The sequence below is a fragment of the Mustela nivalis genome (genome assembly GCF_964662115.1).
Source record: "Mustela nivalis genome assembly, chromosome: 3".
Taxonomy (NCBI): domain Eukaryota; kingdom Metazoa; phylum Chordata; class Mammalia; order Carnivora; family Mustelidae; genus Mustela; species Mustela nivalis.
Genome location: NC_139022.1, coordinates 30,896,605 through 30,958,461, shown reverse-complemented (window position 1 = coordinate 30,958,461; position 61,857 = coordinate 30,896,605). Strand labels below are relative to the sequence as shown.

At 40.8% G+C, this 61,857-nt stretch overlaps 1 long non-coding RNA gene and 2 pseudogenes across 3 annotated transcripts; 2 read left to right on the top strand and 1 right to left on the bottom strand.

The window, feature by feature from the left end:
- The first annotated feature begins 5,779 nt into the window (after nucleotides 1-5,779).
- Nucleotides 5,780-7,587, top strand: LOC309861902 (interferon-gamma-inducible GTPase 10 pseudogene; annotated as a pseudogene). The gene is made up of 2 exons: nucleotides 5,780-5,852; nucleotides 6,242-7,587. The product of its transcript is annotated as an interferon-gamma-inducible GTPase 10 pseudogene (transcript).
- A 15,079-nt stretch (nucleotides 7,588-22,666) lies between these two features.
- On the bottom strand, nucleotides 22,667-41,734 carry LOC309861115. Its single transcript, XR_014309758.1, has 2 exons — nucleotides 41,451-41,734; nucleotides 22,667-22,997 (listed from the first exon to the last, which is right to left on the bottom strand). It is a non-coding gene; the product is annotated as an uncharacterized lncRNA (long non-coding RNA).
- LOC309861096 (immunity-related GTPase family M protein 1 pseudogene) lies at nucleotides 41,460-53,369 on the top strand (annotated as a pseudogene). The gene is made up of 2 exons (XR_014316673.1): nucleotides 41,460-42,761; nucleotides 51,172-53,369. The product of XR_014316673.1 is annotated as an immunity-related GTPase family M protein 1 pseudogene (transcript).
- Nucleotides 53,370-61,857: the final 8,488 nt, after the last annotated feature.

The following is a 61,857-nucleotide window of genomic DNA, read 5'->3' as shown; positions in this document are numbered from 1 at the left end:
ATTTCAGAAGGTAAGACAGTAATTACAAGTGATAAAATTATACTAGGACAGAGCATATTTCCAGGAATTTCACGTCATTTCTATAATACCTATATACCTATAGAACTACAATGTAAAATATAGGCTCTTTGATGCTAGAAAGATCCCTTAAATGATAAAGAAGCTTTCAGAAGCTATGCCCAAAAGTGTATCACATGTTAAAAGCCACAGAACTTTGTCTTTTTAACAGATAGGAAATCAAATTCTAATTTTGCATCAGCTAACTTTTGTACTAGAATGGATTGATTCCAATGTTAGTCCTGACAGTGCACAAAATCCCATTATAGAGTATCATTTTTAAATCTTTCTGCAACTTTTTTTGCCTTAAAAAAAAAAAGAAGAAAGAAAGAAAGCGCATCTCCAGCCCTCATACCCTTTATTTATTTATTTATTTATTTATTTATTTATTTTTACCCAAAGCACATGTCCTACTTCTGTTTCATTCAGAGATGCTTCCTTTTTTATTTTTGTATCTTAACAACTCACATTAATTAGAGTTCTTCACCGTTAGAAACTTCAATTTCTAGGAAATAAAGGGTAAGCCCTGATTAACTGTATGTTACTTCAGAATTCATTAGATTGCAAACTCATAAATGCATTTAATAATTTCTAGGAGCATATGCTCTTTTGTAATACAATCTTTCAAATAATCATGACCAAAACATTTACCAATAGACCTATATTTATCTTTAGTTTCCATGTAAAGAAAACAAAAACAAAATTAAAGAAACCAGTATGTAGTAATTAATGTTTCATGTTTTATCTTACTTGGAAATGATCTAGGTATTCAATGATCTTAAGTTACATCATAACTTTGAACAAAACTTTGAGATATTAGGTTATCAAAAAGATTTTGAAAACTACTTTAAAGTTTACCTACAACTTTTAAAAATTTTACTTAAACATTTACTCACTATACTTGTTCTTAATAATTACCCTTAGATTACCACTAAAATGAGTAATCAGACACCATGAAAAATTAGTCAGTTATTCTCCCAAGGTATTTTTATTTATTTTATTTTAATTTTTTTACTATGTTATGTTAGTCACAATACAGTGTTTTTATTTTTATTATTTTTAAACTTTTTAATTTTAATTCCAGTATAGTCAACAGATACTGTTATATTAGTTAGGAGCATACAATATAGTGATACAACAGTTCTATACAATGCTCAGTACTCTTCATGATAAATGTACTCTCAAACCCCATCATCTGTTTCACCCATCCCCTACTACCATCCTCTCTGGTAACAATCAGTTTGTTCTCTTTAGTGGAGAGTCTGTCTTTGACTTTGTGTCTTCCTCTTCTTCCCCCCCCCCCCCATTGCTCATTTGTTCTCTTTCTGGAATTCCACAAATGAGTTAAATCCTATTGTATTTGTCTTTCTCTGACTGGCACAAGTGGCTTACTGTTATACACTGTAACCCCTTTCATGTCTTTGCAGAAGGCGAGCTTTCATTCTTTTTAATGGCTGTGTAATATTCCATTGAGTATACATACTACATCTTCTTTATCTATCGATACACACTTGGGCAGCTTCTCTAATTTGGCTTTTGGAAGTAATGCTGCAATAGACATAGAGATAATGCATCCCCTTGAACTGGTGTTTTTGTGTTTGTTGGGTAAATACCTAGCACGATTACTGGACTCTATGGTAGTTCTATTTTTGAGTTATTGAGGAACTTCAAAGCTATTTTCCACACTGACTGTACTAGTGTACTTTCCTACCAACAGTGCAAGAGGATTCATTTTCTTCCATATCCTCGCTAACACTTTTGTTCCTTGTGTTTTTAATGTTAGCCTTTCACAGGCATGAGGTGATGTTTCACTGTGGTTTTGATCTGCATTTCCCTCAGGATAAGTGCTGCTGAGCATCTTTTTTGTGTCTGTCGGCCATCTAGATATCTGCTTTGGAGAAATTGCTATTTAGGTCTTCTGCCCATTTTAGTAATTGGATTTTTTTATGATTTTTTGCTTACATTAGTTCCTTATATATTTTTGATACTAACTCATCATAGCCTATGTCATTTACAAATATCTGTTCCCATTCAATAGGTTGTCTTTTAGTTGTGCTTAGAATTTACTTCACCATGCACAAGCTTTTTATTTTGATGTGGTCCTCATCATTTATTTCTGCTTTAGTTTCCCTCTCCTCAGAAGACCTACCTATAAACTGTTACAGTGGCTTCTGTCTGAGAAAACACTGCATGTTCACTCTTCTGTAGTTTCAGGTCTCACTTTACATCTTTAATCCTTTTTGAGTTTGTGTTTGCAGGTGAGATAAAGCAGGAGTTCAGATTCATTCTTTGGCATGTAGCTAGTTGTCCAGATTTCCCAATACCATCTCTCTGTTGCCCATTGTATATTATTTCCTGTGTTGTCAAAGATTTATTGCATAATTAATTGGGGGATTAATCCTGGGTGTCTTACTCTGTTCCATTGGGCTCTGTGTCTATTTTTAGGCTAGTACCATACTATGTTGATTGCTGTGGGGTTGTAATATAACCTGAAGTCTGGAGTTGTGATCCCTCCAGTTTTGTGTTACTTCTCAAGGTGGTTTGGCTTTGTGGGGTCTTTTGTGGTTCTTTACCAATTTTAGGAGTATTCATCCCATCTCTGTGAAAAATGTTCTTGGTATATTTGTAGACCTTACATGGAATCTGTAGTCGTTGTGGGTTGTAGAGACATTTTAACATCTGTTCTTCCAACGCATGAACATGAAAAGTCTTTCCATTTCTTTGTGTTGTTTTGATTTTCCTTCCTCTGTACTTTACAGTCCTCATAATGACCATTGTACTGCCTCTGAGTGCTGACAACAGATTGTTAGGAAGCTAGCCTTAAATGGAGGTTAACACACATTTCTGTCTACCTATATCCAATAGCAAATAGGGGGCAACTGATACATGTTTGTCTGGCCTTATTTTATGGCTCCCAACCTGAAGGGTACCAAGGCAAGTTATTTGGGACACAAAACAGGCTTGTAGACCTTTATGGCTTCCATAAAGGCTTCCATATGACTTCCAGTACCATAGTTCTTTTTTGTTGTTGTTGCTTTTTAAGTTTTGGCTTAAATTCAGGATAATTAACATAAAGTATAATATCAGTTTTAGTGATTCCACACGTACTTGCAACATCTGGTGCTCATCACAATACATGCCCTCTTTATATCTATCACATACCTCACCCAACCCCTAACTCTGGTAACCATCACTTTCTTCTCTATAGTTAAGAGTATCTTTCTTGGTGTCTTGGTTCACCTCCCTTTCTTGCCCACTATGATCACTTTTTTCTTAAATTCCACATATGAGTAAAATAATGTGATTTTTTTTCTTCCATTACTGAATTTTTTACTTAGTAAAATACACTCTACTTCTGTACATGGTATTGCAAAAGGCAAGATTTCAATATTTCTTATGGCTGAATAATATTGCGTAGTGTATGTGTATGCAGTATATATGTGTACCCATCTTCTTTATCCATTCATCAGTTATTGTACATTTGAGCTCTTTCTGTAATTTGGCTATTGTAGATAAGACTGCTATAATCTTCATGGTGTATATAACCCTTCAATCAGTAATTTTGTAATATTTAGTGAATACCTGCTAGTACAAGTACTGGGTCATAGGGCAGTCCTATTTTTAACTTTCTGAGGAAACTCCACACTGCTTCCCAGAGTGGCTTCCCCAGTTGGCACTCCCACCAACATGGTAAGAGTCAGAACCATCATTCTTAGGTGTAAAATAAACAGTATGCCCACATAGAGCACTTACCTCTTTGGATTTTTAAGTATCCCATTTATGTTTCACTTGGTTATTTATTCACTAGTTTATCTATTGTTTATCTTTAAGCTAAGCCTTTATCTCATGGACTATTAAGAGAAACCAAAGTACTTAGGTAATGGAACTATGGACACAGCAGTAACCAAAGAACTAGGGGCCAGGGCAAGGATTGAACCAGCACACATCCAAGAATAGGGAGAATAGGGACCACCGCCTGATTCCACACACACACACAGAACTGTAGCTGCCACCAACAGTTGCCAACTTGAAATCTGAGTTCACATCCAGGAACTAGGTTTAGAAGTTACTCTGGACTGTTCCGTAGAGCACCTCCTACACATCACCACCAATGTCTGTCATGAGCTAAACCAGCAGGTTCCATTAATAAAGCCTGCAGACAAGAAACAGGGAACAGCCTAAGCCAGCAAAAAGCAATAAATATAGACTGTGGACTGGAACTGGGGAAGGGATTCCAAAGTGGACTTCTGGACTCAACCACGGGCTAAGGCCTTGTGCTCTGTCACTGCCGGCTGTGTCTGTGACAGAGTGATTCATTAACCCTGGACTGGCAATTCAATGAGAATCTCTCAGGCAAAACAGAGCAGAGCTCAAAACAAGATGGCCTTTCAATGGCCCATGGAAATGCTGAGAGAAACATGAAATCAAAAGGATTTGTGGGAAACCAAACCTGTTTTTTTGTTGTCCCCAGATACTGTCAGAAGTTTGCTTTGGATCTAGACCCTGCCAATAAGTCTGGTAAATAAATTCAACCAAGTAAATTCTAAAGACCTAATTGACTTTCTTAAATAATTTTTGATTTGGGTAGTGTCCCATCTTGGGAATAGAAAGGAGCTCCAGTGAGCTGTAGAAGTAGAAAGTTTTTTAAGTGAAGAGAGAAAGCAGAAAAACAATGATTGGCAAAGGATCCATTGCTGTAGGCAAGGTTGTCCTCCTAAGGGGAGAGAATAGGATACATCAGTATAATTTTTAGTGCCCCTTTCACCCATAATGAGCTAAATATCCATGCTTTACTCTTCTAAGGAGAATGTTCACATACCCCATTCGTATGTGTGAGACTCCAAACAATGTACACTTGGTCTGAAAAACTTCTTCTCCAATTTGGCTTCACCGTCCTCTCTTCTGGGCTGCAGTTCTGGCTGCCAGGAAGCCCCTGGAAGATGTGTCTGATAACTCACTTTTGGACAAAGACACCTCTCCAACCTGCCCAGACATCAGTGGTGACTTGAAGTGACTTGCTTCCTAGTCTAAAAACTCTGTTCTCTCTTGGAACACTGAAAAAATAAAGTTTTTAAAAAATTTAAGAATTTAAAATAAATTAATACTCTATTCTCAATCGCTATAGGGAACAGTATACAAACTCTTCACATTACTTTTAGTGCTGGGTATATGATTTTTTTCTGGTCCCGCCTCCAGTGATCAGATAGGTCCAAGATTCCAGAACAAGCTAAGTTTCATTGACCTCAGAGAAGGTGACAGAGGGAGCTCCTTATCATGGCTGCCTTACATTCCAATCAATTTCAGTCTTTGTTAACATCATTTGTTACATCAGTGACACGTTATACAGCTCTTTATTCAGGCCACTTTCTATATTTATCCAGTCCACTAGGTGAATTATCTCCCTGACTTCTGTTCTGTCCCCTTTAATACAGGGCAGGAAGCAAGGGATGGGTGGGATCTAGGGACAGTTGGGATGGTCCATAACAAGTCCCACGTGGAGAGTCCAGAATGACTTTTTAGAACATTAGAATCCATACCACCTGATGTTTCTGCTCCAGAAAAAATAGAGAGTCCTTTCCACACCTAGTTCCATGAGCCAACATACTTTCTAGATAAAAAGAAACCACATTTGCAACCATTAAAAGTTTCTATCTCCTAAGGAAGATATACAGTATCTTTTCTGAGAAAGAAAGGAGCCACTCATCCTTATTTAACTGCCCATATGAGAACCAAAGTCTATGACATGAGGTGGGAGGTGATCAGAAGTGGACTTTCTGGAGGGACTCACACCACAGGTGAGAAGGGGTATGAGAGTAAGAGCTGGTGCTGTCTTCTTAGACTTGTCACATGAAGAAATACTAAATTCATAACATTACATTACAGACAAGTGAAGCAAGATAAATAAAGGATAATGTAGGCAAGAAAGTTTGGATAGAAAAATTAGTCAGCAAGACTGAACAATACCTTAAGGAAAAAGAGCTTTCCAAGATAAGGGAAGAGCCTGAGCAAGGGCAAACTTTACATCCAGGTCAGAAGTCCACACAATGCCTAGACAGAAGAAGAAGGGCTTCTGGATACAATGTTGTGTCCAGAACTGATGTTATACCTGTCCCTAAGAGCATAACCCAAGCCATCCCTTGCTGCACTAACTCTTTTTCCCTTCTTTCTTGTCTCCTCCCCATAGTGCCTTCTACTGCTCCAGCCATGAGTCAGTCCTCCTCTTCCTCTTCCACACCCTCTCCTGCAGAGGGTGGTGATTTGGTCTCCAGCCTTGACAAGCTTTTTAAGGACTTCAAACTGGAAAGTAAAATGGTCTCTCAGGAAGCCATCACATTGATTCAGTCACACCTGGAGAAGGGGGACCTTCAGAGAGCAGTTTCTGCAATTAGTGATGCACTGAGAGACATTGACAATGCCCCTCTGAACATTGCTGTGATTGGGGAGTCTGGGGCAGGGACGTCCAGCTTCATCAGTGCCCTGCTGGGAGTTGAGCAAGATGATGAAAACGCTGCCCACACTGGGTCATTGGAGATAAACTTGGAGAGAACCAAATACGAATACAAAAAATTTCCCAATGTGATGTTATGGGACCTGCCTAGCCTGGGAACCACTCAACTTCCACTACATGAGTATCTGCAGAAAATGAAATTTGGGGAATATGATTTCTTTATTGTCATCTCTGCTACATGCTTCATAGAGAATGATTTGCATCTGACTATGGCAATTAGGAAAATGAAGAAGCATTTCTATTTTGTCCGAACTAAAGTAGACGTTGATTTAAAGAATCTAAGAAAGTTGAAACCCAGCACATTCAATAAGGATGAAGTCCTGCAAAGGATCCGTAATTACTATGTGACTCAGTTGGAGAAAGCCAATATGGGTGACACTAACATCTTCCTAGTCTCCAGCCTTGAATTGTCTGACTTTGATTTCCAACGCCTAAAGACCACGCTTCTGAGGGAGCTCCCAATCCACAAGCACCAAAAGCACCACATCTTCATGCAATATCTGTCAACTGTTGCTGAGGTTGCCATTGATGAGAGGAGGGATTCCCTGAGAAAGAAGGTCTGGTTGGAGGCCCTGAAGGCTGGAACTTCGGCCTCCAGCCTTTTCATGGGTTCATTCAGTGATAATGATATGGAGAAACTGGAGGAGAGTTTATCCTTCTACAGGTCTCATTTTAGTCTGGATGATGCATCCCTGGAAACCATAGCCAAGGACTTTAACGTGTCTGTACAGAAACTCAAGGCAAACCTCATGTCTCCCCATTTGCTATCAGTTGAGAAGGATGATGAGTCATTAGACGAAAAACTGTTGAGATATGTGGAAAAATTCTGCCCTGTTAGTGCCTCTCCTTTTTACGTTGAGATGATTTTCTGTTTACAAAATTATTTCCTTGAGTGTGTGGCAATGGATGCTAAAGTTCTTCTTAGAGAAGACAATTTTAAGGATGTTGTGGGCTCTGGACCAAATTCCCTACTTCAGCATGTCAGGAATGATAATGGGAAAAGTGAGACACCCAGCTCCTGATTCTTCTCAGTGTTGTCATGGTGCCTGGTGCCTGGAACGTTGACTTCGGGCTCCCTTGATGCAGTTCTGTCCCACTGCCCTCAAGGTGTATCATGGACATTTCCATAATACACTCTTGAACAAACTACCCCCTTAGGGACTATTATTTGATAATAAGAGCAATCAGCTCTAAAGAATCCTTCCTTCAGAAGATCTTAGTCCTTGTGTGATGGTTACTTCATAGCCAGCACTGGTTTCTCTATGGACATTTAGTAAAAAAAAATGGCTGTGCACACAGTAGGTCCTCAAAAACGATTTTTTAAATGAATGCATACATAGTGCAATTTTGGTGTTCCTGACATTTTGTTGGGAATGCATACATTCTGATCATTAATAGATTCTCAATTAAGGTGACTGATATCCTCCTTGACCTCTCTAGACTTAATCATTTTATTTAAGAACATAACAGATGGTAAGCTGAACATGTGTCACCGGAAATGAAAGAGAAACATCAACTAACGAAAACCGTTATCTGGGGTAACTTGTGAGAGGGACAAGTGCATAAGACGGGGACATAGTCCAAGGATTGCGTATTGCAACCAACACCCCTTGGTTGCTCTCAGCGTATTTTGTGTCTGAACTTGAGAGGTTAAGGAATAAGAGACAAGAGGATTGTGGCAAATCTAAGTGGAAATTTTTAAAAATTACAAAAGTTTTTCTTAATCATATCTGATCCCTCATCTAATAAGAGGAATGCAAATTAGAAATGTCATATCACTAACATATCGTTTATCATGTCATTACATTGGAGGAGATTGCATAGTTTGACATTCCGTGTCATATTCCATGGGTGAAATGGTTGAGAAATAATTATTGTCATGCAATATTGGTGTTTGCACAAAATGATCTGCCTATAATGTGGTGAATTAGGCCATCTCCATAAAAGTTACACACTCATTTACACTTTACCCAGTGATCTCACATTGAAGAACCTGGGCCATAGAAATTGAGGGTAGATTAATGGCTGGCAGGGGGTTGCAAAGTGGGGGAAATATGTAATGCTGCTGAAAGATCACCTCTTTCAGTTATAAGGTGAATGTGTGGCATGGTGACTATACTTAGTAACACTGTGCAATAATACAACACAATACTTGAAATTTGTTAGAGAGTGGTTCCTCCACCTGCTCACCACACACACACAAAGGATAAATATGTGAGGTGATGGATGTACTAATTAATTTGGCACATATGTGAGTTGATGGATGTGTTAATTAATTTCATTGCAGTAATCATATATCAAATCATCACCTTGTACATTTAAAATAAATATGACTTTGTCAGTTTTACCTAAATAAACCTGGGGGGGGGGGGACAAAACAGCTGGAAAAAAATACAAAATATGTCTGCTTAAAACTATTAATCACAGCACTGACTGAAATGGTAAAACACAAAAATCCAATGTCCCTCAGCAGGAAATGTTACAGCCGCAAAATAGATGACAGGACAAGTGTACAAAGAGGTAACACCCTGTACAATGTTATGTTCTCATCTCCAGGATATACTGTTCAGTGCAAGAAGTAAGTCCATATATCATGTTAGTGATGATCTAAGACAGTGCAAAATATGAATAAATATTTGCTATGTTCTTCAATTTAACAAAAGACAATTTCAGTAATAAAATTCCATTATCTATAGGGGAATTAGTGGTACTGTGTGCAGAGACAGTGTAAGGGCTAGATTTTACTCAGTAAAACTTGTTTTACGTTGGAACACACCACAGTGTTACAAAGCTAGATAACTGTGTAATTAAACAAAAAGACCCAACATTTATAGAAATAGAGAGCATAAAACAAATTAAGGTAATTATTGGCTTAACAAAATAAAAATTATTTCAAGATTCTATTTATTTATTTATTTGCACTTATTTATTTATTTATAATTTTTAAAATTGCAGTATAGTTAACATACAGTGTTATATTAGTTTCAGGGGTACAAACAGTGTGATTCAACACATCTAACCATGACTCAGTGCTCATCATGATGAGTGCACTCATTCCTCAACATCTATTTCACATATCCTCCCACCTACCTCCCCTCTGGGAACCATCACTTTTCTTCTCTGTAGTTAACAGTCTATGTCTTGGCTTGTCTCCCTTTTTTAATCCCCCTAGGATCATTTGTTTGGTTTCTTAAGTTCCACATATGAGTGAGATTCTATGGAGTTTTTCTTTCTCTGACTCGCCTATTGTGCTTAGCACAGCGCTCTCTAGCTCCATGGCAAATGGCAAGCTTTCATTCTTTTTCCTGGCTGAGTAATATTCTGGTATAGATACTTCACATACTTCCTTATCCATTCATCCGTGGATGGACACTTGGGCTCTTTCCATAACTTGGCTATTGTAGATAGTGCTCCTGTAAACATCAGGGTGCAGGTATCCCTTCAAAACTGTTTATTTGTATCCTTTCTGTAATTACCTAGTAGTGCAATTGCTGGATCCCAGGACAGCTCTATGTTTAAGGTTTTGAGGAACCTCCATACTGTTTTCCAGATTTGCTGCACCAGTTTGCATTCTCATCAACAACGTGGGAGGTTCCTTTCCTCCACATCCTCGCAACACCTGTTTCGTGTGTGTGTGTGTGTGTGTGTGTGTGTGTGTGTGTTTATTTCAGTCCCTCTGAAAAGTGTGAGGTGATAACTCATTGAGCTTTAGTTTGCATTTCCTGATGGTCAGTGGTGTTGAGCATCTTTTCATGTGTCTGTTGGCCATCTGTACATCTTCTTTGGAGAAATGGCTGTTCATGTCTTCTGCTTATTTTTGAAATTGGATTATTTGGGAGGTTTTGGTGTTGAGTTTCATCAGTTAGGATATTAACCCTTCATTGGATAGATCATTACCAAATATTGTCTATTCAGTAGATTGTCTTTTTGATTAGTTCATAGTTTCCTTCACTGTACAAACCTTCTTTTTTTTTTAATGTGGTCCCAATAGTTTATTTTTTATTTTGTTTCCCCCGCCTCAAAAAATGTTGCTATAACTAAAGTTGGACACTTCTTGCGTTCTCTTCTAAAGATTTTTATGGTGTCAGATCTCACATTTAGGTCTTTAATGCATTTGAGTTTACTTTTACATATGATGTCAGAAACTGGTCCGGTTTCATGGTTTTGCATGTAGTTTTCCAGTTTTCCCGACTCCATTTGTTGAAGAAAATGTCTTTTTCCCATTGCATAGATTCATAGAGCATATAATTGTGAGTTTACTTCTGGGGCCTCTATTCTGTTCCAGTGATATTGTGTCTATTTTTGTACCCATACCATGTTGTTTTGATTATGACACTTTCTAGTATATCTTGAAATCTGGAATTATGGTATCTCCAGATTTGTTCTCTTTTTTTTTTTCAAGTTTGCTTTGAATATTCAAAGTATTTTGTGATTCCAATTTTAAAATTTGAGGACCCTTTTAAGGGTTCTTTTTTTTAGGTCTGTTTATTTGTATTTTGATAGGGCTTGCATTGAATCTGCACATTGTGTTGCATATTTTAGACGTTTAACATTTATTGAGTTTTCCAGTCCATGAGTGTGGTATATATTTCCATGTGTCTGTGTCATCTCCGATGTCCTTCATCAGTGTGTTATAGTTATCCGAGTACAGGTCTTTTGCCTCCTTGGTTAAGTTTATTTAATCTTTTTGAGCATTTTGCATCTGTATTCATCAGAGCTAGTGTCCGGTTGTTTCCTTTTTTCTATAATGTCTTTATCTACTTTTGGTCTGAGGGTAATGCTGGCCTCTCAGAATGAATTTGGAAGTTTTCCTTCCTCTTCTGTTTTTTGAAATTGTTTCAGAGGAATAGGTTATTAACTCTTCTTAACTGTTTAATAGAATTCATCTTTGAAGGTATGTGGTCCTGGACTTTGCTGGGAGTGTTTTGAATTATAATCCCATTTCATTGCTAGGTATCAATCTTTTCACATTTTCTATTCTTTCTTGCATGAGGTTTGGAAGGGTGTATGTTTCTAACAATTTAGCCTTTTTTTCCTAGGCTGTCCAATGTGTTCTCTTACAGTCCTTTAACTTTCTGAGGTGTCAGTAGTTACTTTTCCTTATCTTCTGATTTTGATTATTTAAATCCTCTTGTCTCTATGTCTCTCTCTCTCTCCCTCCCTCTTTCTCTCATGAGTCTGGCTAAACATTTATCATTCTTGTTGATCTTTTCAGAGAACTAGCTCCTTCTTTCATTGATCTTTTCAATTGTTGGGGGATTGATTGATTGATTGACTGATTGATTTCAGTTGTGTTTATTACATTCATAATCTTCATTACGCCCTTCCCTGTCTAGTGCTGTGTTTTGTTTTTTGTGTTTCTAGCTCCTTTAGATGTAGGATTAGCTTGCTTTCGTGAGATTTGCTGTTGTTGTTGTTCTTGACATAGGCCTGTATTGCCACAGTTTTCCATCTTAGAATAGTTTCTCTTCATCCCTAAGATTTTGGACCATTGTGTTTTCATTTTCATTCCTCTCCATGTATTTTTTTAATTTAAACTTGAAAACAATCTGCATTCTGCTGGTTAGAATGCCATCTTCTGATGTATCTGTTACATCCATCTAGTCCAGCGTGTCATTCAAAGCCACTGTTTCCTTCTTGATTTTTTTGTTTGGATGATCTAGCCATTAATGTCAGTGGAGTGTTCAAGTCCCCTAGTATCGTATTCCTTATGATTATTCCCTGTATGTGTGTTGATACTTGGGTTACATATCTGGATGCTCCCATGTTGGGTGTATACAAATCATCTGTGATTATTATATCTTCTTGTTGGACTCTTTTTTTAATGATAATGTATATCCTTCTTTGTCTTTTCCAACAATATTCGTTTTAAAGACTATTTTGCCTGATATAAGTATTGCTGCTCTGGTATTCTTACTTCCATTTGCATGAAAAATGTTTCTGCATAAGTTTGCTTTCAATCTGCATGAATATTTTCATCTGAACTGAGTCTCTTGTAGACAGATTATACATGGGTCTTGCTTTTTTATGCTCTCACTCATATATGTCTTTTGTTTGGAACATGTGGTTGTTTTACAACCAAATTGTTGATTGATAAATATGCTTGTCTTTTTTACTGTCATTTTTTATAAGTATGCTTGTATTTTTAGTTCTCTCTTCCTTTTTCTTTCACTCTCTTATAGTTTGATGGCATTTTTTAGTGATATACTTAGATTCCTTTCTCTTTATTTTTTGTATATTGATTACAGGGTTTAGATTTGTGGTTAGCATTAGGTTTGCATGTAAATGTTGTGCACATAGCAGCCTTTATTAAGTTGATGGTCACTTAAGTTTGAACCCATTCATTATGCCTTGTACCCCAATGCTTTATATATATGGAGTCAGCCTTTACACCCTTTTAGCTATGAATCCCTTGACTGATTTTTATAGATATAATTGATTTTACTGCCTTTCTGCTTTAACCTCGAGATTGGTCTTGTAAGCGCTTAGCCTAATACATTTGTTATGTTTGCATTTGCCTGTGAAATTTCTTCCTTCCTTATTTTTCTTAGTCCTGATTATGGCCTTTTCTTTCCACTCAGATTTCCCTTTAAAATTTCTTATAATACTGATTTTGTGGTGATGAATTCCTCCAAGTTTATTTTCTCTGGGAAACCCTTTATCTCTCCTTCTGTTCTATTTTGTATTATTATTTTTATTATGTTCTGTTAGTCACCATACAGTATGTCATTAGTTTTTGATGCACTGTTCCAAGATTCATTGTTTATGTATAACACCCAGTGCTCCATGCAATACGTGCCTCCCCTTTTTTTTTTTAAGATTTTTTATTTATTTATGTGACACAGAGAGATCACAAGTAGGCAGAGAGGCAGGCAGAGAAAGGGGGAAGCAGGCTCCCTGCTGAGCAGAGAGCCCAATGTGGGACTCAATCTCAGGACCCTGGGATCATGACCTGATCTGAAGGCAGAGGGTTTAGCTCACTGAGCCACCCAGGCACCCAATACATGCCCTCCTTAATACCCTCCACCAGGCTCAACCATCCCCCCACCCACCTCCCCTCTAAAACCCTCAGTTTGTTTCTCAGAGTACACAGTCTCTCTTTGTTCATCATGCCCTCTAATTTGCCCCCTTTCTTTTCCCTTTTGTCTCCTAATGTTCTTTGTGTTATTCCTTATGCTCCACAAGTAAGTGAAACTATATGATAACTGACTCTCTCTGCTTGACTTATTTCACTCAGCATAATCTCCTCCAGTCCCATCCATGTTGATACAAAAGTTGGGTATTCATCCTTTCTGATGGCTGAGTAATATTCTATAGAATATATGGACCACATCTTCTTTATCCATTTGTCTGTTGAAGGGCATCTTGGCTCTTTCCACAGTTTGGCAATTGTGGCACCTGCTGCTATGAACACTGGGGTGCACATGCCCCTTCTTTTCACTATAGCTGTATCTTTGGGGTAAATACCCAGCAGTTCAATTGCCTGGTCATAAGATAGCTCTATTTTGAATTTTTTGAGGAACCTTCACACTGTATTCCAAAGTAGCTGCACCAACTTGCATCCCCACCTACAGTGTAAGAGAGTTCCCCTTTCTCCACATCCTATCCAACATTTGCTGTTTCTTGCCTTGTGAATTTTGGCTGTTCTAACTGATGTAAGATGGTATCTCAGTGTGGTTTTGATTTGAATTTCACTGATGGCTAATGAGGATGAACATTTTTTTCATGTGTCTCCTAGACATTTGTATGTCTTCATTGGAGAAGTGTCTGTTCATGTCTTCTGGACATTTTTTGACTTGATTATCTGGTTTTGGGGTGTGGAGCTTAAGAAGTTCTTTATACATGTTGGATATCAACCCTTTGTCTATTGTGTCATTTGCAAATATCTTCTCCCATTCTGTGGGTTGCCTCTTTGTTTTGTTGTTTTGTTTGTTTTGTTTTGTTGCCTGTTTCCTTTGCTGTGCAGAAGCTTTTGATCTTGATGAAGTCCCAAAAGTTGATTTAAAATAATTTTTTAAATCTCTCTTCTCCCTCTGGGATCCCTCAATGGGAATCTTATTACATTTATTATGTCACCAAGTTTCCTTAATCAATTAATTCCCATTTTTTGCCACTCTCTTTTCTTTTTTCTCTTCTTCCTGGTTCCTTTTTATTACTCTGTCTTCTGGGCCATTGGTCTGTTCTTCTATTATTTCTACTCTATTTTATCTTCACTCTAGTAAATTTTTAATAAAAGTTATTGAGTTCTTCATGTCTTACTGGTTTTTATTTCATATTTTCTCTTTTTGTCTGGTCACTGAGTGAGATCTTCTACTCTTTATTTTTTTTTAATTATTTATTTCTTTGACAGAGAGAGAGAGGAAGCACAGGAGGGGGCGAGGCAAAGGGAGAGAGAGAAGAAACTATCCTCCAAGTGGAGAACCTGATGCAGGGCTAAGACCTTGAGATCATGACCTAAGCCAAAGTCAGATTCTTAACTGACTGAGCAACCCATGAGTCCCTCTACTCTTTCTTTCTATCTTGTCACTGTATGAGATCTTCTACTCTTCTCAATGTCAGCATTATATTTATGATCATTACCTTGAATTATCTATCAAGTGTATTTCTTAACTCCATTTCAGTTAGCTCCTTTACTGTTATCTTGTCCTGGCTTTCATTTGGTATATATTTTCCTTCTCCTTATTTTGTCTAACCCTCTGTGTATGATTCTATGCAGTAGAAAAGTCAGCTAGTTCTCCTGACCTTATAAGCAGTGTCTTTAAGAAGAAGAGGTCCTGTAATGCACCATAGTCCAATGTCTCCTGCTCACCAGAAACAGGTGCATCTGTAGTGTGTCATGTGTGTTCTGTGTGTCCTACTTAATATGATTTAAATGGATTTGCTTTCATTCCAGCTGACTGCTCTGGCCCCATTTGCTTTCTCTATAGTACCTGTTCTCTTAAGGGGGCTTTTGGAGGCTCTCTGGGTTTGTATTTGAGTCAGAGCAGATGCCTGCTCACAGTCCACTTGGCAGGACTATTGTCACACCAAACAGCAGAATACTCTCCTTAAGTTGTCCCTGAGGCTTTAGTTGTGGGTAGTCTGCAGTCAGGCCAGATGTCTGCCCACAGTTTGTCTTAAGGTTGTAGTGACCCCCCAATACAAGGCTTCCCCTTGTGCAGCCTCCAGTGAGGTTTTTCTTAGTGGGCTGGACTGGAAGGCAGAACAGACATCTGTCCCTCGCCCACTGCTATGACTGTAATTAAACTCGTATGTGTGTTTATCTCCCCTTATCTATGGACTAAAAGTCACTCTGGAGTGGAGCAGGACACAGCTGGAGCTGCTTGCAGAATGAGGGAAATCAGGAACTGCTTTCGAGGGACTTCTGCTAGGTGGGGCGGATTGACGGAAACAAGTCCACTGGAATACATGGAGGTGGGGTTCGCAGTGCTAAGGTAGGTGTTGGTCCCTGACCCCTACCAGGGTTACATGAAGGATTAGATCCCTCTGGAGATACTTTGGAGGGACTCCTGCACAAATGAGACATGTTGGATATGGGAGGTACACTCCAGAATGTGGAGGTGGTTCATGTAATGCTAGCAAGCTCTGTAGAAAGGGCTCATGCTGGTCCTGCAGGTGTTCTGGTAACTAGGTGGCAGTGGAGAGAGAAGTGGCACTCAGCAGCTCCTTTGCTCTTGGAGAAGTCTCCTAAAGATGCTTGGCCCTCCAGTGCACATTCTGAGATTAGTAAATAAATCTCCTTCCTGTGCACCCCAGGAGACTTTTGAGACCTCTGCATCTAACTGTATCTCAACAGTGTCGTTTGTTTATGCTGTTTCTTGAAGATCTGGGGCCAGTTTCCTATGACCTTTGGCTCACCCAGAGCTGAGTCTGATGACTTTTCAAGTACCTGTTGTTAAGAACCACTGATTATAAAAACTCCTACACTTAAGCCCCTTTGGCTTCAAAGCAAATGTTATGGGTACTCATCTTCCTCATGCCAGGACCCCATGTCTGGTGTGCCTGATGTGGGCTCTGTTTCTCTTCCTTCTCTGTGTTTGTGGTGTCCTTCCACTTTGTGGTTAAGGACACTGGGAGTTTTGTTCTTGACTGCATCTCTGCCCTTCCTTCTATTTTGCATATGGCCTCCTCTCTAGGATTAACTATGGAGAGTCTGTTGTAGCCATGTGGGGAGGGGAAACTCCAGGGAGCCCACACAAGGGAAAACAAGTCTCCATAACACAGCGCCGCAAAAACCAGATGGACTGAATTCCAAAAGTTTGTACAACCAGCAGGACTTGGAGCCTGCAGCTTTAAAACTCAGCTGGCTCATCACTGGGTAAGCCTGGAGGGCCAGTGAAAGATGGGTCCCCACCTTTAAAGAGACAACAGCCAGCAGAGAGGGAACACAGAATGCATAGTTTGTACAAAGCCTGGGGTAAACAGGAGGAAGATGTCTTTGTCAGGATTTGAGAGACTGTGGGTGGACTCCTCCAGGAACAAAGGAGCTGACAAGTGCCATTTTTTCCCCTGCCCCTCAGCATAGGCACGGAGCCACCTGTATTACAGGAGGCCCTGCACAGACACTTGCTCCCTCACCTGCTGCCAGTGTGCACCACCAGGGCTAGTGCAAGTACTGCTAGTGCCACGTGCACCCCACCTAGACACTACACACATGTAGTGTGCCCCTGGCCACTGCTGCTGCCAAACACCAAGCCCCTGGCCAGTGCCTCTAAAGCAACTGTGCTCCCACCAACCATTGGGGAACTGGCCTAGGATTGACAGCTCCATGCAAATATAGATATGCCACATGTGTCCTGTCTAGCTGCTATACACCCCAAGAGGCTACCTCACTCCACCCCAGCCTCTGCATGCTCAGCCATGACTGCCCTGCTCATTGCCACCACTGGACCCCACCAGGGCCCCGCCACTGCAGCTAATGCATGCCAAGCCCCTAGTTTCCTGCTGTACTCAGGAGACAGGTTAAGTATGTGATGGGGATTAAGGAGTGCACTTATCACAAGGAGCCCTCGATAGTCTGTGGAATATTTGAATCATTATATTGTATACTGGAAAGTAAAATAACACGATAGCTAATGTTACGGTTTACAAATTTACAAATCAACATGAGGAAGTGAGCTGTTTCAAGTGATCAATAAATCTGATAAGCTGCTAGTCAGACTGAGCAAAACAAAGAGACAAGACTAAATTATCAACAGAATAAATGAAATGTGGGACATCAATCCTGTTCCCATGGACATTAAAAGGATAATAAGGAATACTAAGAGCTCTATGTTCACAAATTTAACAACTTTCACAAAATATACTAATTCTTTGAGAGACACAAACTACCAAAGGAGACAGTCTAACCAATCCTTACTATTAACTAAAATGTTTCCCAAAAAGAAGAGAGAAGGACGGAAGGATAAAAAGAAGGAAGGAATGAAAGAAGGAGGGAAGGCAGAAGGAAGGAAAAATTCCAGGTCTATATTTTTACTAGTAAATTCCACCAAACATTTAAAAAAGAAATAGTACTAATTCTATAAAGGTCTTCCAGAAGAGGAAGGCACACCTTCTGACTCATTTCATGAAGCCAGTACACCTCAGTACCAAACCAAGAAAATAAAACACAATTACAAGCAATTAGAAGACTAAGGAAGCAACCTTCGTGGATATAAGCATGGCAGTATTCACAAATGTTGGCAATGCAGTCACAGCAATATGTGACAAGGCTGATACGTCACAACCAAGTGAGATTCTCTCCAGGAATCAAAGCTCTGTGAACAGTAGGAAAAAAAAAAAATTTAATCACTCTAACACATAGGATTGCAATAAGATGCAATGAGAAATAACCAGTAACAATCTCAATAGATGCAGGAAAACATTTCAGTAATACTTACCATTCATTTACTATTAAAAAAAAAAAAAAACTTTCAGAGATGGTGCGGGTGGCTAATTGGTTGAGCATCTGGCTCTTGATTTTGGTCGAGGTCATGATCTCAGTGTCCTGGGATTAAGCCCTCATCAGGCTCCCCTCTCAACATGGAGTCTGCTTCACAAACTCTATCTCTCTAAAAATAAATAAGTCTTGGGTGCCTGGGTGGCTCAGTGGGTTGAGCCTCTGCCTTCGGCCCAGGTCATGATCTCAGGGTCCTGGGATTGAGCCCCGCATAGAGCATTCAGCTCAGCAGGGAGTCTGCTTCCGCCTCTCTTTCTGCCTGCCTCTCTGCCTACTTGTGATCTCTCTCTCTGTCAAATAAATAAATAAAATCTTAAAAAGTAAATAAATCTTAAAAAAAACTTTTATAAGCTAATAATAGAACTTCCTTAAGCTAATGAACACGATTCTTTTTAACAAATAAACTAACAAAAACCCTACAGCTAATATCATTTTTAATCATGTTATTAAAAGACTAATTGCTTTCTCCTAATAGCAAGAACAAGACAAGGATATCCTCTCTCAGCAATCTATACTACATGCTACTTGAGATCTCACTTTGTGCAATAAGACTAAAAGAAAGGTATACTTACTGGAAAGAAAAAAAACAAAACTCCCCCTGTCCAAAGGAGACATGTTTTTCACCAAAAAATCTCAACACGGGGTGCCTGGGTGGCTTAGTGTGTTAAGCCTCTGCCTTTGGCTCAGGTCATGATCTCAGGATCCTGGGATGGAGTCTCTCCCTCTCCCACATCCAGCTCTGTGCTCAGCAAGAATTCTGCTTCCCCCTCTCACTCTGCCTGCCTCTCTGCCTACTTTTGATGTCTCTCTCTCTCTGTCAAATAAATAAATAAAATTTTAAAATACAATATCTTAACACATCCATAAAAAACTCCTCAACTAGGGACGCCTAGGTGGCTCAGTTGGTTGAGCAGCTGCCTTAGGCTCAGGTCATGATCCCAGCGTCCTGGGATTGATTCCCACATCGGGCTCCTTGCTCAGCGGGGAGCCTGCTTATCCCTCAGCCTCTGCCTGCCATTCTATCTGCCTGTGCTTGCTCTCTCTCCCTCTCTCTCTGAAGAATAAATAAAATCTTAAAAAAAAAAAAAAAACACGTAAAAAAAAAAAAAACCTCCTCAACTAATAATCAGTGAAATGTCACAAAAAGGAAGTCCACTTTACAAAAGTAACCCTGTGTTCTGGTAATGAAAAATTAAAATTAAATTTTTTTCAGTAAAATTACATCAAAACAAATAAATGAAATACTTAGGTAAAAACAACAAAATATAAGCGGGAGCTATACACTGAAAACTACAAAATGTGATGTAGGAAAATAAGAAGTTTCAAATACAAGAAAATACAAAGTGTGTTCATAGATTGAAAGCATCACTAATGTGATGAGGGCAGTTTTCCCCAATTAGATCTATAGATTGAAAAGAATCCCAACCAAAATCCCAAAAGCTTCATTCAGAGATATAGACAAGCTAATTTCAAAAATACATAGGAAAAACAAGAGAAACATAAGAAAAAAGCAATTATGAAATTTATAGGAATAAAGTTTGAAGCCACACACCTTATTCTTACCCCATTCTTTTTTTATTGTTGTTTTTGCATTTTTTAAAGACTTTATTTTTAGAGCAGTTTTTGGACCAAAGCAAACTTGAGTGCAAAGAACTGAGGCTTCCCATAGATCCCCTCATCCACACAGACAGGCCCAGCCTCCTCCACTATGAACATTCCCCAGAGAGTGGGTCCTTTGTTAAAATCCATGAACCTACACTGACACACCATTATCACTCAAAGCCAGTAGTTTACATTAGGGTTCACTCTTGGTGTCCATTCTATGGGTTCGAACAAATGGAAATCTAGTATCACACAAAATTGTTTCACTACTTCCTAAAATCCTTTTTTAGGATTCTAAGACTTCCTAGAAAATCAGCATAATTGGGACATTGTGGTATGGAAGAAAGGATAGATATACACAACAATGGAACAGAATAGAGTTGACAGAAATTGACCTACATACAATTAAACAATTTTTGACAACTCCTAAGGCAATTCAATTAAGAAAGAAATGTCTTGTCCAGAATGTTGCTGGTAAAGTGGATACCAATTTGGGGTGGTGGGGCAGTTAACAAATCGACCCAGATGTTCCCTGGAGAGAAGGTTTGTGATGACAAATTTCTTTGTCCTAAGTTAATTTACCTATGTTGTGCCTCCTAATAGTTCCAGTGTCTCCATGGAGCACTTTCACTGTCCCATACTTCTTTTAGTAAACGTTAAATTGCCTTAGGACTTTGTATCCCCACAAGGTCCCTTAGTGAGTGATTCAATCCCTATTTTGAGGGTAAAAGGAAATGCTTTTGAGTGATATGCCTTAAGTTAGACATCTTGAAAGGTGCACAGCCATGCTCTCTGCTCACCCTCAGACAAATATCCACCTGTGCACATGATGAAGTTCTAGAACCTAGGTAAGGTTCGATGGGCTGAGGTCTGGAGCCAATGACCAAGAAAGAATTCTTGAGACATCTTTGGTGCAAAATGGTGGTTTATTAAAGCATGGGGACAGGACCCGTGGGCAGAAAGAGCTGCTGCCCGGGGTTGTGAGGGATTGCAGGTTATGTACCCTGCGGCTGGGGGAAGGTGAGGGAAAAGGGAGGTTTCAACCAAGCTTTCATATGCTAAAGAGGGCCTACAAGGTGCAGGGATACTGGAGGTCTTTCTGCTTGATCAATGTTGTCTTTTGGCAAGCCATTCACATTTCTGCTATCAAGCATCTTTGTTAGTGAGATTTGGGTTTAGAAGAAATTTAACTTTATTTAGGGCTTGAGGAACTGAGTTATTTGCCTCTGGAAATTGTGCTATTGTTAAGATAGCTTCTTTGTTGTAAATCTCCAGGACATTGGTAAACCAAGGGAAACTCCTGTCCTGCAGGATTGTGATTTCTGCAAGTTAACTATTTGTTTCTTGCTGGCAGTCAGGGGTGCCTGAGGAGTGTCACACACATTACTGAGGGGAGCAGGTGGAGAGGGGGTGCAAGGTGCCAGTTTTTGCTTTGTCCTCAGCCAGCCTCCTGCTCCCTCATCACACACAGCATCTCCTTTCCGAATTCAAACAGACACCTCAAGTCTCATAGTTCCATTTCTGAGTTCCTGATTCTTGACTCCCCTGCTTCACCCTTAGCATCAGGGCTACTCTCTTAGAGCCTTCCCTAACTCCTTGATAGGCAATTCTCTTCATTCAGATGCTCAGGACAAATCCAGCATATGATTCCCCTCCCTTATCTTCCCCCAGCAGGTCAACAAACCTTGGCAGGACTATATTCAAAATACATCTGGAGTCCAGGCTCTTTTCACACCCTCTGTCTCTCACTCAACCAATCCTGTGCCTTCTCTCACTGAACAACTAAATAGGCATGTTAGGTTCTTTAGGCTTATCTAGTCAGACTCCTTGATCATCTATCTGCCAAACTCCTTCCAAAGCCTCCCTTCAGTGGTTTCATCATAATTAGAATAACTTCTCAAGAAATTACCAGGCCCTCCAGTATTCTACATCACTGGTCCATGATTATTTGTAAGCCTTCCTTTCCTAACACTCTCCCATTGTGCACACTACTGTATATTGCAACCCAGGGGCCCCCCAGGTAATCATGGACGTGGCAAGCTCCTTGCATTTTTAATGACCTTAGAATTTGCTGTTCCCTCCACCAGGGACACTAATCCTACATATGCATATTTTGTGTCTCTTCTCAATGGTCAAGTCCTCAGAGAGGCCTCCCTCTCTGCTTATACTTCTTTATTCTTCTTCATAGCACCACCACTCCTGGACTCCATGTCACCTTTTCATTTCTCCACTATTTCTTGTATTTCCCCCCTAATAGGAAGGTTCATGTGAGCATGGACTTGGTTTGTTTTATTTGCTGCAGTATCCATACTACACATTTGGAAAGTACTCAGGCAATGGCTGAGGTCTGCTGAAGGAGCCCTAGATCTTCACGTAATTGTGACTATTCAATTAATGCTGAATAAACAGGTAAGAAAGTGAATAAATGAAGACAACTGGATTGTGAGCCAAAGCTCTTAACCATAACAAGCTCACCAAACTGCCAATTGGTAAGCTTCAGTGTGTAGAGAAGGAACACTTCTTAGCTTTTCTCAGATTACCACACCATTGACTCTCTAAAGTCTCATGTGAGAGTATTATAGCATCACTGGCCACTGTATACATGATTTCAAATGAATTGCAGATGTAGAAAGTATATTTTCAAAAACTGAAAGAGAATGGTTTGGAGGCCTTCGTTCACCAAGCAATGACCTTCAGCACACTTCATGGCCTTGACTGTTATGTAGTTATTCTCCAGGAATAACCAGAGATTCAAGGACTGGTGAAACTCTTGATATTTTTCACAGATATGTCCACTTCCTGGAAATCCCTTTGACTGACTTCACATCCAAGCTAAAATAAAGATTCAAGCACTTCTTCTGCTGGGGCAAATCAGAGTCATGGAAGCAGGCCCTGATGTGGAAGAAAGTGAAAGTCAGTGATGTCAGAGCATCCAGCCAGAGCTTCTCAATTGAGTAAAGCTTTCTTCATTTCAATGAAAGCATCAGACAAATTAGGCAAAATCAACACAAGGTATAGTGTTTATGAACAGGGTTTCCTTCAGCAGAGTCTTCACCAGGTTTAGGAAATCAGTCATTTATGTCAAGGTTGGAAGCCAAGGAAAAGCATAGCTCAGGCACTCTGATATTGCTGAGGGTAGCTAGGCAATTGTCTCATATCTACTGAAAAACTCTGTCCTTTTTGAAGGACATCGTTGTTTTTCCCTTCATTGTATAAATCATTGTCCACCTTGATTCTAACAAAGTGGAATTTCTCACCTACCTCCTTAATCTTGGGGGCCAGCAAGTCATCATTAAAATTAAAACATAACAGGGGAGAGAAGTCAAGATGGCAGAGAAGTAGCAGGCTGAGACTACATCACGTAGCAGGAGATCAGCTAGATAGCTTATCTAAACATTGAAAACACCTACAAATCCAATGGGAGATCGAAGAGTAGAAGAACAGCAATTCTAGAAACAGAAAATCAACCACTTTCTGAAAGGTAGGACTGGCAGAGAAGTGAATCCAAAGCAAGCGGTAGAGCAACGGAGCACTAAATCAGGACTTTTAAAAGTCTGTTCCACTGAGGGACATTGCTCCAGAGGCTAAACCGGGGTGCAGCCTACGTGGGGTCAGCGTGGCCCCAGGTCCCGCAGGGTTACAGAAGGATCGGGGATGTCTGACTGTCACAGAGCTTACAGGTATTAGAACGGGGAAGCCAGCTACAGAGACAAAGCCAAGGAGTGAGCTCTCAGCTCGGGGTTACCTTAAACCGGTCACAGCCTGGGTGAGCTCGGTGCGTGGCTGGAGGCCAGGGAGACGGGTATTATTGGGCACTATTCTCTGAGGGCGCACTGAGGAGTGGGGCCCCAAGTTCTCGGATCCTCTGGGTCAGAGACTGGGAGGCTGCCATTTTCATTCCTGTCCTCTGGGAACAAAAGCTCCCAAAAGCAAACCCGAGCGGATTACTCAACCCGGCCCCTGGTAAAAGCAGTGCAATTCTGCCTGGGGCAAAGACACTTGAGAATCACTACAACAGGCCCCTCCCCCAGAAAATCGAGAAATCCAGCCAGGACCAAGTTCATCTACCAAGGAGTGCAGGTTCAATACCAAGGAGAGCAGCGGAATTCCAGAGAAGGAGAAAGCAAAGCACTGAACACATGGCTTTCCCCCCATGATTCATTAGTCTTGCTGTTAATTTAATATGGAGTGGGGTTTTTTTTTTTTCAATTTTTTTTCTTCTGCTGCTAAATTTTTCTTAACTTTTACCCTTTTTTAAATGTTTTTAACTAGTTTATTTAATATATATATTTCTTTTTTATATTTTTTCTTTATTTGTTTTCTTTTTTTAATTGTTTCTTTTTTTTTCTCTGAACCTCTTTTTATACCCTTTCTCCTCCACACGATTCGGGGTCTCTTCTGATTTGGTTAAAGCATATTTTCCTGGGGTCTTTGCCACCCTTTTAGTATTTAACTTGTTCCTTCATATACTCTTATCTGGACAAAATGACAAGGGGGAAAAATTCACCACAAAAAAAAAAAAAAAAAGAACAAGAGGCAGTACCAAAAGCTAGGGACTTAATAAATACAGACATTGCTAATATGTCAGATCTAGAGTTCAGAATGACGATTCTCAAGGTTCTAGCCAGGCTCAAAATAGGCATGGAAGATATTAGAGAAACCCTCTCGGGAGACATAAAAGCCCTTTCTGGAGAAATAAAAGAACTAAAATCTAACCAAGTTGAAATCAAAAAAGCTATTAATGAGGTGCAATCAAAAATGGAGGCTCTCACTGCTAGGATAAATGAGGCAGAAGAAAGAATTAGTGATATTGAAGATCAAATGATAGAGAATAATGAAGCTGACCAAAAGAGGGACAAACAGATACTGGACCACAGGGGAGAATTCAAGAGATAAGTGACACCAGAGATGAAACATTAGAATAATTGGGATAAGAGAAGAAGAAGAAAGACAGAGGGGAGCACAAGGTATATTGGAGAGAATTATTGGAGAGAATTTCCCCAACATGGCAAAGGGAACAAGCATCAAAATCCAGGAGGTACAGAGAACCCCCCTCAAAATCAACAAGAATAGGTCCACACCCCATCACCTAATAGTAAAATTTACAAGTCTTAGTGACAAAGAGAAAATCCTGAAAGCAGCCCGGGACAAGAAGTCTGTAACATACAATGGTAAAAATATTAGATTGGCAGAAGACTTAACCACAGAGACCTAGCAGGCTAGAAAGAGCTGGCATGATGTATTCAGAGCACTAAACAAGAAAAATATGCAGCCAAGAATACTATATCCAGCTAGGCTATCATTTTGAAAATAGAAATAGAGATAAAAAGCTTCCAGGACGGGGCGCCTGGGTGGCTTAGTGGGTTAAGCCGCTGACTTCAACTCAGGTCATGATCTAGGGGTTCTGGGATCGAGTCCCGCATCGGGCTCTCTGCTCAGCAGGGAGCCTGCTTCCCTCTCTCTCTCTGCTTGCCTCTCCATCTACTTGTGATTTCTCTCTGTCAAATAAATACATTAAAAAAAAAGCTTCCAGGACAAACAAAAACTGAAAGAATTTCCAAACACCAAACCAGCTCTACAGGAAATATTGAAAGGGATCCTCTAAGCAAAGAGAAAGCCTAAAAGTAGTAGATCAGAAAGGAACAGAGACAATATACAGGAACAGTCACCTTAAAGGCAATACAATGGCACAAAATTCATATCTCTCAATAGTTACCTTGAATGTTAATGGACTAAATGCCCCAATCAAAAGACACAGGGTAACAGAATAGATAAAAAAACAAAACCCATCTGGGCGCCTGGGTGGCTCAGTGGGTTAAGCCGCTGCCTTTGGCTCAGGTCATGATCTCAGGGTCCTGGGATTGAGTCCCGCATGGGGCTCTCTGCTCAGCAGAGAGCCTGTTTCCTCCTCTCTCTCTCTCTCTGCCTGCCTCTCCAACTACTTGTGATTTCTCTCTGTCAAATAAATAAATAAAATCTTAAAAAAAAAAAAACCCATCTATATGTTGCCTACAAGAAACTCATTTTAGACCTGATGACACCTCCAGATTTAAAGTGAGGGGGTGGAAAAGAATTTACCATGCTAATGGACATCAGAAGAAAGCAGGGGTGGCAATCCTTATATCAGATCAATTAGATTTTAAGCCAAAGACTATAATAAGAGATGAGGAAGGACACATATCATACTCAAAGGATCTGTCCAACAAGAAGATCTAACAATTTTAAATATCTATGCCCCTAATGTGGGAGCAGCCAACTATATAAAGCAATTAATAACAAAATCTAAGAAACACATCAACAATAATACAATAATAGTAGGAGACTTTAACACTCCCCCTCACTGAAATGGATAGATCATCAAAGCAAAAGATCAACAAGGAAATAAAGGCCATAAAGGACACACTGGACCAAATGGACAGCACAGATATATTCAGAACATTTCATCCCAAAGCAACAGCATACACATTCGTCTCTAATGCACATGGAACATTCCCCAGAATAGTTTACATCCTCGGTCCTATATCAGGTCTCAATCAGTAACAAAAGACTGGGATAATTCCCTGCATATTTTCAGACCACAATGCTCTGAAGCTAGAACTCAATCACAAGAGGAAATTTGGAAAGAACCCAAATACATGGAGACTAAACAACATCCTTCTAAAGAATGAATGGGTCAACCAGGAAATTAAAGAAGAATTGAAAAAATTCATGGAAACAAATGATAATGAAAACACAATGGTCCAAAATCTGTGGGACACAGCAAAGGCAGTCCTGAGAGGAAAATATATAGCAGTATAAGCCTTTCTCAAGAAACAAGAAAGTTCTCAAGTACACAACCTAACCCTACACCTAAAGGAGCTGGAGAAAGAACAAGAAAGAAGCCCTAAACCCAGCAGAAGAAGAGAAATCATAAAGATCAGAGCAGAAATCAATGAAATAGAAACCCAAAAAACAATAGAACAAATCAACGAAACTAGGAGCTGGTTCTTTGAAAGAATTAATAAGATTGATCAACCCCTGACCAGACTTATCCAAAAGAAAAGAGAAAGGACCCAAATAAATAAAATCATGAATGAAAGAGGAGAGATCACAACCAACACTAAAGAAATACAGACAATTATAAGAACATACTATGAGCAGCTCTACGCTAACAAATTTGACAATCTGGAAGAAATGGATGCATTCCTAGTGACATATAAACTACCACAACTGAACCAGGAAGAAATAGAAAGCCTGAACAGACCCATAACCAGTAAGGAGATTGAAACAGTCATCAAAAATCTCCAAACAAGGGGCGCCTGGGTGGCTCAGTGGGTTAAAACCTCTGCCTTCGGCTCAGATCATAATCCCCGGGTCCTGGGATACAGCCCCACATCAGGCTCTCTGCTCAGCGGGGAGCCTGCTTGCTCCTGTCTCTCTGCCTGCCTCTCAGCCTACTTGTAATCTCTGCCTGTCAAATAAATAAATAAAATCTTTAAAAAAAAAAAATCTCCAAACAAACAAAAGCCCAGGGCCAGACGGCTTCCCAGGGGAATTCTACCAAACATTTAAAAAAGAACTAAGTCCTATTCTCCTGAAACTGTTCCAAAAAATAGAAATGGAAGGAAAACTTCCAAACTCATTTTATGAGGCCAGCATCACCTTGATCCCAAAACCAGACAAGGATCCCATCAAAAAAGAGAACTACAGACCAATATCCTTGATGAACACAGATGCAAAAATTCTCACCAAAATACTAGCCAATAGGATTCAACAGTACATTAAAAGGATTATTCACCATGACTAAGTGGGATTTATTCCAGGGCTGCAAGGTTGGTTCAACATCTGCAAATCAATCAATGTGATACAACACATTAATAAAGAACAAGAACCATATGATACTCTCAATAAATGCTGAAAAAGCATTTGACAAAGTACAGCATCCCTTCCTGATCAAAACTCTTCAAAGTGCAGGGATAGGGGGCACATACCTCAATACTATCAAAGCCATCTATGAAAAACCCACCACAAATATCATTCTCAATGGAGAAAAACGGAAAGCTTTCCACTAAGGTCAGGAACACGGCAGGGATGTCCATTATTACCACTGCTATTCAACATAGTACTAGAAGTCCTAGCCTCAGAAAACAAAACAAAAAAAAAAAAATTAAAGGCATCCAAATGGGTAAAAAAAAAGTCAAACTATCACTCTTCACAGATGATATGATACTATATGTGGAAAACCCAAAAGACTCCACTCCAAAACTGCTAGAACTTGTACAGGAATTCAGTAAAGTATCAGGAGATAAAATCAGTGCGCAGAAATCAGTCGCACTTCTCTACACCAACAACAAGACAGAAGAAAGAAATTAAGGAGTCAATCCCATTTACAATTGCACCCAAAACTAGAAGATACCTAGGAATAAACCTAACCAAAGAAGCTAAGAACCTATACTCAGAAAACTATAAAGTACTCATGAAAGAAATTGAAGAAGACACAAAGAAATGGAAAAATGTTCCATGCTCCTAGGTTGGAAGAACAAATATTGTGAAAATGTCTATGCTACCTAAAGCAATCTACACATTTAATGCAATTCCTATCAAAATACCATCCTTTTTTTTTCAAAGAAATGGAACAAATAATCCTAAAATTTATATGGAACAGAAAAGACCTCGAATAGCCAGAGGAATATTGAAAAAGAAAGCCAAAGTTGGTGGCATCACAATTCCAGACTTCAAGCTCTATTACAACGCTGTCATCATCAAGACAGTATGGTACTGGCACAAAAACAGACACATAGATCGATGGAACATAATAGAGAGCCCAGAAATAGACCCTCAACTCTATGGTCAACTAATCTTCAACAAAGCAGGAAAGAATGTCCAATGGAAAAAAGATAGCCTCTTCAATAAATGGTGTTGGGAAAATTGGACAGCCACATGCAGAAAAATGAAATTGGTCCATTTCTGTATACCACACATGAAAATAGACTCAAAATGGATGAAGGTCCTCAATGTGAGAACGGAATCCATCAAGATCCTTGAGGAGAACACAAGCAGCAACCTCTTCGACCTCAGCCGCAGCAACGTCCTCCTAGGAACATCGCCAAAGGCAAGGGAAGCAAGAGCAAAAATGAGCTTTGGGGATTTCATCAAGATCAAAAGCTTTTGCACAGCAAAGGAAATAGTCAACAAAACCAAAAGAGAACTGACAGAATGGGAGAAGATATTTGAAAACAACATATCAGATAAAGGGCTAGTATCCAAAATCTATAAAGAACTTATCAAACTCAACACCCAAAGAACAAATAATCCACTCAAGAAATGGGCAGAAGAATAAAGACATTTCTGCAAAGAAGACATCCAGATGGCCAACAGACATATGAAAAAGTGCTCCATATCACTTGGCATCAGGGAAATACAAATCAAAACCACAGTAAGTTACCACCTCACACGTCAGAATAGTTAAAATTAACAAGTCAGGAAACAACAGATGCTGGCGAGGATTTGGAGAAAAGGGAAACCTCCTACACTGTTGGTGGGAATGCAAGCTGGTGCAACCACTCTGGAAAACAGCATGGAGTTTCCTCAAAAAGTTGAAAATAGAGCTACCCTATGACCCAGCAATCGCACTACTGGGTATTTACCCTACACATAGAAATGTAGTGATCCGAAGGGGCACATACACCTGAATGTTTATAGCAGCAATGTCCACAGTAATCAAACTATGGAATGAACCTAGATGTCCATCAACAGATGACTGGATAAAGAAGAGGTGGTTTATATATACAATGAAATACTATGCAGCTGTCAAAAGAAATGAAATCTTGCCTTTTGCAACGATGTGGATGGAACTAGAGGGTGTTATGCTGAGTGAAATAAATCAATCAAAGAAAAGCAATTATCATATGATCTCCCTAATATGAAGAATTTCAGAGGCAATGTGGGGGGTTGGGGAGTAAGGAAGGAAAAAATGAAACAAGATGGGAACAGGAGGGAGAAACCATAAGAGACTCTTAATCTTACAAAACAAACTGAGGGTTACTGGGGTAAGGGGAGGGAGAGGGTGGTTGGGTTATGGATATTGGGGAGGGCATGTGCTATGGTGACCACTGTGAAGTGTGTAAACCTGGCGATCCATGGACCTGTATCCCTGGGGCTAATAATACGTTATATGTTAATAAAAATTAAAAAAAAATTTAAGTAAAACCTATCAAATGCTGTCCACAAGAGATTCATTTTAGACCCAAAGACACCTCCAGATTGAAAGTGAGGTTTAATCAGGGAGATTCAAATTAAAACCACATTGAGATACCACCTTACACCAGTTAGAATGACCACAATTAACAAGACAGTAAACAATACGTGTTGGGGAGGATGTGAAGAAAGGGAAACCCTCTTACACTGTTGGTAGGAATGCAAATTGGTGCAGCCACTTTGGAAAACAGTGTGGAGATTCCTCATGAAATTAAAAATAGAGCTTCCCTATGACCCTGCAATTGCACTACTGGGTATTTACCCCAAAGATACAGATATAATGAAAAGAAGGGCCATCTGTACCCCAATGTTTATAGCAGCAAGGGCGACAATTGTCAAACTGTGGAAAGAACCAAGATGCCCTTCAATAGATGAATGGATAAGGAAGATGTGGTCCATATACACTATGGAGTATTATGCCTCCATCAGAAAGGATGAATACCCAACTTTTGTAGCAACATGGATGGGACTGGAAGAGATTATGCTAAGTGAAATAAGTCAAGCAGAGAGAGTCAATTATCATATGGTTTCACTTATTTGTGGAGCATAAGGAATAACACAGAGGACATGGGGAGATGGAGAGGAGAAGGGAGTTGAGGAAAATTGGAGGGAAACATGAACTATGAGAGACTATGGACTCTGAAAAACAACATGAGGGTTTTGAAGGGGCAGGGGGTGGGAGGTTAGGGGAGCCAGGTTGTGGGTATTATGGAGAGCACGCATTGCATGGAGCACTGGGTGTGGTGCAAAAACAATGAATTCTGTTACACTGAAAATAAATTTTAAAATAGTTTAAAAAAAAAGAACGTGAGGTGTAAAAAACCATTTATCATACTAATGAACATCAGAAGAAAGCTGGGCTGGCAATTCTTATATCAAATTAGATTTTAAACCAAAGACTGTAATAAAAGATGAGGAAGAGCTCTGTATCATACTTAAAGGGTCTATCCAACAAGAAGACCTAACAATTGTAAATATTTTTGTCCCTAACTTGGGATCAGTCAATTATATAAGCAAATTAATAACAAAATTAAAGAAACACATGAATAATAAGAAAATAATAGTAGGGAACTTTTAAAAGATTTTATTTATTTATTTGAAAGACAGAGATCACAAGTAGGCAGAGAGAGAGGAGGAAGCAGGCTTCCCACTGAGCAAAGAGCCCAATGTGGGGCTCAATGCTAGGACCCTGGGATCATGACCTAAGCCAAAAGCAGAGCAGCAGTCCCCTACTATTGGGGCACCTTTAAGCCAGGTGCCCCAATAGTAGGGGGCATTAACACCTCATTTGCTGCAATGGACAGATCATTTCAGCAAAAGATCAACAAGGAAACAGGGGTGTTGAATGACACATTAGGCCAGGTGGACTTCACAGATATATTAAGAACATTCCATCCCAAAGCAACAGAATACACATTCTTCTTGAGTACACATGGAACATTCTCCAGAATAGATCACATCTTGGGTGACAAATCAGGTCAACCAGTAACAAAAGGTTGGGATCATTCCCTGAATATTTTTAAACCACAGTGCTTTGAAACTGGAAATCAATCACAAGAGGAATTTTGGAAAGAACACAAATACATGGAGGTAAAAGAACATCCTACTAAAGAATGAATGGATTGGGGCACCCGGGTGGCTCAGTGGGTTAAAGCCTCTGCATTTGGCTCAGATCATGATCTCAGGGTCGTGAGATTGAGCCCCACATCAGGGTCTCTGCTCAGCAGGGAGCCTGCTCCACCTCCACACCCCTGTGCCTGCCTCTCTGCCTACTTGTGATCTCTGTCAAATAAGTAAATAAAACCTTAAAAAAAAAAAAGAATGAATGGGTCAAACAGGAAACTGAAGAATTTTAAAAAATTCATGGAAACAAAGAAAATGAAAACAGAACTGTTCAAAATCTTTGGGATACAGCAAAGATGGTCCTAAGAGGGAAATACATAACAATACAAGCTTTTTTCAAGAAATAAGAAAAGTCCTAAATATGCAACTTAATCTTACACTTAAAAGAGCTGGAGAAAGAACAGCAAATAAAACCTAAACTCAACAGAAGAAGAGAAACCATAAAGATTAGAACAGAAATCAATGAAATAGAAACCAGAAGAACAGTAAGACAGGTCAATGAAACTAGGAGCTGATTCTTTGAGAGAATTAATAAGATTGATAAACTCCTGACCAGACTTATCCAAAAGAAAAGAGAAAGGACCCAAATTAATAAAAATATGAATGAAGGAGGAGAGATCACAACCAACACCAGAGAAATACAAACAATTATAGGAACATATTATGAGCAAATATATGCCAACAAATTAGGCAACCTGGAAGAAATGGATACATTCTTAGAGAAGTATAAACTACCAAAAGTGAACCAGGGAGAAATAAAAAACCTGAACAGACCCATAACAAGCAACGAAATTGAAGCAATAATCAAAAATCTCCCAAAAAAAAACCAAGAGCCCAGGGCCAGATGTCTTCCCAGGGTATTTCTACCAAACATTTAAGGGAGAAGTAATACCTATTCTCCTGAAACTGTTCCAAAAATAGAAATTTTCTTTGAAAGAAAAAAAAAGGAAAACTTTCAGACTCTTTCTATGTGTTCAGCATTACCTTGATCCCAAAACCAAAGACCCCACCAAAAAGGAGAATTACAGACCAATATCCCTAATAAACATGGATGCCAACATATTCAGTGAGAGTATCCTAGCCAATAGGATCCAACAGTACATTAAAAGGATTATTCACCACAACCAGGTGGGGTTTATTCTTGGGATGCAGGGGTGGTTCAACATTTGAAAATCAATTAACATGACACACCATATTAATAAAGGAAAAGACAAGAAACATATGATCCTCTCATTTGATGCCAAAAAGCCATTTGACAAAGCATAGCATCCTTTCTCGATTAAACTCTTCACAGTGTAGGGAGAGAGGGAACATACCTTAATATCCTAAAAGCCATATACGAAAAGCCAACAGCAAATACTATTCCCCTAAGGTCATGAACGTGCCAGAGATATCCACTATCACCACTATCTTTCAGCTTAGTATTAGGAGTCCTAGCCGCACCAATTGGACAACAAAAAGAAATGAAAGACATTCAAGTTGACAAGGAGAAGTCACACTCTCATTCTTTGCAGATGACATTATACTCTATGTGGAAAACCCAAAAGACTCTGCCCCCAAATTACTAGAACTCATACAGCAATTGAACAACATGTCAGGATACTAAATCAATGCACAGAAATTGGTTGCATTTCTATACACTAACAATGTGTAAAAAATAAGGAGTTGATCCCATTTACATTATACCAAAAACCATAAGATACCCAGAAATAAACCTAACCAAAGAGGCAAAGGATCTGTACTCAGAAAACTATAGAACACTCATGAAAGAAATTGAGAAAGACACAAAGAAATAGAAAACTGTGGAAGGAGCCAAGATGCCCTTCAACAAATGAATGAATAAAGAAGATGTTGTTCATATACCCAATGAAATATTACTCAGCCATCAGAAGGGATGAATATCCACCATTTGCATTGACATGGATTATGCTAAGTGAAATTAGTCAAGCAGAGAACGGCATTTATCATATGGTTCCTCATGCAGAAAATAAGGAATGGAATAGGGGACATCAGGAGAAGGAAGGGAAAACTGAAGGGTTGGGAATCAGAGGGGGAGATGAACCATGAAGACTATGTACTCTGGGAAACAAACTGAGGGTTTGGGGGCAGGGAGATGGGTTAGCCCAATGATGGGTATTAAGGAGGGCATGTGTTGCAATGAGCACTGGGTGTTGTATGCAAATAATGAATCATGGAACACTACATCAAAAACTAATGAAGTACTATATGGTGACTAACATAACAAATTTTTAAAAATGAAATGGAAGAATGTTGCATCCTCATGGATTGGAAGAACAGATATTAAAATATCTATGCTACCCAGAGCAATCTACACACTCAGGGCAATCCCTATCTGCAACTGTCCCTCAGAACAATGTATTACTTAAAATATAACCCATGAGAAATTTTACTAGTTATCAAGCATGTTTAGATATAGTCTTAAGAAAAACACATACTGGCAACAGGCCTCTGGGGGAGAGGACAGATATACAGCCTTGAAGCTGAGCAGCGGGGGATGCCCAGCCTGTTCAGGGAGGAACACCACCTGCCTCAGGGATGCCAAGCAGCTGAGAACGCTGCGCCCGCTCAAGGAGGAAAGCGGCCTGCTTCATTTTTCCGTTATTTCCCCTTCCCTCCCACCCCCATCCCTCCCCAAGAGTGCCTGTGGCTAGTTGGATAAGTCCTTTGAATGTGCTTGCTCAACTATAAACTTTATACTGTTTGTCCAGACATATTTTGCCTTCCTTCTTGTTTATCTACAAGGCATATGACTAATGTTTGGCCTTCTTCGGCTCTTCTGTTGATTACCATTTCTATCCAATAAAAGCAGGACTGAGGAGTTGTTTGGGACAACAGTCTTTTCTACTGTTGTCCCCTGCTCCCTTTCTCTTGCATCTGAGTTGTTTGTGCCTCATTCTTCTCCCATGCACCGTCAGGAAGTGGCACCTATCAAAACACCATCAACATTTTCACAGAGCTGGAACAAATAATTCTAAAATTTGTATGAAACAGAAAAGATCCCAAATAGCCAGAGGAATGTTAAGGAAGAAAACCAAAGCTGGAGACATCAAAATTCCAGCCTAATAAGCCATATTACAAGGCTGTAATCATCAAGACAGTATGGTGCTGGTACAAAAACAGATGACACATAGATCAATGGAACAGAATAGAGAACCCATTAAGGGACTCTCAGCTCTATGGTCAACTAAGCTTTGACAATGGAGGAAAGAATATCCAAAGAAGCAAGTCTTTTCAACAAATGGTGTTGGGAAAATTGAACAGCCACATGCAGAAAAATCAAACTGGACCATTTTCTACACAATGCATAAAAAGAAACTCATAATGGATGAAAGACCAAACTGTGAGACAGCAATCCTTCAAAATCTTAGAAAACACAGACAGCAACCTCTTTGACTCAACTGCAGCAACTTCTTCCTAGACATATCTCCAAAGGCAAGGGAAAGAAAGGCAAAGATGAACTATTGGGACTTCATAAAGATAAAAAGCTTATGCACAGCAAGGTAAACAGTTAACAAGACAAAAAGACAACCAAAATAATGGGGGAAGGTATTTGCAAATGTCTTATCAGAAAAAGGGCTAGAATCCAAGATTCATAAAGAACTTACCAAACTCAACACCCAAAAAAACCAAAATAATCCAGTCAAGAAATGGGCAGAAGACACAAACAGACATTTCTCCAAAGAATACATCCAGAAGGGCCAACAGACACAAGAAAAGAACCCTCTTCCACTATTGGTAGGAATATAAGCTGGTGTAGCCACACTGGAAAACAATATGGAGGTTCCTCAAAAAATTAAAAATAGACCCAGCTTTTGCACTCCTGGGTATTTACCCTGAAGATACAAATGTAGTGATCCCAAGGGGCGCTTACACTCCAACGTTTATAGCAGCAGTGTCCACAATAGTCAAACTATGAAAAGAGACTAGATGTCCATTGACAGATGAATGGATACAGATAGAGTGTGTGTGAGTGTGTGTGTGTGTGTGTGTGTGTGTATACATATATACATCTGTATATATGTATGTATGTGTGTGTGTATATGTATATATATATTTACAAAAAAAAAAGAAAAAGAATATTTGTGAGTGAACCCAATGCAGACCGAGCCCCATATTTCCCCCCATCTTATCATCATAGGGAAAGGGTGATGGGAAAAATATATATATGCTGCTTTATTCTAGGAAGGTGTAATAAACATCTGCATCATCAATGGACATAAAGCACAACACAAGAGTCCACCTCACTGACATCATCTGTAAAGGATGGAGTTGGTGTCCAGCAATAGGGACTGTTTCTCCTATGCAGATAGACATGTGCATTGTTATACATTGTCTGAGGTCTGTTAGACCTCTTGTCTCTGAAAACCCACCCCTAGTCCCTAATCTACCAGAGGTCCAGCTGGTGTTCCAGACATACTTTCCCAGTTCCAAGTTACCCCAGAAACTGCCAATGTCCTATATCCTACTTAGACTCTAAGAGACTAAGAATGGCAAATGCTGTTGTCCTTTTCCAAACTGGTCATCACCAGAAGATCCCTACAGAGCTAGTTTGCCCCTTCTAATATGTGAGGTGACAGGAAGAAATGCCCACCTTGGAAATGAGCTCTAACTATATAATCTACAGGTACTTTTAACTGGGTTTTTCTAACCTCCAGAAGTATGAGAAGTAAATTTCTGTTCATAAGCCATGCAGTCTGTCGAATTTGTTAGGGCCTGAATGGACAAAAATAATGCCCAACTAAGGATTATTTTATATTGCTATGGCTACAAAAACTCGGAGTTTTAAACAGCACTATGGTAGTGAAGGACTGATTCACATTACAACATAATTTAGTTTCCAATCATAGTCACCTAGTAAAAATTCTGCTTATTTTAAATTTTTGTACAATGTTCACATTTTTATTTTTTATTTTTTTAAGATTTTATTTATTTATCTGACAGAAACACAGTGGTAGAGGCGGCACAAGCAGGGGGAGTGGGAGTGGAAAAAGCAGCCTTCCTGCTGAGCAGGGAGCCCAATGCAGGGCTCAGTCCCAGGACTCTGGGATCATGACCTGAGCAGATGCTTAACAACAAAGCCACCCAGGTGTCCCTCAGCTTTTTAAAAAGGAAGGAGAAGAGATCTCTTCAGACAATAGTTCTCTCCTCTGCAAAGAGAATGGCACAAGGAACTCAATGGAATCTTTGCTCTCTACTTGCCAAACTTAACTGCTCAGTTCTGCAAGTTCAAAGCTCAGTTCTTCAAGTTCTTCCCATCATTTCACATACATAATTTGTTCACTCATCAGCTCCAAGAAAAAAAGGGGCTTCTGATGTCGGGTATCACAAATATTTCCACTAACACAAGAGAAAATTCAGAGTCTAGTGGAGTATACCAGGAGCCCCTGATATAGGAACACTCCACAGACCTGTCCTCCTTGAGAAATGCAGGCACTGAGTGCTCCTGAGGTCACTGCCCTGAGCCTCTGTCCTGCCCGGGAAAGTGTGAAAACAACAGAAAGGATGACAGCCTCTGATTTGAGGCCCCCCTAAGGAAAGCTTGGCTGAGAGTTGCAGGCCCATATTTACAGGACACGAAAGTGAAACTACTGTTTCTCTGCAGAACAAGCAGTTCTGGGAAAAGAAACATGATGATCTTATGCATTCAGTGGCTCAGGGAGCAGAGGGAGGCAGAGAAACACCAGGGACCATGAAAGACAGGTCTCAGATAACTCCTGTGAGGTCATCTAGCCAAGACTCCCAGGCAAGCCCTGGGGACAGGGACGAAGGTTGTGAACAAGCTTCCAAAGCTTTCAGTGACTGAGAAGTATTTCCCATCAGAAAGAAAAAAAAACTATAACTTCTCTCTGTCTTTCCATTTCTTTCATTTTTAGGGCCCCTATTGCTGGCTGCCCCATCATCCCACTTGGGCATAGATTTCCCTGGCAGGTTATGGGAATAACTCACAAACAACTCTCACTACCAGGAGGTGCTCTGGGGAAATTTGGTAAGATACCAGGGAAGTGGACACAAAAAAGGGAACAAGGTACCTAGATTCTAAGATTTATATGGCGGGTCAGGAGGAAAAATAACAAAATATCTCTAGAAGAAGAAGAACATAGGAGGATCTATATCTATAAGGATCTACAAGAGGAGCTGTAAGATTTATTTCCATGCTATAGTATCTAAGACAATTGGATGCTGGCACAGGGGTAGACTAACTGGCCCACAGAAAGGAACAGTCTTGGATGGGACTCAGGCATGTGTGGAATTCTGTTGCTTGGGAGACATACATGGGATGTCAGTGGGTATAGAAGGCACCATCTAGTAAACAGAGCTGACAAACCGGTTCTCCATATGGATAGAGGATACTGAATCTCTACTTACTTCACCTATGATAATCAACTCCTGATGGACTTAGGACCTAAATTTCAATGGGAACTGAAGAAGAGAACATAGCTGTTCTTAGGGAAAGATTTCTTAAAGGAGATGAAACCTGTATAAAAATACCAAGATATGGACAGACACTTCTCCAATAAAGACATACAAATGGCTATCAGACACATGAAAAAATGTTCATCATCACTAGCCATCAGGGAGATTCAAATTAAAACTACATTGAGATATCGCCTTACACCAGTTAGAATGGCCAAAATTAGCAAGACAGGAAACAACATGTGTTGGAGAGGATGTGGAGAAAGGGGAACTCTCTTTACCCTGTTGGTGGGAATGCAAGTTAGTGCAGCCTCTTTGGAGAACAGTGTGGAGATTCCTCAAGAAATTAAAAATAGAACTTCCCTATGACCCTGCCATTGCACTCCTGGGTATTTACCCCAAAGAAACAGATGTAGTGAAAAGAAGGGCCATCTGTACCCCAATGTTTATAGCAGCAATGGCCACGGTCACCCAACTGTGGAAAGAACCAAGATGTCCTTCAACGGACGAATGGATAAGGAAGATGTGGTCCATATACACTATGGAGTATTATGCCTCCATCAGAAAGGACGAATACCCAACTTTTGTAGCAACATGGATGGGACTGGAAGAGATGATGCTGAGTGAAATCAGTCAAGCAGAGAGAGTCAATTATCATATAATTTCACTTATTTGTGGAGCATAACAAAAAGCATGGAGGACATGGGGAGTTAGAGAGAAGGGGGTTGGGGTAAATTGGAAGGGGAGGTGAATCATGAGAGACTATGGACTCTGAAAAACAATCTGAGGGGTTTGAAGTGGCAGGAGGGTGGGAGGTCGGGGTACCAGGTGGTGGGTATTATAGAGGGCACGGATTGCATGGGGCACTGGGTGTGGTGAAAAAATAATGATACTGTTATGCTGAAAATAAATAAATTTTTAAAAGCTTATATTAAAAAAAAATAAGATACCAAGATGACAGCTGTATAAAACAGATGGACCAGTGTGATACCTTTGCCTCTAGAAAAGTGTAAAGTTTTTTTTTATGTAATCAAATACAAAAAAAAGTCTAAAAATATCCACAAATCTAAAGAAGATAATTTGCACAAATGTAACCAAAAAAGGATCAATGGAAGGAAAGATTTTAAAGATTCCAGAAATCACTAGGAAAAAGAGAAAAAATATCAGCATGACATGAATAGAACTTTCTCAAAAAAAAAAAAAAGAAATATATTTGGGCAAAAAATAGAGAAAATACTGCACATTAACTACTAATGAGACAAATGCACCTCTGTGCACTACAAGATGACAGTGTTAATTAGTTTGACTGCAAATTTTCAAAAGTCAGGAAAAATTGGGTACTGGTGAGAATGTTGATTGATAGACTCTCTGAAACGTGGCTGCTGGGAATGTATATCAATACAATCACTTTGAAGAAACAATACAGCCAAATCATAAAATGGCACATCCATGTGCCTTAGGACTCAGCATTTCCACTCCTAACACTATACCAAAGAGTCATTCTGCAAAAATGTGCAGAAGACATGTAGACATATGCTCCCAGCAGAGGTCTTCATAACTGCAAAACAGAGAGGATAGGCGTTGACAGAGAACTGATAAATAAGTTGACTTACACAGCATCGAAAAGCATGAACCATAGTTATATAGAGAGGAATAAATCTTTTAGTGTAGTGTTAAGACTAAATATTGGGGTGCCTGGGTGGCTCAGTGGGTTAAGCCTCAACCTTTGGCTCGGGTCATGATCTCAAGGTCCTGGGATCGAGCCCCGCATCGGCTCTCTGCTCAGCAGGGAGCCTGCTTCCCCCTCTCTCTTTGCCTGCTCTCTGCCTACTTGTGATCTCTGTCTGTCAAATAAATAAATAAAATCTTCAAAAAAAGATTAAATATTAAGGACCCATAGAACACCCCTTAAATAAAGCTTCAAGAAAACTAAGCAATATATTGTTTAGGCATGCGTATATAAGTGATAACACCACAAATAAAAGAATCATAAACACATATTGCATGACATTGTCACCCAGGGGCTGGGGACAGAGCTAGAGTAAATAGGAACGCACGAGGAGATATAAGTGGTTAGAGATGTTCTGTTTCTTGGGATGATTGTTCAGTGTTAAGTGATCATTATATTACATGAGTAAGTAAAAGATATAAAATAGACAAATATCTTAGTTCTTTTCAGATTGTTGCTCTGTCTATTCTGTGTGTACTCGGTCGTGAATCTCTCCCTCCTGCCATATTTTGGGGACATCAGAGAAATGTTCTCCGTCTGACATACAATTACTGCAATGATGGGACAAAGACTGAGAAATCATTCAGGGAGGAAGCACTGGGCAAGAGAGATGGAAATTCCAGGTAGAAGCAATGGCAAGGCAAAGATGCAGGCTCATACATGACCTTGACAACTGGCCATGGATGCAAAGGAGTACACACAGACAGCCAATTACAGTTCTCAGTAGGAAGGCAGGAAAATCCTCTGAGGCCCAGGTACCCTGGCAGTGATGGGGCTCTTTGTTGAGGGTGAGAAAAAGCTCCCATCAGGGGCTCCCCAGGGCTCATCTGCTCCCCAGCAGTATGTGAGAATCACTCTGGACATGGTGCTCTCTGTTGGGTTGGCTGAGGTCCACAGTGTCCTCTGCACCCAAGGGGCTGGGAGCTGATGCCCCAGAATACACAGCTCAAGGTCCAGCTCAGACTTGCTGCTCCTAAATCACCATTAGGAAATGAGGAAATATGATTTATAAAGATGTTGTTATGTTCTCTCTGTTCAGAGAAAAGGGAAATAAATTCTTCTTAGGAACGAATGGCTTAGAAATCCCTCCTCTCCTGGTTCCACTCAGATGAGTAGATGTCCAGTCAGTGTAATACACAATCCCCAGACTTTTGTAGAACAGAAATGTCCCCTGTCCTGGTTCATCCCTTCCTCCAACTGGGTGAGACATCTGCAACAGGGACAGGAAAAGAGTAGGCTTCTCTCTTCATTCTTCCTCCCAATGCCCTCATTACATGGAGGAGCATGGCGTAGGGGAACTACAATTATAGGAAAAGACTCACCCAGGTAGGACATTTGCAGTGCAGCTGATGGCCTAGTGTGGTGAATGTCCCTCAGGAAGAAGGGTCCTATGAAGGCCCATGCTCATGGCCCCATTGGGATCTTGGAACAAGTATAGTCCAAACCTTCCAGCCTTCTGCCTCCTCTGTGGTGTCAAAGTTCAAAGGCAGCTCCTTCTGTTGGCCATGTCCCTTGTAACAGGCTCACTAAAATGATCCTTGCCTTTCCTCTGCACAACCTGTCAGCTGCCCTTTCATGACCCAGGGGAGGAATCAAGGATGACAATGACGAAGTCACAGGATCTTAGCCACAGAAGGATTTCATAACTTGTTATGGACATTTGCAATCTCAGCAGAAACTTTGTACAACAGACCTCCTTTTTCACCCCGTCAAAGTCACACAGCCCCCTCCCCTGGGGCCTCCCTTCTGAACACAAACACCCTGGGGGTCTTTCACTGCTGCTCCCACAGGAGGATGAGGATAGAACAATCCCTGAGAGTTCACACAGCTTTTACACTCATCAAGTCATTCATGAGCTGTGTTGAGCTCAGACCCTCACTTGGCTGGGGCAGGTATATTGACACCAGGGAAGGTCACAGCTGGGGGCAGGAAGAGAAATCCACCATGGATGTCACTTCTGCAGTCTGATCTCTGCAGGCAGAAGGGAGTTAGCCCCTGAGCTGAGCATGTTGGGCAGCCCTAAGGAGTAACTTGGAAGGCAGTGTTTGCACCCATCTGAGCCGCCAGCCTCAAGGGGGTTGAATATGGACTTCTCACTGGTCTGGACACTGGCATCAGAGTAAGACTCTTAGGTATAAGGCAGCTGCTCTCAGCCTCTGGGCTGAAAGTGCTCAAATTACCCTGCACAAACCAGGGCAAACGCCAAAAAGCCCCCACCATCCAGAAAGCTGAAGATGGAACCGGTTCAGGCCTGTTTTGATAACTGGAGTGTTTTCCAGGAATAGAAACTGAAAGCAGCCACTCTGATTTCCCTCCCCCCAGAGCCGTGCTCCCAGCTTTACTCAGAAATCGCTCAGCTCTGAGCTGAAAGGACTAGGCAGAAAACTGTGAGATTGCCTTCTCTTTCCTGGGTCCTCTCCCCACTGCCCCTTCTGTCTGGACTCTTTCTAAGACAACCTCAACCCAGCACAACTCCCTTCATTCCTTCGGGAGCAATCTGAGCCTGGAACCTGTTGTGGGGGAATCTCAGAGGTAGGCATCTCTCCCTGAGAGCTTGACCCATTCCCTGGGAGGGCTAACTTGCCAGCAGGACCATCTGCCTGATCACAGTCACCCTCTGCTTCCTGGAGCAGGTGAGTGAGAGGGGTGACAGGGGGTAAAACCCAATGTGACTGATGACCCTGCAGGAGGGAAGACATGAAAGGCAGAGCCTGACACCAGGGCAGGGGAGCTTGGGGACTGGCTTATCCCTTTCAGTGAGTATTGACAACAGGGCCCCCCTCTGACATTCTTCAGAGGCAAAACTCAGAACCCTGTACTTTGCACCAAACCAATTCTACCTTCTAGTGTGGAGACAATGGGCCTTTCATCTCCATATTCATGGCAGTTGGCGGGGACGGGAGGATGTGGTCTTCTGATGGGACAGTGGAAATTTCTGGGGTAACCTGGAATTGGAAAGTCCAGCTGAACCTCCAGTGGATTAGGGAGTGGGGGTGGGGTTTCAGGGACAAGGGGTCTAGCAGACCTTAGACAATGTGTAACAGTGGACATGTGTATCTGCATAGGAGAAACTGTCCCTATTGCTGGACACCACCTCCATCCTTTACCTCAATGAGGTGGACTCTTGAAATACTTTTTCCCAGACCAGGTCCTTTTGTGTTTCATGCCCACTGATGATGCAGATGTTTATTACACTTTCCTAGAATAAAGCAGTATGTATATTTTTTCCCCTCACCCTTTCCCTATGATGATAAAATGGGGGGAAATGTGGGGCTTGATCCACCGTGAGTTCAAAGTCACAAAAGTCCTTGATGCCTCGGATTTCTTGTCTGGGCCAAGGCTGATCCCGGCTTCATAGCTCCAGATCATTGGGCATGACATGAACTCTGTAGGATCCTGCATGGGAAATGCACTAATGAGTGTTCTTCATTCTGCTTCTTAGATCATGAAATCTGTTTGGTGCAGTATAACAAGAGTTCAAAAAAGTTACCCATTGGAACAGATGCAATAGGTCAAAATGGAATGTAGGGAATTGTTGGTAAAGTCTTTCGTCAGGTGTATTCATGTGTGTGAGTGCATGTGTGCTGCATGGATATTTAGTTCCTTTGTGAAATGCATCTTTTACTGATGGTATCCTTCAGGAGACTTTGAAAGGTCTGCTCGCAGGGTCTGGTTCTCCTTGCAAGCACAACTGCCCTCTCCAGTTGAAATCTGCTCCCTGGGTTCCCTCCATAAAAGTATATGTTTCTTTAGTCAAGGACTAAAGAAACCCTCTCCAGATAGGGAAGATCAGAGGTATAACATGGTATGACCTGCAAAAAATTGAGCCTGGGGGCCACTTGCTTTCCAGGCTCATTTCTGCTGGCATCTCCTCAACTTCTGGGTTAGTGCTCTGAGCCTTGGTGTCCTGGAGGCTCATACACACACACACACACACACACACACACACACACCAGCACTTGCACACTGACCGTTCCTGAAAGACCTGCTACCTCTCGTGGGTTTACCCTTGTCCCAGCCTGGCCTAGCAGTGTCACATGGGCATACTGCTGTCTTAAAGGACCCTGAGAGGGTTCCACATGCAGGGTTGTCTAGCACCACAAGTAAGGCAGGAACTAGATAAGCAGGTAATGGGAAACAGGGAGCTGTGGCTTGTGCTGTAGGGCTTCAGTCACCCCCTCCAGTAGGGCCCAGCACAGGTACTCAGGTGAAGAGACCTTTGCAAAGTACATGGTTGAGTCAGACATAGTCACAGAAATGATCCAGAAGATTTTAAGTTTGTGCTTACCTCCCTTAGCCACCCTGGGGTGGGGAGCTCATACTCTTCACCAGCCCCTACTTGCTTTCCAAAGGGCTGGGGCAGAGCTGGCTACAACATTTCAGATGACAGATTTAGGAAGAAAAGTTAATTTATCTGTCAACTAAGGAGTGAAGGATATGCAATGATGCATTGTGCTTCATTCATCTAACAGAAATATGTCCCATACCTGCCAGGCACTAAGGGCACCAGAGAGTCTAAGGAATTATTTACTATAAGTGCCAAGACCTATATATGTGTATTTTTATGATACCAGGCATCTAACATGGGATGACACAATATTTTCTGGGACTTTCATCTCTTGAAGAGACAGAGGTTTTTTTGTTTTTGTTTTTGTTTTTCAATTGATCTAACACACAGGAAGTCAAGGTGAGATGGGAACATGTGAAGGTTGCAATGGGATTTAGACAAACCAAGAAAAGGATTCAAGAGGTCTTGAATCCTTTGTTTTAGTTCAGTTCCTATGTCCTAGCTAGCCTGGTTCCCATGAGACCCATCCAGCCTTCCCCATCCCATACTAGAGGCAAACTTATAGGCAACCAGAATACATAGCATGCTCAGGAGCAGAAGAAACCCCTTCATACAACCAAGTCAGTGAGCCTGGAACTCACCCAGGATATCATCTCCCTGGAGCCAGGATGGCTGGTAAGACCTTCGGAAACCTCTGTGTTTCCCCATAAACAAGAACTTGGGCTATTGTTAGGAAAGGTCAAGAGAGGTCTTAAAGAGGGCTTTGAGTTTAAGGGTAAGGGAAGGCTACTCTTAGGGATTCTCACTCCAGAGTGTTCCTCGAGCCTGACCCAGACCAGAGCTCCATCTTTCTGGCTTTTAGCCAGCTTTGTCCATGCACGTTCTCCCACCATGTCACTCACTCCCTCACCGAGCTCAGGGCACCTGCACTCCTGTGGGAAGAGGCACCATCCTTGCTGACCTGTTGCACCTCAAATTTGTCACAGGGGCTCCTGGTGGAGGACCCTGAAGATTTGGGGGCACAAGGCAGATGAGATGGTAATTACATCATATTTCATGAGATTCCCTCCCTCTGAACTCCCAGCATCTCCTGATCATATCATTATGCATCCATCTCCCAAGGGTGGGGGGACAGTCAATTTCCCTGTAACAGTTTCTAAGATCTGATGACACATTGTAGGATTTTTTCCTCATACTTGCAAAGCAATGAGTTTTCCTTAATGTGTTGTGAGGATGGGAGCTGAGAGAGGACTGTGATTTTCATTCTCTCCCCAAATTCAGAAGGGTGCATCTAGGGAGAGGTAAGTGGCAGTTGATAGCAATAAGTGGCCCACATCCCCAGGAGGAGCATCTCATCATCCAGCCATCCCTCAGCCCCTGGGCCTGGATATTCAACACTAACTAGAATCACCCTCCCCTCCTATCCAGATAGAAACATAAAATGACATTATTGGAGTAAATCTGGGATCCTCCATCATTGCTTTGTTATCTTCAAGCTTGTTTCTTCTTTTTATTTATTTAAATTCAATTTAGTTAATATATAACATATAATTAGTTATAGGGGTAGAAATTAGTGATTCATCAGTTGCATATAAAATCCAGCGCTCATCCAAACAGGTGCCTTCCTTAATGCCCATCACACATTTAGCCCATGCCCCCACTCACCACCCTCCAGCAACCCTCAGTTTGTTCACTATAGTTAAGAGTCTCTTATGATTTGCCTCCCTCTCTTTTTTTATTTTATTTTATTTAAATTCAATTAATTAACATATAGTGTATTATTAGTTTCAGAGGTAGAGTTCAGTGATTCATCAGTCTTACATAACACCCAGTGCTCATTTTATCAGGTGTCCTACTTAATGTCTTTCACCCAGTTACCTCATCCCTCCCCCTCCCCTTGAGCAACCCTCAGTTTGTTTCCTGGGGTTAAGAGTCTCATGATTTGTCTCCATTTCTGTTTTCATCTTGTTTTATTTTTCCTTCTCTCCCATTATGTTCTTCTGTTTTATTTCTTAAATTACACATATGAGTGAAATTATAATTGTCTTCCTCTGATTAACTTACTTTGCTTAGCATAATACCCTCTAATTCCATCCACATCATGGCAAATAGAAAGATTTAATTTTTGATGGCTGAGTAATACCCCATTGTATATATAGACACACCACATCTTCTTTATCCATTCATCTGCCAATGGACATCTGGATTATTTCCACAGTTTGACTATTGTAGACATTGCTGCTATAAACATTGGGGTACATATGTCCCTTCAAATCACTGTTTGTATCCTTTGGGTAAATACCTAGTAGTGCAATTGCTGGGTCATAGGGTAGTTCTATTGTTAACTTTTTGAGGAAGCTCCATACTGTTTTCCAGACTGTCAAGCTTATTTCTTATCTGTGAGATGCTCACAGATCACATTTGGGAAATACCTTCATCTGTAGCTAGGGATAATATCACTTACCTAATAGAGCTTGGAGAAGATTAATCAAGAAATGCCATGCAAAAGACCCAGCTCAGACAGACTCACAGAAACAGGACATTCCTACACTGTGGTAAGAGTTGGAGGGAGTAAGAAGAATCACAGGAAAGTTTTCTTCAGAACCATCAGTGAAGATGCAAGTGGGGTAGTTTTGGTGGAGGAGGAGAGCAAGAAACTACACCACAGGACCTGTAGGCCAATGAGAAATTTCTCCTACAGATGGGCTTTGGGCCTTCTGATTCAGTGTGAGGACTAGCCTCCCAGCAGCATCAGGAGACCCCATAGATGGGTCTGAAAGGGAAGCCCTCATGGAATAGAAGGCCTCATGGGGCTCATAGGGAAACTCTTCAGCAAAGAGGCAGCGTTGAATTATAATATGTTTTAAAAATTGCATTTGTGCAGATAAAAACAGTAGTTTTTTAAATTCAAGTTAGTTGGCATACAGTGTAATATTAGTTTCAGGTGTACATTGTAATGATTCAGTACTTCCATGTATCAGTCAGTATTCATCACAAGTGCACTTCCCAATACCTATCCTCTGTTTTCCCCATCCTCCTACCTACCTCCCCACTGCTAACCATCAGTTTGTTCTTCATACTTAAGAGTCTGTGTCTTCTTTTGCCTCTCTCTTTTTGCTTCACTTTGCTTGTTTTGTTTCTTAAATTCCACACGTGTGAAATCATATGGTATTTGTCTTTCTCTGACTTATTTTGCTTAGCATAATACTCTCTAGCTCAAACCATGTCATTGCAAATGAAAATACTTCATTTTTGTGGCTGAGTAATATTCTATTGTATTCATACACCACATCTTCTTTATCCATTCATCAGTCCATGGACACGTGGACTCTTTCTATAGTTTGGCTATGATTGATAATGCTGCTATATACTTCAGGGTGCATGTACCCCTTTGAATTAGTTTTTTTGTATTCTAAGTAGATACCTAGTAGTACAGTTGCTGGGTCATAGATTAGCTGTATTTTTAACTTTTGAGGAACCTCCATACTGTTTTCCAGAGTGTCTGTACCTGTTTGCCTTCCCACCAACAATGCAAGAGGTTTCCGCTTTCTCCACATGCTCACCAATGTCTGTTGTTTCTTGTGTTGTTGATTTCAGCCATTCTGACAGGTGTAAGGTAATATCTCATTATAGTTTCAATTTGCAATTCCCTAATGATAAGTGATGATGAGCATCATTTCATATGTCTCTTGGCCATTTGGATGTCTTCTTTGGAAAAAGGCCTATTTGTGTCTTCTGACCATTTTTCAATTGGATTATCTGGTGTTTGAGTGTTGAGTTGTATAAATTTTTTTATATATTTTGGATACTAGCCCTTTATCAATATGTCTTTACAAATATTTTCTCCCATTCTGTGTGTTACCTTTAGTTTTATTGTTTCCTTCATTCTGCAAAAATGTATTACTTTCATGTTGTCCCCATAGTTTATTTTTGCTTTTGTTTCCCTTCCTTTCTGGATTAATATAGAGAAAGAAGTTGTGATGTCAAAGAAGTTACTGCCTATGCTTTCTTCTTGGATGTTTATGGTTTTAGGTCTCACATTTGGATAATTAAGGATAATTGAATTTATTTCTGTATATGCTGTAAGAAATTTTTTTCTGCATGTTGCTGTCCAGTTTTCCCAACACCATTTGTTGGAGACTGTCTTTTTTCCATTGGATATTCTTTTCTGTTTCTTGAAGTTTCATTGACCATATAATTCTGAGTTTAGTTCTGGATGCTTTCTTCAGTTCCATTGATCTATGTGTCCATTTTTGCACCAGTACCATACAGGTGTTTTTTGTTTTGTTTTGCTTTGTTTTTATTACACTTACATTTTAATGAAAGATGTTTATTTAAAAAGTGGTTTTAGGGCACCTGGGTGGCTCAGTGGGTTAAAGCCCCTGCCTTCGGCTCAGGTCATGATCTCAGGGTTTTGGGATTGAGCCCCTCATCGGGCTCTCTGCTCAGCAGGGAGCCTGCTTCTCCCACTCTCTCTCTGACTGCCTCTCTGCTTACTTGTGATCTCTGCCTGTCAAGTAAATGAATAAAATCTTTTTAAAAAATGGTTTTATACACATACTCATAAAAACACATAAATATATGAGATAGGTGCCATTCTGTTTTGATCACTACAGCTTTGTAATCTAACTTGAAGTCTGGAATCATGATACCCCCAGCTTTGTTTTCTTTTTCTCAAGTTTTCTTTCACTATTTGCGGTCTTTTGTGGCTTCATACAAATTTTAGGATTGTTTGTTCTAGCTATATGAAAAATGCTGTTAGTATGAAACTGTTAGTAGGTTTTTTAGGGGAAATTACCACAGCAAAGACTCATAACCTGTGGGACTATGAAAGCACTTTGTGTGTAGCCCCCAGGAGGAGAATCCCCTAGGTAATCCCAACCAATTCTCTTTCCCAATCCTGCCTTATAAAATGCTTGCAGATTTTACCTCAGGGCACAATTTACAAGAGAATGTTCACAAGAGAACTTAAATACCTAAAATACTAATCACAACAGTGACAAGATAAACAGTCATGTACAAACCTAAGTATTGACTTAAAAATCAGTAGGTTATTATTTGGAAAGTCTGTATAACTTAGATGTTGAAGTGGATGAGGGACAGAGATTCCCCAGGTATGCAATTAGCAGTAAACAACATGGAAAATGTCTTAAGAGGAAAGAAGATGTACTTTTCACTGTTATCAAAAAAATTTAAATTATTCTGGACTCTGAAGACATATGCAGTGAAGATGTGTGGGTCCTCAGGATTGAAGGATATTCGGTATTGTCATAAGCTTACTTGTGCCCTGCAGACCTCCCCAGGGGGACATCCTGCTCACCCAGTTGGGGTGGAGGAGAACTTAAGTGCACCTTACACAGAGACCCTCATGACACTCTTCTGCTCAAGTCCATTCATATCTGTGACCTGCTTAGGAGCTATCCACTGGCACCAGAGCTGCAGAGCATTCCTCAGCAGTCTCCTCTGAGTCCCTAACATGTGCACATCTCCTGATTCAGGGATATAATTGATACATTCTGCAATTCGCGGCCCTTTAAAGTTTTCATTAGCTTTTAATATATTCACAAAGTTGTAATGCCATCATAATCAAATTTAGAACATTTTCATTATCCAAAAGATATCCCATACCTCTTGACTACCACCCCTCTTTTCCCTCCTACCATTTGCCCTTCAGAAGAAGGAAATACCCCCATGTATTTTCTGTGCCTAAGGATTTGCCTTTTCTGGACATTTCATGTGAATAGAATCATAGAATACATGGTCCGAGGGGCTGTCTGCTTTCACTGAGAGTAATGTTTTGAGGTTCATCTATGTTGTGGGTGGTATCAGTACTTCATTTATTTTTCATGCTCAGTCCTGATCTCTGGTGTGGATAGACGACTTTTGTTTATCTGTTGAACGGTGCGTGGACAACTGTGTTAATTCTACCTGAGGGCTATTACAGATAATACTGCTATGAACATTTGCACACAGGTTTTACATAGATGTATGTCATCACCACTCACGGGTATATACCTGGCAATGGAATTGCTGGGCCATTTGGTGACTCTTTTTAAATTATTTTATCAGTTTTATGGAAATGTTACAGACAAACACCACTATATAAGTTTCAGGCATACATCATGATGATCTGATTTACATATATTGTGAAATGATTACCACAGTAGGTTCAGCTAACATCCACCATCTCATAAAAATACAATAAAAAGGAAAGAAAGAGAAAACATTCTGCATTCAGATGTATTCCCTTAACTTTTCTATAAATCGTATCATGGTGATATGTATAGTCACCGTGTTGTACATTACATCCCTAGTACTTACTTATCTTACAACTGAAATCTTGTACCTTTTGGACACTTCCTCCACTCTCCCCCACTTTTCACCCACTTCCTCCACCTCTCCCCTATTCTGCTCCCTTTTTCTATGAATTTACTTTCTTTTATTTTTAGATTCCACACGTTAGTTAGATCATGTAGTATTTGTCTGATTTATTTTATTTAGCATGAAGCTTTCAAAGTCCATCCATATGGCCACAAATGGGAGGATTTCCTTGTTTTCTGTAACTGAATAATATGTTTAGATTTTTGAGAAACTATCAAACATTTTTGCAGGGGCTTGTTGTTTCTCATCCAAAAGGCCTACAGTGAGTTAGATGTGGATCTGACACCCTCAGTCTGGAATATCAAATGTGATGATTCCTCTGCCACCCTGTGTGCCTGGTCTTCCCAACCCCCTTGCTTTTCCTATTTCTGCAGGTTACTCCACTGATGAGCAACATCATGCAGCCCTCCCCGTTCCTTCACACCCCATCACCTACATCCTTTACCTCTGCTGGGCCACACCATGAAGATTGGAGCATCTTATCTATGTCGGATGTCAGGAACACAGAAAAAGCTTCCGAAGAAGCTTGCCAGAAATAGTCTCTGCGGTCAAGGAGACCATGAAGACAGCATCCAGTGCCTCAGTGAGAATTGCAGTGACTGGGGACTCTGGAAATGGCATGTCCTCCTTCATCAATGCACTGCGGGGAATTGGGCAGGAGGAGGAGGACTCAGCTCCCACAGGTGTGGTGAGAACCACCCAGAAACCCACTCTCTACTGTTTCTCTGACATGCCCAGTGTGGAGCTATGGGACCTACCTGGCACAGGAGCTGCCACCCAAAGCCTGGAGACCTATCTGGAGGAAATCCAGTTTAGCAAGTATGACCTCTTCATCATCATTGCATCTGAACAGTTCAGCATGAATCTCATGAAGCTTGCCAAAATCATCCAGGGACAGGGAAAGAGGTTCTACGTTGTCTGGACCAAGCTGGACAGAGACCTCAATACACGTGTGTAGTCTCAAAGGAACAACTCCTGCAGGATATCCAGGAGAATATCCGGGTAGCTCTCCAGAATGAGGGAATGTATGAACCCATCATATTTCTGGTCTCCAACTTTGAACCCTCCTTGTATGGCTTCCCAGAGCTTAGGAAGAGGTTGTGCAAAGAAGTGTCTGACATCAGGTATCATGAGCCCCGACAGAACCTGTCTGACACCTATGGGAAGATCATTAATGACAAAGCAATCACTTTTTGGAGGCAAACACGCTCAGAGTCTTTCCAGGACAGCTTCGGCATCCAGAATGCAGATTACCTTGAGAAGTTTTTGAATGTCTGCCACTCATTCTTTGGTTTGGATGATGAGTCTCTCCAGGAGGTGGCCCAGAGTATGGGAAAACCTATGGAGGAGTATAAGGCCATTATGAAGTCTCAGGATCTACACACTGTCCTCAGCAGGGACTGGATATTATCATGGACAAATTGTAATACAGACACTTGCTTATATTCGGTTCTGAACAGAATCCCATTTGTAGGTAACACCGGTTTCTACTACCTTAGAGGGTGGAATCAGTGGCGCCTCCTTGACAACGTCGCCAAGGACACCAACACCATCCTGAAGAAAGTTTTGAGAGATACTGCCATCTGAAGGGTAAGGTCTCAGCAGGCTCCTTCTTGGGGAAAGTCAGGATATCTGGGGTCCTCTCCTCACACTGTATCCTTTAGAATTCTCAATCAGTTCAGTATTTCCACTTTTGTTAGTTCTAAGTTCCTTGAGGTAGATGAGCTGACTAGAACATTTTGAACCCACATCTCAGCAAATCTCCAAATATGTCCTACTTCTCATTTATTAAATGAGCTGGGATCCAAAGATGGAAGAAAAGATTGCACAGTGTGACATACAGTCTCATTCTGACATCCCTTTATCACTTAACATTGGCATCATTTTTCCAAGGCCTCTTGATTTTCTTCTGTTCCTTCAGTTCTCACTTCTCAGTACATGGACTCAAAGAGACACATCTGGAGTCAGAGAATAGAACATCCTTTGGGATGTTCCCTTTGGAGAAGTATAATTGGAGAATGTGTGTTTAGTTGTTCTCCAAAAAGTATTGTGTAGTGGTACCAGGATCCAAGGCCAGTCTTGTGTCCTGTAAAGCTCTGTCCTTATATCTATCCTCAGCAATTGCCCAAATCATTTATATCCAAAAAAGGATACAGGGGGTGGACTCAAAGGCCATTTTACTGGGATTGAGAAATTGTTGAATGGAAAAGGCAAACCTGACTATTTTAAGTACCAAACACCAAGAGGTTCCATGCTCTTCAAATGCACACGCTTATGGTAGGCCTGTCATGGGAAGTAGTGCCTGTTAGATTATGTTTGCTATGCAGAAATTTTTGCTCACATAAAGTACCTGCTGAGGCGCCTGGATGGCTCAGTGGGTTGGGCCTCTGTCTTTGGCTCAAGTCATGATCTCAGGGTCCTGGGATTGATCCCCACATCAGGCTCTCTGCTCAGTGGGGGGCCTTCTTCTTCCTCTCCCTCTGCGTGCCTCTCTCCCTAATCATGATCTCTGTCAAATAAATAAATAAAATCTTTTAAAAAATAATTAAAAATAAAAATAAAGTACCTGCTATGTTCTGTTCTTCTCCAAAGTTATTTCCCATGTTGGTCAAAGGCAACTAAATTTGAGCATCAGCATTAAGGAAATCAACCCACTGTCTATGATCTCACTGTTTATACAGCTAACCCAAACTATATAGACTGTATGGAAGTTCTCCTAATTGGAAACCACTCCAGACCCTAGCCCTAGATTTTTCTCCTTGCTGGGCATGTATGTAATAAAAATAGTTTTTTATCAAAAAATTTTTTTCAAAATGTTCATCATCACTAGCCATTAGGGAAATTCAAATTAAAACCACTTTGAGATACCACCTTACACCAGTTAGAATGGCCAAAATTAGCAAGATAGGAAACAATGTGTATTGGAGAGGATGTGGAGAAAGGGGAACCCTCTTACACTGTTGGTGGGAATGCAAATTGGTGCAGCCTCTTTGTAGAACAGTGTGGAGATTCCTCAAGAAATTAAAAATAGAACTTCCCTATGACCCTGCAATTGCATTACTGAGTATTTACCCCAAAGATAACAGATGTAGTGAAAAGAAGGGCCATCTCTACCCCAATGTTTATAGCAGCAATGGCCACGGTCGCCAAACTGTGGAAAGAACCAAGGTGCCCTTCAACGGACAAATGGATAAGGAAGATGTGGTCCATATACACTATGGAGTATTATGGCTCCATCAGAAAGGATGAATACCCAACTTTTGTAGCGACATGGATGGGACTGGAAGAGATTATGCTGAGTGAAATAAGTCAAGCAGAAAGAGTCAATTATCATATGGTTTCACTTATTTGTGGAGCATAGGGAATAACACAGAGGACATGGGGAGATGGAGAGGAGAAGGGAGTTGAGGGAAATTGGAAGGGGAGGTGAACCATAAGAGATTATGAACACTGAAAAACAATCTGAGGATTTTGAAGGGGCGGGGGGTGGGAGGTTGGGGGAACCAGGTAGTGGCTATTGGGGAGGGCACATATCGCATGGAGCACTGGATGTGGTGCAAAAACAATGAATACTGTTACGCTGAAAAGAAATTTAAAAAAAAAATTTTTTTCAAATAAAATTTGAAACCTCACTGTCCACCACTAGAAGTGTCACGACCTGGTTACCACCACTGTGGGAATCATTCAGTCCTCACAAGAGCAACTCTCCATCCCTGCATCATTTCTGTCACCACCATCACCTTACTCTATTTACCTGGGAAGATTTCACCTAGTGTGGAGTCCAATCTGAATTTGGTAGATGTATGAACTGGCTTAATATATAAAATTTTTGCCCATTTTTAGGCTTCTGCTCAAAAAGGAGGGTTTATCAGAGGTTATCATGACTATTCATTGGGATAGAGAGTGAAATTAATATTGAATGGAAGTGAACCAAAAGAGGCATAGTGGAGTGGTTAGGAATCCCAAGGTTAAATCCTGGTTCCAGCCTGCCCTTGCCATGTGATCTTGGGCAAATCAACTGACATTCCTCTCTCTTAATTTCTCAATAATATTACATCCTAAGATACCCATCCACATCTAGGTAATGTGAGGATTTAATGAATTAAGGCAAATAAAGCACAAAGAATAGTGTCAGGCATGTAATTCTATAAATGTTTGGTATTATATTCCTTCTCTTCATGGCTAAGAAGAGATAACACTGAAAGACAGTTCCACCAAAAGATGAGCGTCCTCAGATTGTCCGTCCAATGGAAAGAGAAAAGTTTGCTGGAAGAGACCTGCATTCACATGGAAGCCTTGAAGCCACAGTTACTTCTCATTCTTTCTCCAACTCAGCTTAAGTTTCCCTTTTGGAAAGTTCATGAAGCAGAAGACAGTCCCATACAGATCACTATCCTGCATCCTGAGATCTCCCGAGAATGAGGGATGAGACAATTGAGATGAGTAGTCAAAGGGTTTCAGAGGTCAGAATGACTGTAGATTCAGACTTCTTAGTGTAAACCCAACCCTAACCTGCCTCTTCTGGGTGATCATGATGAGGGAGGGTAAAGAAAAGCTCCTACCCACTGGAGCCTCCCATAGCACAGCCACAAAGAAAACCAGGTCACACCAGGAAGCCCGAGTTCTACTGGGGAGTTTGAGACCATGTATTGTACCACATAGGAAGCTAACATAGAAAACCAATCAAAGACAAAAGAGGAGAGATCCTCAAGAAGGCTAGTGATCAAAAGCTCTGATGAGAGTTTCTTCTTCAGTGCAACAGGGAGTCCCAGCAGGGGTGGGGTCCAATACGAAGGGAAATCACAATCTTGACCTGCCCCTAGGTCAGTGGTGGGCACCTGTAAGATGGCCTCCAACATTGTCTCCTATTTTTGTGGCATTGTTTAATCCTTCCCTGGAATGACTAATGGAATGTGCCAGCAAGAATGGAATGACCAAGAATACAAAAATTTTGTTATGGAAATTCTGCAGCTTCTGGCTTTACAAGACACTCTATATTAGAGAGTGTTTATAAGCAAATAAACACTTGTTTTTTAAGCTACTATGTTTCAGGGTATTTGTTCCACAACAACAGGTAACAGATCATAACATCAAGAAGCTCCTGACAGAAAGGTAGCTGTGAATGACCTCTGTCTGTGACGGTCACTCCTGCATGGACCTCGCATGAAGAAGCTGCACCTTCTTCAATCACAGCGCTTCCCTCTTTGCCCCCCTGGACTTGTCCTTCCCTGCTTTCTGTTGAAGGACCAACCCATGCCAACATTCACAGTTCTTTTCACTCAGCCTCAGGCCATACGGAGTTATCCAGTTTGAGGTTCTATATTTAAGAAAAGGAGGGGGTAAAAAAGAGTGATGCTCAGTAGTTGGAAGGAGAGTAAATGACAGTAGAATGTGAGCACTCCCCTGAGGAACAGCAGGCTAGGGTTCTCCCTGAAGAAGTTCTGTACAACACCTCTAATTCCTGCTCTCACTTGGACTACTTGCTCTCCCAGCCTGGAGCACAGGCCTTGCTCACTTCTGTCCATTACATTGTGCTGGTCTTGGATTTCCTGTTCCCTGTTCATTTACATTGCATCCATTCTCAAATAAAGTGAGAAGGGGGAAAGTTCCCTGGGAGGTAAAGTTTCTAGTCTTTGCATTTCCAATTAATACTTTTATTTAGTGCTCACTTTCAATACATAGCCTGAGTGTAGGATTCTGGATACAACATCATTTCATCTTAGAACTCTGAAGATCTATCTCCTTCCAGCATGCCATTTTGCCAGTAAAAAGCCCAATATCAATTCCATTCGCATTCCTTGGATGGTCGCCTGGTTATCTCCATGGAAAATTGTAGGAACTCTTCATCCCTAGGGACTATGTCAGAAATATCACCAGGGACTGATGACCTAGAGCACTTCCATCAACACTCCATTCAGAAGCATCCTTAAATGACAGCTGATGTGAAAAGGCATGGAGATGCATATTACCAAGTGGGAGAAACCAATCTGGAAAGGCTATATACTGCACGATTCCAACTGTGTAACATTCCGAAAAAGGCAAAACTAAAATTCAATAAAAAGATTAGTGGTTTCCCAGCTGCTATTCTTTGGCAGAAAGGAATTATGGAATTTCGTACAATTTAGCTCTGTAGAGTCTGTTTATACACTGAGTAATAATACCTCAGAATAGAATCTGCTCTAAGCTCAGAGTTTAAGAGGGAATCTTAGCAGTTTATTTTTAACTCCATTTAAAAACACAATAAACAACATCTCCCAAAAAAAAAAAAAAAAAAGATTAGTGGTTTCCAAGGATTCAGGGGAGGGAGGGACAAGCTGATGGAGCACAGAGGCCATTTAGAGCAGTGAAACCACTCTGTGTGATGTGGTAATGATGGGCTAATGGCAGACAAATTATACTTTTGTCAAATCCCATAAAATACACAACCCCAAGAGGGAAGCCAATGTAAACTATGGACATGGACGGAGAAAGATGGGTCAGTTTGAGTTCATGAACTCTAGGATGGTGTGAGTTGTTGACAGTGGGGAGGCTGTACTTGTATAAGGGCATGGGGTACATGGGAACCCTCTGTACCTTCTGCTCAATATTGCTATTTACCCAAAACTGCTCTAAAGTAGTCTATTGAAAAAGATAATGTCTGCTTACAATGTTCTTCAGCTTTGGCATTGTCCTTTGTTACATTTCCTAAGAGTAATATGTGTTCAGCAGCTAACTACAATAGGATATATAATATTTCATGCATACATACACGCAGAATAAAGCAAGATATAAATATAAATACTTGTGTACTCAACTCCCGAATGAGGAACTAGGTGTTTCTTATATCACTGAATATTCCCACAAGCTTTACCCCATATTCTCTCCACATCTCATCTCAGAAGTACAAATCCTTCAAATTTTAACTTTTTTTTTTTTTTTGCTTTCATTGGTTTTTACCATTTATGTGTGTTTCTTCAGACAATACATTGTATAATTTTGTGTGTTTGGGTGCTTTAGAAAAATAGAATCTTCTGTAAGCTGCTTTTCATTTACAATTGTTTCTATCGCATGTGTTTTCCATTTTGCAAAGGTAGAACATATTATCTATTTCCTGTCAGTGGACATTTTGGATAGGGGTTCTTTACAGTTGTTTCTTTCTCTTCAAAGAACTTCTCCTGTAAACATCTTATACATGTTTCCGGTACACTTGTGTAGAAATGTCTCCAGAAATAGGAGTGTAATTCATAACATATGAATTCTTTTTTTGTTGTTTTTTTATTTTTTAAGATTTTATTTATTTATTTTACAGAGAGAGAGATCACAAATAGGCAGAGAAGCAGACAGAGAGAGGGGGAAGCAGGCTCCCCGCTGAGCAGAAAGCCGGACACGGGGCTCGATTCCAGGACCCTGAGATCATGACCTGAGCCAAAGGCAGAGGCTTAACCCACTGAGCCACCCAGGCACCCCTCTTTTTTAAATTTTTTAAGACTTTTTAAAAATTTATTTGACACAGAGAGAGAGAGACAGCGAGAGATACAACACAAGCAGGGTGAGTAGGAGTGGGAAAAAGAAAAGCAGGCTTCCCGCTGAGCAGAGAGCCTAATGTGGAACTCTATCTCAGGACCCTGGGAACATGACCTGACCCAAAGGCAGACACTTAACAATTGAGCCACCCAGGTCCCCCAACATATGGATTCTTAACACATTGCACCAAAGAAAGAGAGTGCATTACTTAATCGAAGAGCCTCAAATCTCCCATCACTCAGATATTTTCTATATTTCTATTACTATAAGACAGTTGAGAAGGATTTCCTACCCTTATATCTCAAATACAGAGTACACTTATAACTTGATGCCTGTGACCACCGATTTCTGTCTTGAGGAGGTTACATGGTGATGGACACATCCACCTCTGAAGCAGCTTCCTGAATCATGTCCTTTAAGTTCTGCAGGAGCTGCTGGGTCATCCTCCTGGGTCTTCCTCTGAATGAATTTCCCCCAGGGGTGCTGGGTTCTCAGACATACCCACACCATTTTCTAGTCCATCTCTTATATTACACACGGAGTACTGCTACTATAAACTATTTTCAACTACGATTTATTCTGACTGAAGTATATCCCTCCCAAAGTCCTATGTTGAAGCTCTAGCCCCCATTGTACCTGTATTTGTAGGAGGTTGTATAAGGAGATAGTGAAGATTAACTCCCTCAGATGGGTGGGAGCCTATCCAGTAGGACTTGTGTCCTTAGGAGAGCACCAGGGATACACACACACACAGAAAGGCCATGTGAGGACACAGCAGGAAGATGACCATCTACAAGCCAATGAGAGGGGCTTCAGGAGAAGCAAAACCTACTGGTATCCTGATCTTAGACTTGGTCTTAGACTTTGCACACTCTTTTAAATAAATAAATAAATAATAACAAAACTCTTCCCTGACATTACCCAACCTGCACAGCTCAGGGGAATCACTCACTTCCACCAACAGAGACCACAGTAAGGATGCTCCAGCCACCACGGAATTCTCTTCCTCACCTCAGCTGTGATCTCACCTGGTGTCCATGCACCTGTCCCCCACCAAATGAGGGCCCAAATCCTAGTACTGCTCATTTTGGCCTCAAGTACTGTCTGCTATGTTGTATGTCTCTCCTGGGCTCCACGTTCTTCCATGGATTCCTGCTCCATGGGGGAGGAGTCAGCAGAGGCCTGCAGACCTCCGATGTGGCCCAGTAGGGATTTCACCCTCAGAGGCACCAGCTGTGCTGGTGTCCAGAGGACAATTCCACTTGTTATGGGCACTAGAGTGACCATCCCACACCTGTTCTCATCTTGAGGAAGAGTCATGTGATCACAGAGGGCTCAGACCAGAGGGTCGGACTATGACTTGTGAATTGTGCATTCGGGATATCAGGCCTCAGCCCACTGAGCACTGTAGCCACTAAAGATCAGAGGAGAAGGAGCTGTGCACTTGGTCTCAGCTACAAAGCCCTCTGCAAATGGCCAGCAGAGCAATCTGCCAATCACATATGTGCTGTCCACGTCCTTGGTCCTTTACAGTAGTTGTACAATATTTGTGCCCATGGACAAACAAAGGATTCAGGCATGAGGCGCTGTTTAATATGTGCCAGTTTTAGTGTGTATACATGTGTACCCAAATACAGGTTAATCTCAGGATCCAGACATTCTTTTGTCTCCATAGGCAGGAGCTCTGCTCTGGACATAAAAAGTAATTGATTTCCTTTCCTCTGAGCAGAGAGAATGTTACAATATCCTCATAAATTAGGACGTATCCTGATTTCTGAATGGTGACTTAGGAGCAGCAAGTTTGAGTCTGGACCTTGTGCTGTGCATTCTGGGGCATCAGCCCCCAGCCCCTTGGGTGCAAAGGACACTGCGAACCTCAGCCAACCCAACAGAGAGCACCATGTCCAGAGAGATTCTCACACACTGCTGGGGAGCAGATGAACCCTGGGGAGTCCCTGATGGGAGCTTTATCTCACCCTCTACAAAGAGCCCCATCACTGCCAGGGTACCTGGGCCTCAGAGGATTTTCCTACCTTACTATCGGCAGCTGTAATTGGCTGGCTATGTGTGCTCCTCTGCATCCACAGCCAGATGTCAAGTTTATGTGTGAGCCTGCATCTTTGCCTTGCCATTGTTTCTACCTGGAATTTCAGACTCTCTTGCCCAATGCTTCCTCCCTGAATGATTTCTCAGTCTTTGTCCCATCATTGCAGTGATTGTCTCTGTATGTCAGATGGAGGACATTTCTCTGATGTCCCCAAAATACAGCAGGAGGGAGAGATTCAGGACCAAATACACACAGAAGAATAGATACAGCAACAATCTGAAATGAACTAAGATATTTCTGTATTTTGTATCTTTTACTTACTCAGGTAATACAGTGGTCACCTACATACTGAACAATCATCCCAAGAAATAGAACATCTCTAACAATGGCCTGGGTAACAACTTCATGAAGTATATGTTTATGATTCTTTTCTCCTTTTTGTGGCCTTATCACTTACATATGCATGTCTATACAATATTTTTTTTAGTTTTCTTGAAGCTTTATTTAACAGGTATTCTACTGGTTCTTTTTTTTTTTTTAAATAAACATATATTTTTATCCCCAGGGGTACAGGTCTGTGAATCACCAGGTTTACACACTTCACAGCACTCACCAAGGCACATACCCTCCCCAATGTCCATAATCCCACCCTCTTCTCCCAAAACCCCTCCCCCCAGCAACCCTCAGTTTGTTTTGTGAGATTGAGTCACTTATGGTTTGGCTACCTCCCAATCACATCTTGTTTCATTTATTCTTCTCCTACCCACTTAAGCCCCCATGTTGCATCACCACTTCCTCATATCAGGGAGATCATATGATAGTTGTTTTTCTCTGCTTGACTTATTTCACTAAGCATGATATGCTCTAGTTCCATCCATGTTGTCACAAATGGCAAGATTTCATTTCTTTTGATGGCAGCATAGTATTCCATTGTGTATATATACCACATCTTCGTGATCCATTCATCTGTTGATAGGCATCTAGGTTCTTTCAATAGTATGGCTATTGTGGACATTGCTGCTATAAACATTCGGGTGCACGTGCCCCTTCGGATCACTACGTTTGTATCATTAGGGTAAATACCCAATAGTGCAATTGCTGGGTCATAGGGCAGTTCTATTTTCAACATTTTGAGGAACCTCCATGCTGTTTTCCAGAGTGGCTGCACCAGCTTGCATTCCCACCAACAGTGGAGGAGGGTTCCCCTTTCTCCTCATCCTCGCCAGCATCTCTCATTTCCTGACTTGTTGATTTTAGCCATTCTGACTGGTGTGAGGTGATATCTCATTGTGGTTTTGATTTGTATTTCCCTGATGCCGAGTGATATGGAGCACTTTTTCATGTGTCTGTTGGCCATCTGGATGTCTTCTTTGCAGAAATGTCTGTTCATGCCCTCTGCCCATTTCTTGATTGGATTATTTGTTCTTTGGGTGTTGAGTTTGCTAAGTTCTTTATAGATTCTGGACACTAGTCCTATATCTGATATGTCGTTTGCAAATATCTTCTCCCA